The 72,089-nt window shown below is 32.1% G+C and overlaps 3 protein-coding genes across 7 annotated transcripts; all 3 read right to left on the minus strand.

The window, feature by feature from the left end:
* Positions 1 to 12,974: 12,974 nt before the first annotated feature.
* On the minus strand, positions 12,975 to 35,331 carry LOC143052706 (sulfide:quinone oxidoreductase, mitochondrial-like). Of its 5 annotated transcripts, none has more exons than XM_076225794.1 (10): positions 35,230 to 35,331; positions 31,891 to 32,061; positions 29,182 to 29,235; positions 28,403 to 28,600; positions 26,670 to 26,773; positions 25,536 to 25,644; positions 19,610 to 19,793; positions 18,438 to 18,505; positions 16,171 to 16,349; positions 12,975 to 15,551 (listed from the first exon to the last, which is right to left on the minus strand). In XM_076225794.1, exons 2-10 carry the CDS (start codon positions 32,041 to 32,043, stop codon positions 15,446 to 15,448), a joined length of 1,155 nt encoding a protein of 384 aa, XP_076081909.1. In that variant the 5' UTR covers positions 32,044 to 32,061; positions 35,230 to 35,331; the 3' UTR covers positions 12,975 to 15,445. The 5 variants fall into 5 exon arrangements, with proteins under 5 accessions (XP_076081909.1, XP_076081907.1, XP_076081908.1 ...); XM_076225792.1 differs by having other exon boundaries at positions 35,055 to 35,331; XM_076225793.1 differs by having other exon boundaries at positions 35,051 to 35,331.
* A 1,642-nt stretch (positions 35,332 to 36,973) lies between these two features.
* LOC143052708 (immunoglobulin superfamily member 10-like) lies at positions 36,974 to 48,707 on the minus strand. The gene is made up of 11 exons (XM_076225797.1): positions 48,624 to 48,707; positions 47,781 to 47,822; positions 45,302 to 45,447; positions 44,616 to 44,769; positions 43,742 to 43,917; positions 41,908 to 42,055; positions 40,670 to 40,791; positions 39,420 to 39,552; positions 38,521 to 38,642; positions 37,997 to 38,153; positions 36,974 to 37,089 (listed from the first exon to the last, which is right to left on the minus strand). The coding sequence occupies exons 1-11, from the start codon at positions 48,637 to 48,639 to the stop codon at positions 37,070 to 37,072; spliced, it is 1,236 nt and encodes a 411-aa protein (XP_076081912.1). The 5' UTR covers positions 48,640 to 48,707; the 3' UTR covers positions 36,974 to 37,069.
* A 2,431-nt stretch (positions 48,708 to 51,138) lies between these two features.
* On the minus strand, positions 51,139 to 55,088 carry LOC143051331 (collagen alpha-1(XIV) chain-like). The gene is made up of 4 exons (XM_076224269.1): positions 54,802 to 55,088; positions 52,978 to 53,272; positions 52,151 to 52,216; positions 51,139 to 51,510 (listed from the first exon to the last, which is right to left on the minus strand). The coding sequence occupies exons 1-4, from the start codon at positions 55,006 to 55,008 to the stop codon at positions 51,335 to 51,337; spliced, it is 744 nt and encodes a 247-aa protein (XP_076080384.1). The 5' UTR covers positions 55,009 to 55,088; the 3' UTR covers positions 51,139 to 51,334.
* Between the last annotated feature and the right edge of the window lie 17,001 nt (positions 55,089 to 72,089).

The following is a 72,089-nucleotide window of genomic DNA, read 5'->3' on the forward strand; positions in this document are numbered from 1 at the left end:
TAAACACATTTATAGGTTACAGAAAACGGATAAATAGCTAAACGAAAGGAACTAAGTGCGACCTGAACCTTGGTCGCAATTCCGAACGTTTTGAAATAGGAAAAATCCGTAGCTCTATGGTCCGCAAAATCAAAAAAAAAATTAAAAAAGGACCATAAGAGTTACGGTTCCGCAGCTTATTGCACCCCTACCTAAAACCCGCCATTTTGAATTTGTGTTAATTTTGTGAGGAAAATAATTCGGCGGCAATTCAGAAGATTTTCTTTTTTCTGTTTCTTTCTTGCCATTGGAGTTAGAAATATATGTCTTTCCATCTTTTAAGCATGTGTCTTATTATTAAAGAAAATTATACCTAAATTTGTCGTTCTTTAAGAAATACGTTAAAAAATTGTTATTGTTTCTTCTCTTTTATTTTTACAGATAAACGAAGATTATTGGTACCGTTGATTTTATTACTACCACTGGGTCGATGCCTTTGCTGGTGGACTATTAGTCCCCGAGGGTATCACCAGCCCAGTAGCCAGTACTTCGGTACTGGCATGAAAATACGGATTTTTTGTGTTATTTAAATTTGCTGTTACAAAATATTAGAAATTATTATAAATTAAGGAATGTATCTCCCTCATGCAAAGCTCTGATTCCTTTCACGAATTTGACTATACTTTTTGGACTTTTTGGATTATAGCTCTTCATCTTTTATATAAGCTTTGGATTTCAAATATTTTGGCCACGAGCATCACTGAAGAGACATATTTTGTCGAAATGCGCATCTGGTGCAACAAAATTGGTACCGTTGATTTTATTACTACCACTGGGTCGATGCCTCTGCTGGTGGACTATTAGTCCCCGAGGGTATCACCAGCCCAGTAGCCAGTACTTCGGTACTGGCATGAAAATACGGATTTTTTGTGTTATTTAAATTTGCTGTTACAAAATATTAGAAATTATTATAAATTAAGGAATGTATCTCCCTCATGCAAAGCTCTGATTCCTTTCACGAATTTGACTATACTTTTTGGACTTTTTGGATTATAGCTCTTCATCTTTTATATAAGCTTTGGATTTCAAATATTTTGGCCACGAGCATCACTGAAGAGACATATTTTGTCGAAATGCGCATCTGGTGCAACAAAATTGGTACCGTTGATTTTATTACTACCACTGGGTCGATGCCTCTGCTGGTGGACTATTAGTCCCCGAGGGTATCACCAGCCCAGTAGCCAGTACTTCGGTACTGGCATGAACATACGGATTTTTTGTGTTATTTAAATTTGCTGTTACAAAATATTAGAAATTATTATAAATTAAGGAATGTATCTCCCTCATGCAAAGCTCTGATTCCTTTCACGAATTTGACTATACTTTTTGGACTTTTTGGATTATAGCTCTTCATCTTTTATATAAGCTTTGGATTTCAAATATTTTGGCCACGAGCATCACTGAAGAGACATATTTTGTCGAAATGCGCATCTGGTGCAACAAAATTGGTACCGTTGATTTTATTATATATAATCTTAAAATATATTATACGTATCTGAAAGTTAAAAAAATATTTTAAGTCTAATGTTCTGTTACCCCTTAGATAACCCCGTTTGAACTAAATTCCAACTGTCCAAAAGAAAGACATTATTTGACATTGTAGTGTTTTGGTCTTGCACATCGATGTCAACATGCACCTGAACAGAATGTACACATATTTAGTGTGTTTGTTTGAAAAAGCAATGACGAGTTCAGTTGTGAATATTTGACTGGAATAATACACTTTATCGCTATGTGTCCGCCATTACTGGACATCACACAGGTTTCCGTAAAATATTGACGTCATAATACAAAATATCTGACGCCACAATAGAAAAGTGATTGTTGCACAACCTTGAATTCAAGATTAATACTAGAAAAAAGCATTCATTGTTAATATTATTTATTTTTTTGTGAAGAAGGAATCCTGCAAAAGTATCATGCAAATATTACATTTACAATATGGAAACATAAAAGTCTTATCCGTTCGACTTTAATAAAATAATGACTCATAAATTAAAAAAAAAAATTGAAAACGATTTAAAAACAAAGTTGCGTTTTACCATGCCTTTGTTTAAATTCAAGACTTTTCTGTAAATAATTTATACATTGAAACTTGTAACTTACTTGACGTTAACGTCGTCTTCCTGCACGTTTGGAGTTTACTTTTTCCGTCGCTAATGATGACGTAATACCAGCGGGAAAGCCAATGGCATTGAAGACTTTGGTCACGCGGGAAAGGGATTATAGATGGCAAACAAAAAGGACATAACCTAATTAGTTCGTTGAAAAAAGAATTCAAGTGACGACCTCCACTGACTTCCAAAAAATTGAGGTGTATTACCAACGTCTGAAAAAAAATGACACAAGTGCAGATGTAACACTTTTTATAGGTCGAAACATAAACAAATGTGACCTAAAATACATTGGGAAACATCATAATTTTATATGAACACAGTGACATGTTGTTTTTCAAATACAAATATCAAAATCATTATTTGTGTGTTACCAAGTCGAAACCATTTTTATTCAATGCTCAGAGAGTAAAATCATGTATGTGTATTCCAATGAAATCTCTAGCAGTAAATAAAGCATGATGCGTTATGTTATAAATATAGGTGGATATTCATGAGACAGCAATCATTTTATTGTAATATTATCTAGTGTTTATTTGAAATGCATTCATGTAAATATCTTACAGGGGCGAGTCAAGCAATTAAACAAAAAAAAGGGTATGTGTGTGTCCGACCATATGCACGGGGGGGGGGGGGGGGGGGGGGTAACTTCGATATTTTTTTGGTAGGGGTGTGCCATTTTTGTCATGACACATATTTTTGGCACATCCCCGTATACCCAATAATAGGAAGTTAACCCCCCCCCCGTGACCATATGTCCCAAATTCAAAGCGTTGATCGTAAAAACAAAATGGGGCTTCCAACCGCACCCCCCTGGATTCGCCATTGTCTCAACATAATTGTCAGCATGTTAAGCTCGGGGCCACTTGAAGGATTCACTCACTCATGAGGTCCTCCTTAAAACATTCACTCGCCTATAATAAAGGAAGAAATTGTTTTAAATCATCTTAACATTAAAAAATTAAAATTAAAAAAATGTAAAAAGTCAAAAGTTAAATGACGCTCTATAGTCGAGTTTCCCGTTGTTAGCAAACATGCATATTTAGAGTCTAAATATGGTATATTGGTATATATATGGTACATATAAGTGATACATATTGAAAAATCTAGGATTTACGATAATAAGGGGGAGGGACTATGAGAGGCTCATAACAGGATCCTGTCCTCAAGCACCTATGTTCGGGTGGTTGTGTAGGATTTAATAATGTCCCCCACGAAAAAATGTCCACTGGACACATTTTCATAGTAAATACTGTCAATGGACAATATTTACTTATTTCAATGTGTCCTGGACACAATTTCCTATGAAAATATGCCCTCACGTATGAAAAAGTGTCCATGAACATAGACATGATTCACAACCATAATATTGTACAGGGGGGGACATTTATTCACAGGACATTGTGTCCGCCAGGACATTTGTTGATATGATTCAAATATTAAATGATATTCATTGCCTTGTTATTACTGGACGCATTTTAACTTTTAATTGCAACCTTTAATTAATTGTTACTTTGACATAGAGTTGTCTCATTGGCACTCATATCATCCTTATCTTCATATTTATATCTTTTATTATAATATATACATGTATAATTCAAACTCAAATAAGTAACAGATGCTGCCAGTATTATTTTCCTTTGGGGACACAATTAATATATTAAGATTCACTACCGTTCGAAAAATGTGTTCTGTAGATGGACCATTTCTCATAACTGTCGCTGTAAAATGCTGTCCACTTAGGGGACAATATTTCATGGCAATGGACATTATTATTTATTTTCAATTGCCTTCTTCTCTGACATAATAAATATAGGAAAGATCTTCAGATTTGAATAAACTTCCTTCTTATTGTTATTCTTTCATTGTCATTCAACCAGTTACTGGAAATTTCTTAGAACTTAAATTTCTCTATATTCACTTCCATCCATTATTTGTTTGTTTACATTTGTATATTATTCAATTTCGCATCAATCCTTCACATTTTAATTAAAATTCAAGTATAATAAAACTTTTTAATGACCTTTGTTTTCCCAAACAAAAAAAATTAAGGAACAAATCATGGTAACAAATGATAGACAAATCGTATGATTTCTTTGTGATTTGAAAGTGATAAAATTTCACATGCAAATGAGCTAACAAATCACAATAAGAAATCACGAACAAATTGCTTACAATTCATAAGCAAATCATAAACAAATTGTCAAGAAATTGTTTTGAAATCATTAACAAATCATAAGCAAATCGTAAATAAATTGGAATCAATATAAAAAAATTCACCAATTAAATCATTCACATCCAGATCAAACATATGTTCTGCCCCTGAAACCACTAAACTTTGAAGCGCAATTGTCTTCATTTTACCTTCAATAGCTACTCCTCTAATTGTAAATTTGATTGCGGTGGGGACGAATAGTTCACTCTGTGTAAGCTTCTCTTACTTCTCTCAAGATTTGACTATAACGAAATTTGAAGCTCTTATTCTTGGTCCAAATCTGCTACAATGTAATATAGCTTTGCCCATTTTGCTCGGGACCTCGTCAGTAAACATCATGCACAATTAAAACATTAAACTTGCCAGTGTTTTATGTCTGCTGGCCCTGGAAGCCAGTATTTAAATGAATGTTTCGATCTATTTACACATCTTTTACACATTTTTATTTTGAAAATTAATCCTTACAGTGCAAAATTATCATGATTATAATGAGATACTGAAATGCACAGTTTCTAAATTTTAATGGTTAACGATTTTTAGTTTTATCTTATTCTAACTCTGTTACTATTATTTTTAAATTTTAACTAGTACATAGAATTTTAAAATGCGGTGATCCTGCAGATAGGGTGGACTTCTTGAAGAAGAAGAAGAAGAAGAAGAAGAAGAAGAAGAAGAAGAAGAAGAAGAAGAAGAAGAAGAAGAAGAAGAAGAAGAAGAAGAAGAAGAAGAGTTTTAGTTGAATATGTGAAATTATAAATATAGAGATTCCTTACCACCGACACCGTTATCTTTCATAGACTGAATAAAACTCCTCATTTTGCAACCTTCTTTGTTCAGTTAATATAGAACAGTATTTGAATTTGACCTCAACCGGAGTTAGAGAGATAGATAAACAAAGAAAATTAGAATGCATTAACATTTTATTCATTGTAGTAAATCATCAATGAATCACACCATGATAGCTATAACAAAGTTAACAAATCATTTTCAAATCATTTCATATAATATTCTAAGTTAACAAATCATTTTTCAAATCATTTCATATGATATTCTAAGTTACCAAATCATAACGAAATCACACTGATTCTAGCTTACAAAGTTAACAAATCTCTTTCAAATCATTTCATACGATATTCTAAGTAAACAAATCATAAAGAAACAAATCATAAAGAAATCACACTAAAACGAAACAAGTTGCTTACAAATCATACAATAGAAAGAAATCGCAAGAAAATCAGTTTTAGAGAATTTATAAAATTCTGATTTGTTTATCATATTGTCAAGAATCAGTCCGGTCCGTAATGCGCATGCGTCACTGGTCATAGATTTTATCTATGAATTCGATATATAGAAGTCAACGGGAAATATATTTCATTTGACGATTTAAACATTTTCTTATAAAAAAATTCGTTTTACCTTTGTTTGCATTATGTTCTTCAATATTTTAGCAAACAGGTAATATTTTTATTTATTTTTTCGGATTTTTCTTTCTTGATACCAATTTAACTTTAGTAACAGTGATTGTTACAAATACTTACATGGTAAAAAGTAATTGATAACCAATAAGGGCACATCTTAAAAAAATATTTTAAAATACTAAATCAAAGTACATTTATTTGACCTTGTTATCATTAAAAAATAGAAAGATTGCAGAATCTTTTGATATAAGTTTCGACATTTAAAAATATATTACTCTTGATACCATCTTTAATACAAAAATGAACATTTTACCAATATTCAATGACGAGCGTCACGATTAGTGTAAAATGATATACACGAACGCTAAGATGTCATGCGGCGCTGTATATATGAAACAATATCTGAAAAAGTCTAGTTTTTGGCAATAAGAAAAAACCAAAAAAAATTCTTTAGACCCGGTATTTTAATAGCACAAATCGAAGAACACACATTGGGGATCTAGGAACTGTTGTCTGTAATTCAAATACTTGTTTAACAGTTTAATAAGGAAACAATGGCAATTTAAAAAATGGTACAAAAAAAATCCAGTTCTTTCCTATTACCAAAGTGAATCAATTTTAAAAAAGTTTCTAATGGGAATAAGGAATAGTTTAAGACACTATTTGTGGTTTACTAGTATATCCTGCAATAGTTTATCAAATGCCAATTATTGATTTTAGCATTTGCAATACAAAAGGTTTAGAAATATACCTAAATATAGTCAGATATGTCGGTAACATGAAAGAATCTTGAGTAACAGGACAACGGTAACAGGACAGAGTTGGTAACAGAAAGGATTTTTCTGCTTTATTTTAAAGTTTAAGAAAAATAAATCATTTTAGATTGGTCACAATTGGAAGATAACAGCAAACAATGTCATTTATCCTTTGAAACTGTATTTGGAAGATGAAAAATCTGCCCAGGTAATGAAAAATTCTAAAATAAATTCCTTTCTGTTACTATCTACTATACTAGAATTGCACAATGTTTTCTGCTGTTATCAAAAGCAAAAAACCTATTGTTTTATTCAATATACTGTATATTATTTTGAAATTTATTTGATATGGGGTTGATAACTTATATTAAATGAAATGGTTGGCATATAGTAGAGTAACTGTTCGATTCTTCAGTGAAATTGTCTTGAACATCCTTCCTGTTACTGATGATGGTTATGCTGTTACTTTTGATCAGGTAACATGACAACGTAACAGAAAGAATTACGCAATAGTTTTTGTCCTTTTTATCACATTAAATGTAAGTGTATTTCCTGTGACATATAACTTTTAAAAAGATGATATAAAAACACACTTTATGTTGTGGTGCACACTTAAAAATATTCTCAGAAAGTGTAAAAAAAGGCTATAACAGGATAGAACACCAATAAGTATTTTTCTATAAATTCTAACCTTGGATGGGCTTGAATTTTCAAACCTGGCCGCCTTTCCAACTATTTCTTTGTACTAATACATTCAGGGAATGATGCTCTTCACAATACATAATGGGAAAATAACTTTTGGTCTTGTAAACGTTTCCACAGGTAAAAAAAAACCAGTGGTAACAGGAGGGAAATCACCCTTGGGGACAAATTTTTTTTCTCTTAAAATTTGCAAAATTTTATTACATGCTATAGTTATAATATAAAAAGACAAATTAGGGGCAAGTTTATTAAATAGTATATCATATATGTGAGAATCGGACGCCTGTTTAGTTAATTTGGATATTATTTGAATGATTTAGTTTTCAAAAAAACACAGGGGACAACATGATTTTAGGGGGGTTGAACATTTAAATTACAATATTTTATTGGACGAAATATAAGAATGAGTGTTTAATTGGCAGGCCATGGTGCATTATATAATTTAGTTTATACTAAAACTTAAAATTTTCAAAAAAGATGGTTGAATAAAAAAATAATTGCTGGTGAAGTGCGGGACATGGAAATTAGACTTTTTCAGATATTGTCTCATATCATTATACATCACAAACTAGATTTTTCGTATTTGAAATTAGTAATTTATTAATGTTTTAATTGGTATATGTTTAAATTTTTTACTGTACACGTTATCTTCGTTACAACTTAAATTACATACACATGTATAAGTCTATATGTCGTATTAAACATAAATAAAATATTTAAAAAACATTGGTTTAAAATTAATCGTGCACTATTATTTTCAAGTTAAAAAACCCAACTTGAAATACATTATAGTCAATATGTTTCAAATTTATTTACATGAACATTTTATAAGTATTAGCAGCTTACTATACAAATATTCAAATTAGGTAATAGTATAATCTCTATGGGAAGGTCACAACGTGACAAAACCAATAAAGTTAAGATTAGGTTAATTAAAACGAAGTAAAAGAGAACTGCAGGTACATGAGGATATATACTAAACAAGAGTAGGTGGTCGACTCTGGTATAAGGTTGTATCAATATCAATCATTCACCATCATATATTTATATATGACCAAGAGATTCAGTGTACGAAACAATGAAACAAGAATAACTATATATTTTTCTCGATATGATGGCAAAACAGTACTGTAAATTGTTATAATAATAACGTGGAGCTTCTCTGTACCGGTTATACAATATATAACGTTTCCTTCAAAGATATGAGAGTTTAGTAAAAACAAACGAATATTTCGTGCATGATAGAATAATAAAGGATATCGAGCAGACATTTGAGTCAGTTATTAATGCTACTGGATATGACAGTCCTAATCAGAGCAGTTTTGAATAGTTATTTCTGGGGTATTTTATTTTCATAGTTTGGTTCATTTTGTAAATGTATATTCAGTTATGATTAGGTTTGAAGAAAAAACTTGTTTGTTTGATGGTATCAGCATTGATATTACAGATTATTTTGTTCATTTTGAGACAGTTTCTCTTTGGAATCAGTGGAATGAATTTGAGATGGCATGTCAGTTGATAATGAATTTGAGAGGTGGTGCTCAAACTATTTTACGTTTCTTAAAAAGGCCACAGTTGTATGATTATGACTGCTTGAAAAATGTTCTCATTCAGAGGTTTAATCCTAAGGAGAGGGTGGCATATTTTAAATTTCAACTGCGAGTTTGTAGTTTGAAGGAAAATGAAACAATTTCAGAATTTGGTCAGCGTTTCAAGATACTTGCTCATCCTGATAATTTTTCAGATTTAGATGAATATTTTACTGACTTATTTACATCATGTTTGAATATTGAGATGACTAAATTTGTCACTTTTAAGCATCCTCATAGTTAAGATGAGGCTTTATCACTAGCTATTGAATATGAATCTGTTCATTTTTCTGGTGATCGTGAGATTATTGATGAGACAGAAAGTTTAGATTGTTGTAAAACAGTTCATAACAGTTTTGAAATTTTAATTAATATTTTGAGAAGGCGATTGAAATCACGTAGGAAACATAAACCTAAGAGATGTTTTAAATGTCACCAGTCAGGTCATGTCAGGTCTAAGTGTCCAAATATGTCTATCAAAGTTCATGCTAGAGATGAAAGGTCTGCAGATAGTCAAGTAAAGCTCTAAGAAATAGGCGGGATGTTGAGGAATGATCATTGTAGTTCAGATTGTGTTACCTTTGTTTAATATGTTTGTTTTTACATTGTGTTGTGTGTATATATACAGAATTATACATTAGTTTATTTCAATTTACTCATAGGTGTCATGTGTCTCAGTTTGACTGTTTGGTTTTTCTTTTTCAAAGGGAGGGATGTTGCACATCCCAACTTGTTTTATTCTTCATTTTCATTATTGACTTGAATTATCGCTGATCTTCTGTGTAGTTTAAATTGTAGACTGTTAGCTAGTATTAAGTAGGAATTGGTTTGTTTTATGAGTTGTTGCTCGTTTGTCTGGATTGTAATATCTAGCTAAATATTCAGTATTTAGGGAGTTTATGAGAGTCCAACTTGTTGACTTTTGTCATGGCAGAAACCAATAGAGTGAACGTAAAGCTTGATGTTAGGAACACTTCTAGCCTATACAGATGGATCTGATCCATTATTTGGTACCATGTAAAAATTGGGCATCGTCCATTTTATTTTGAGAACCTTGCTATTACATTTGGGCATCGTCCATTTTATTTTGAGAACCTTGCACAAAAGATGGACATCGTCCAACTTTATTTTGAGAACCTTGCATACAGATGGACCCGATCCATCATCGGTGGCACAACGTCTGTGTTACCGTTATCAACAACGTTGGAATGCAGTAAAAGAACCCGGTGGTACACGTCAAATGTGCCACTGTGAGATCAACAATGGTGGACATTGCCTGGTATAAATTTTCATGTTGGATTTTAACATTAGATGTGCCGTACCACTGATTCTGACGCCTACTTACCAAGAAGACCTCAAGTCGCGTCCGCCAAAAGAGGTACCTGATTCCGATGTGTGTTTGTGTATGCGTTAAACAGTGACATTTATTTAAAAGGGATATTATGTATTTGAAAGACATTTAATCTGATGAACGTTGATGGACTTCAAAGTTGATGGACTTGATGTCAAATTTCACCGTCAAATGTTATTTAATATACATTTGTTTTCGAAGGGAGGAGGAGGGTATCAGACTGGTGTTGCGGTCTCCCTGAACAGGCTCGTTATTCAACTTTAACTGATGTATATATTTGATTTGATGTTTGATCCTGACATTTGGATTTTGCGTGTTGATTGTTGCAGCCAGATATTTATGTGTATGACATTTGAATATTTGCGTGTTTATTGTTGCATATTCATGAAAGACACTTTAAATTTGAAGACTTTATTGATGAAATTTTTCGTTTGTCTTAGGGGGAGGAATGTAGCAGACAGAGTTATTAGTTAATTTTTAGCTCCCTTTGGTAAAACTCTAAATTTCATATTTGATGTATTTCATTGTTAATTAATTTACATGAAGCTTATTAGGATATATTTGTTAAATTACATAGCTTTTGCTATTTTAATTCATTGGTTAAAGATATTTATTTATATTGTAAAGTTTAATATTTGCATCGTTGCGAATTCTTTGGTTACCTTCTGTGAGAAATTTATATATTTTATTTAACTAGTTTTAGATTCTTATTTTGAATTTTTTGAGGACTGACATTCAGTCCAACCAAGGAAAGCCAGACTTTCCAACCAAGTATCCATTAGGTTAGTGCATTTGCTACATGCCTCCTTAGTATGGTAAATTGAAATCATATTGAATTCTCCATTTCTACACTTTTGACTTTACATAAAAAAAGTTGTACTTTGTTAATTATTAAATTATATATTGTTTTCAGTTTTTGGTTTTCATTTACTTAGATATATTATAGCGCATCACTTTTGGCATCAGTCGTTTTCCGCACACATCAGTTTACAAACTAGAATTAGCTGTGGTCCGCATCCCCGAATCTTAGGCAGAATTGTTCCATATACACAATGTAGAATAAAATAATCAAGTATTCTTACAAATTCAAAACTTATACAGAGAGGAAGTAAGTCAATGCTTTTAAATATTTACCTTTATTAGGATGGAATCCACCAAATTCAACGGCTTCACTGATTAAAAATAATCGCAAAATAATATACCGTAAATAATATCCATGCGCTATTTGGCAAATTTTAATGCCTTCATTACAAAAATTTTCGGCGATGAAATTATTTTTACAATAGTTCACTTACATCTTCATCAAAAGCACAGACGATAAAAAGCTATGCTTAACCTTTTAATTAGCACTTTTTCAAATGGGGAACATCAATTGTTTTGGGTAAATCGACGATCATTTAAGGTAATCTTCCTTAAGTTTATTGTTTTTCATAAAAAAAAGTGTGAAAAAAATGTCTACTTAGTTATATAGAATCTACCAGACCTGCCAGATCAGAGCAATGTCACTTTTTCAAAAATTCCCAGGGGGGAACCCAAATTGACAGTTCTCGCATAAGGCAGCTTAACTACCTAAAAATGAATCCAATCACCCAGACAACCAACCAAGATGGCTGCCATAGCAAAAAATAGAACATTGGGCTGAAATGTAGATTATGGCGTATAACTCTGAAACCAAAGCATTAGAGCAATTCTGACATGGGGGTATGAAATTTTATCAGGTCCAGATCTATCTGCCCTGAAATTTTCAGACAAATCGGACAACTCGTTGTTGGGTTGCTGCCCCTGAATTTGTATTTTTAAGGAAATTTTGCCGATAATTTTTTGTAATGTTTTACAAAAATCTTCTCCTCTGAAACCACTGAGAAAAATTAACCAAACTTTGCAACAATCATCATTAGGGTATATAGTTAGAAAAATGTGTCCGATGACCCAACCAGGAACCAAGATGGTTGACATGGCTGATAATAGTACAAAGGGGTAAAATGCAGTTTTGGCTCATATTGTTGAAACCAAAGCATTTAGAGCAAATCTGAAGGGGGAAAATTGTTCAACAGGTCAAGATCCCTCTACTCTGAAACCCGTTATTGGGTTGCTAATTTTAAGAAAATTTTGCAGTATTTGGTTATTATCTTCAATACTATTATAGATAGCGATAAACTGTAAACAGCAGTTATGTACAACAAAGAAAGATCTACACATAAGTCAAATGACCAAAATGGTCAATTGACCCCTTTATGAGATATTGCCCTTTTTAGTCAATTTTTTACAATTTTTTTACAATTTTTACAAAATATTTTCCTCTAAAACTACTTGGCCAAGTTCATTATAGATAGAGATAATTGTAAGTAGTAAGAATGTTTACTGAAATAAAATCTGCAAACACATCACCATCACCAAAACATAATTTTGTCATGAATCCATGTGTGTTCTTTGTTTAATATGCACATAGACCTATGTGAGCGACACAGGCTCTTTAGAGCCTCTAGTTTGTTTAAGCTTTTAACGAAAATCTACAAGTAACTAACAAACTGTTTTGTACATTGACACGTGAACATGAATAACATTAGTATTCCATTGCTCTGCAGCTAAGCTATGAACTAAATAGAGCAACAATACCACCTTCACGCTTAGTCTTTATCAAAAAGGTACTAGTGTTAATTCATCACACATCAGTGTGACCATCTAGGTTAGGAGTTCCTTGGCGTATCAGAATCCTTAAGGTAATTTAAGGTATTTTCTTTGTTTTGTTTACTTTCTTATGATATATACTTTATAACCACACAAACAAATATTTAGCTTCTATACATTTTAATTGTAAAAATGGCATTTTGAAAAACTAAACTTAAAATATTAACTGCACATAATCACAGCAGTTTTAAAACAGATTCTAAATCATAATGCATAGTTTGTAAAATTTCTAGCAGCATTGCATAAATGACAAAATCAATAAGAAAGAATAAAAAAATAAAACCACTGACTCTAATAAATAAATACACAATTTTTCCTGAAAAAAAATACAAGACTTTCCCTGAATGGATTTATTGTGTGAGGTTTTCGAAAACTTGAGTCACTCTTATTGGCTTATTATAGCCTTAGCAAATATTACAAAAATAATATGTAAACAAACAGATAAAACAAATCAAAATCAACAAACAAGACTAGAAAAATGTAAAATAATATATAATAAAAATATATGGCACAATAGATATCAAAATGCTTTGGAAAAGTCCTGTTTTACCAGTGGCAAATATATAAGAACATGACATGGTTTAATAATGGCGGGACTTTAGTTCAAATTAAACAGTTTAAATAATTGGCAGTAATTGAGACATTTACAGGTAAAATACACAACTTTTGAAAGTAAAACATGAGATAGATAATGGTCTACTTATATAATAATTAAATAGTAAATTATGAGACAGCTATGCATGGTATAGTGATTTTCTGTATCTCTCTTTTTTATTTTCATTTTTACCCTGCCCTGCTTTTGTCTACAACCCTGTGTTATCATCTGTTTACATATTAACTTTCATGTAACTGGTAGTGACATTTATTTTCAACATTAATATGTTACTTTCGATCCTCTTTGGTTTAATCATCTCTTCAATATTTGTATAAGTTTTTGGATTTTTAAATAATTTTGCCTACAGTATCTGGTGAGGACGGTTTAAAAAATACTTTTCTGTATAAAATTTGGAAATTTAAGATAGAAAAGCAGCAATATCTATGAACATTTCATTGAAATGTGTTAACAAGACTTAAATACAATGCAAGATGTATATTATCTATTTTTTGCAAATACACACCAGGCATGGGGTAATCATAATCAGCTGTAATCGATTACATATTGTAGTGTAATCATTTGTAATCAGTAATCATGCCATTTCTGATTACAAGTTATAAGTAATCATGCCATTTCTGATTACAAGTAATCAAAAAGTAATCGATTACATGGCCAAAAAAAAAGTGTAATCATGATTACTTTTAGATAACTTTAAGATTACATTCATATGATTACTTGCTAATTACAAATATTGAACTGGTATATTTAAAAATAGGTTTTGATAGACAATATGAAAATGTAAAGAATGAATGAAAAATCATGAAACTTATATTCACTATGATGGGACTTTGTTTAAAGTGATAAATTGTTTCATTAATATAACATGTATAACAAATTTTGCAAGTGTTTTATTTTTTAAATAGTGTACTAAAGGAATATTTTTTTAAACATTTAATGACAATTAACCACTTATAACTTTATTGATATTGTTTTTAATACAATAAAATTTTAATACCCAAGCTCACCTATTGTTTGTTAAAAAAAAGGAAGTAGTGATTAACACCTGTAATGTAATGTAAAAACATTAATAGATGTGTTAATTATGTCCACACAGACAATAAAACTATACACTAGTTAATTGATTTTTCATTATTTGTCCAGGTTTATGGTTAATTGGTCAGTTGGTTAAAATTTGAAGAAAAAAACAAAGTTATATCTTTTACATAGAGAAAGGCAATTGTCTTTAGCTATTTTATCAAATTACACATGTTACACTGTACTTGTCTGCATTCTTTTAAACAAGAGGAATAAATTATGGTTTAAAAAAAATCACCAATATTAGCTTTTTCGTGAGGATAAAAAGTTATAAGAAATTCTTTAATATTGCAATATAAAATGTAATCATAAGTAATCAAAAGTAATCATGATAACTTTTAAGAAAAGTAATCTAATGTAATTAATTACATTTGAAATGAGGTATAATTGCAATGTAATCGATTACATTTTAAAGTAATCGACCCCATCCCTGATACACATACTACAAATATTCTCACTTCACATTAAAATTAATATTCTTGTAACATGTTTAATCTTTAAACTTTAAATGACCCTGAATATGGATTCATCCTGAGCATATGTATTAAAGGTTTTTCATTTTACAAAACACTATCACAACCAAAAAAGCTTTTCAATAATTGCATACTGTATACTGTATTTGTAGATACATAAATGTATATATAGTTGCTACTATTTCCTTAACCCATACATAAAATATTAAATATGGCTTCTTTTATATTATAGCATCTCTTCTCTAATAATATGGCACTTATTTTGCAAAACAAAGTAGCATTTTCAATCACAGGTTGTTTGGAATCATAACTGTTTTGTCTAGTCACATGACAAATTTGTCTGTCACATGCCTTATTTGTCAGTCACATGACTGGTTATTCTGTCACATGACATGTTTGTATGTCACATGACTAGTCATTGCTTTTTATATCTTTTGGATGTGTATAGTCTTTCTCTGGACCATCCATCCCCAAGTGCATCACTTTTCTTAAAAACTTTGGTCCATTCCAGAGTCCTCTGAAATCAGATAAAATTTACAGTGTATAAATAGAATTGTTACAAATGAGAATTACATGCTTACTAGTACTTAATGATATTGTTTTCTATTTTTTTATCAGTACTTTTAAATTATCAAAGTTTTCATTAATTTGATGAAATATTATTGGCTTGAGAGTTTTAAATTTTAAGGAATCAAAGTATTTTTACTGAATCTCAAATTGTCATGCAAATTCAACCAATCAATTTGCTGGATATGTTTATTTTAGTTTTGTTTTTGTCTTCATAGGTTATTTTTTCTTTAACTTTGGTCCCCTTTTTTTTTTAATTTGCATGTTATCTTTTTTTTAAAGATATTTTAAATAATTCTTCACTCTGTAAAACATTATATTAACATTGTATGCCAGTAAATCTGAGATATAAATTTTCTTTTTCTTTCAGCTGTTAACTTACATTCTTTCTAAAGACCTTCTCCCTTTTTTAGAATCTGTGATTCTTGACTTAATTGGACGTTAACAAATAAAGGGGAAATTTGTATGTATGATGGCCAGTAATGATAGACAAAAACTATAAAGAGTATTGGCTGGTTGAATGGGAAATTTTCAAAGGGAGACATATCTTAAATTCTGTAAAATATTACCTCATCATCATATGCCAGTAAATTTGAGGAATAATGTTTTTCTTCAAGAAGTACATAGACCTTCTCTCTTTTGCCTGGTTGAATGGGAAGGTTTCCAAAGGGAGACAATCATAATTAAACTCCACCAGAATACATTTTCCATGTGATGTTATTACTGGACAGGAACTGTATCCATCATACTACAAAATAAATAATTGTCTAAGCATTTAAAATCAGTATAATTATTAAAGTGAAACTTTTCCAATTAATACAGTCAATTCAGAAATTTTTGTATTAATTTATTATTGCTTTTTGGGGAAAATTAACTAAATGCAAGATTTCTTATTGTAATTTGTAGTTATGGGGCATATAAAAAATGCTACCAAAAGTTAAAATGAGAGGTTCAATTATTTGAAATGTATGCATTTTTAAGTACCATGAGTTTATAATTTTACATAATATTAGATATCATGAGTTATAATTATTAATATTACTTTTACTGTTTGGTCTGTTTTATGTGATATCCATTTGACGTGGCTCAATACTTTGTTTCTTATAATGTGACTCTGTACTTTTAAAGATCCCGTCATTATGTTATTGTTCTATTATATGTCATTATGTTTATTATAAATTTCAAAATACTTTAAATGACAAACGACAAAATTATTTCATTTGCGTAGTAGTATCAACCATATATGGATTCTTAAAAATTCTAAAGAACTGCTAGATAATTTTTAATCTCAGTCTGTTTCTGTAATTAATTCTAACATAACTTTTGAATTTATAACCCTGCATACCACCAATCTTCATGTGAAATTATAATTGTTTTGCATAGACAATGAACAACAAAATTTCTTTTTTGTGACGATTGCGTTTTCTGACGCCCAACACCCGGAGTTTTTTTTATATGTTTGTTTGTCTTGAGATTGTAACACAGTGACGACTGCTGTAACCATATTTTGACTATTTTATCAATTATGTCTGCTTTGTTAACACATCGTTGTAAAACTAACTGAATTTGTTTAGACTGTTATAAAAATGAGAGGGTTAGTGCTATAAAACCAGGTTCAATCCATCATTTTCAGTGTTCTAAGTCAGGAATATGACAGTTGTTGTTCATTCGTTTGATGCGTTTTATCCTTTGATTTTGCCATTTGATTAGCATGATTAGGGACTTTCCGTTTTGAATTTTCCTCGGAGTTCAGTATTTTTGTGATTTAATTTTTAGTGACCAATTGGATACTGCATCAGCCTAATGAGATTAAAATTGAGAATGAAAATGGGGAATTGTCAAAGAGACAACAACCCGACCATAGAAAAAACAACAGCAGAAGGTCACCAACAGGTCTTCAATGTAGCGAGAAATTCCCACACCCGGAGGCGTCCTTCAGGTGGCCCCTAAACAAATATATACTTGTTTAGTGATAATGAACGCCATACTAATTTCCAAATTGTACACAAGAAACTAAAATTAAAATAATACAAGACTAACAAAGGCCAGAGGCTCCTGACTTGGGACAGGCGCAAAAATGCGGCTGGGTGAAACATGTTTTGAAAGATTGTTCAGATGTGATACCCGATTTAGTATTTACTGATTCTCCTCTTAGTATGTTAAAGTATGAGAACAATTTAAGACTAGTTTGCATGGAGTAAGAATTATGGCTAAGATGACATGTCTTAATGCTCACTAGCTTATGAGGTAGAAGTTTAAAAATCCACTTTAATTTTATAGTCTATGTTCAAAGCATTGATTTTATTTATATAATATTTTACATGTTCTCATCCTGAATATGCATATACTGCAGCTGTGATATTTGCATAGTCAAATTGCATTGACTATATATTCATTTGTGATATACAGTCACTGACCATATAATGCCTTGTTATGATGAAGACAATGCATTTTCAGAGCTTTATTTTTGACGTCAGTAAAGATACAGGTTTGCAGTAATTTTATGTGGTCTGCTCCAAATTAAAAATATTTTTTTCTTTTGGAAGAGTTTTAAGAGTTGCAGCATAAAAAGAATAACCATACATTGTCTGTAAATATAAATGTTATTTGTATTTGGCTTGAAACAAATAGAAATGCTTGGCAAATCCTTGATTTTTACCTGTTTCTAAGCCTTGTATAAATAACATTATATTTTGAGACAATGTATAGTAATATGTATTCTATATTAACTTAACCTACCGAAGTTAAACAGGCATCAATTACCATTTTCATATGTCATTCTTTGTGACAATATAAAAGCCAATAAGAAAATCCTGATTTTTAGAACACTATGTACCTTAGCAAATGGCTGTTTTCCATTCATTACTGCATTTAGATTCTTCTCCAAGTATCCACCTTGTGTTGCTTAAAAGATTAAATAGTTCTATTAACAGAGTGATATGTTTAGCCTGTTTAATAAAAATAACAAGAAAAATTGTCATTGATCTACATGAAAATATTTTGACTACAAAACTAATTCTAACATTATATTTGTCAATGTTACTTTGAATGTTTATAATGTGAGGGTACCCAAATTACACCTATTTTGACAGTTTTTTAACCTACGTTTATTTATGCTTCAGACAAAAGTTTTCATTCTGTGTTTATTTTGTAGATGTATAATTTTTTACTATATTGTTTCACCAATTTAATTTTGAATCCATATTGAATCAAAGAAAAATTGATCTGAACTGACCTCCAAACCATCAATGATTCTGTAATGATGAGTACCCAAATTGCATCCATGCTTAAATTTGCATCGTCAAAAGTTGAATAACACAGCTTTTGTTTAATCTCTTCAAATATTTTGAACAATTGGATATTAGTACATGCTTACTCATTTTTGTGTATATCTAACTATGTTTACCTATGTTGAAAGACGTGCATGGTATCAAATCATAAAAATACAAATTGTTTAGTCTCTTGTAAGATTTCCGCTGCTATTTTGCTAAATAGGTGCAATTTGGGTACTGTGACATTAGTTAAAATACTTAAAAAAAATACCAAGTTGATTCACATTTTTATTTAGAAAAAATGCTGAAGTTATAAAATTGGACTTCCAAGCAAGACTTCTTACTTTCAATCTTGACTTCTTATTCAAAAGCACCACTTCTTGAGAATTTCATAGATTTTGTTTTATAACAAATCTTAAACATTCAACAATTATCATAATAAAAATTCTCACATGATAATATGCTTATGGCTTTTTTTATTATGGCGTCACAAAAAAGCAATAATGATAAATGTAATCCTTTGTTTTTACTCCTTTGTTTTAAAAGACAACCCCATGGCCATTAATCACCATTTTAATATAAGAAAATGTCTGTTTCAAGTCAGGAATATGGCAGTCATTATCCATTCATTTGATGTTTTTGAGCTTTTGATTTTGCTAATTAGATTAATATAGGGGCTTTCTATTAACAGTTTTCCTCCACGTTCATTTTTTTTTTAATTTTATTTTTTTAGTACCTGCTGCTGCAGATGTTTTTGATGTAGGTACATTAGAACAATCCCCAAGTGCAAAAATGTTTGGATATTTTACATGCTGTAGTGTTTCCTTATCTACTTCAACAAAACCAGTACTGTCCACCAGAGGGCTCTCTCTCACTGGATCTGGTGTAGACATGGGCGGTGTCACATGTAAAAAGTCATACTAAAAAATAAAGGTGGAAATTATATATTAACATGATTAAGGAGGCTCGCGGGTATAAGATTTTCAGAAAAAAATTAAACATTTCTTTTTCATTACAAATTTATTAATTACCTTTATTAGCTGTTACTTTATCATATGGTACAAAAATCATTCCAAAAAATCAATTCGTATTGGCCCCAGGTGACTTTTAAAATGTAAATATCATTGAAAAAGCTCCAAATTATCTCCCTTTGGTGCAAAAATGATATTTTTTGGCATTAAAATTGGAACAGCTTTTTTAACTCATCGGTGACCTATGTTTTTTATTGTTGTTTTTGAATAAGCTGTACATAAACTAAATAATTGAAAAAATTTAAGCGATTTCTGTAATTCAGTTCTTTTTTTATTTTGATATTACCGCTTTTTCTCCTATTAATTCAACAGAAAAAAAGGACATTAACAAAAATGTATGCTTCTTTCGAAGGCAGATTGTGAGCGTAAATGAACGGTGACCCCATTTTTTTATTTCATTTTTGTATTAAATGTAGAGAGTCTTATAACAACAACACTTTAGGGACTACTGCAGAAAATTTATTGATCGACATGTTTCGGTGCCTAGGGCACCGTCATCAGGATAAAATCAATACATAAAATCATGTTGAAGTAAAAAATCGGGTTGTTAAAATTTAAACGTCACAATGTTACAATGGTAAGTAACGTTATTAATAGCAACGTACTGAAAGTGAAAGTGAAAGTTCATTGGAAGTATGTAAATAAACTATAAAAATAAATTAAAAAATAAAATGTTTTTGTTGTGAAAATGTTTGTTAAAATTATTCTGCCAACATGTGTTTGTCCTCTTGCATCGTGGAAAGAATAATACAATAAGTTGTCAGGCTGTGTATATACTGTATAGGTTGTGTGGTCTGAATGTTCTGTTAACTTTCTTCCCCAAAATAGACGACATTTTATCAGCAATTCTGTACCATTTCGACTGGCTTCCCTTGGCCAGAGGTACTGCTTCCAATCGCGTCAGGAATGCTGTAAAATGTTTTGGTCGCCGAAAGTAAAGGACAAAGTATAAATATCACTAGTCTATGTTGAATTTTAACTATGTGTTCGTTCATCAAACTATCGGGTATGGCCAGTAATCTGTAAAAGTTGTTGTATCTCGAGGGTTGTATGTTTGATTAACATATTTTCGGGAGCATCAGATTGAATTTGAAGAATACGAAATCGGGTGCATTTAATTTCAAATGAATTCTGTTAGAGAGAAATAATTTCCTATCACTGTTCTTTTCCTCCTTAAGGCTCGTTTTGGGTTAAGATGGTCCGTAATTATCGATTTCTTTTCTTGTGGTTGATGGCAGCATTCTCGGAAGGTTCCTGTGGGTGCCTCAATAAAATATAACTTTGTTTACTCTGTGCGAATGGCTAGTATGATTAGCGCTGGTTGCAACGGCGGTTCCTTAAAAGGAATGCAGGGGTTCACGATAAAAAAATAAAATCAATTACAAACGAAAGTGAACCAACGCCTGGTGAGTCTGTAGTACGGTAGAGTCCATAAAGTGGATACCCGAGGGTATGCAGGGTCGTTATGATAAAAACATAAAATGTAGAGAGTCTTATAACAACAACACTTTAGGGACTGCTGCAGAAAATTTATTGATCGACATGTTTCGGTGCCTAGGGCACCGTCATCAGGATAAAATCAATACATAAAATCATGTTGAAGTAAAAAATCGGGTTGTTAAAATTTAAACGTCACAATGTTACAATGGTAAGTAACGTTATTAATAGCAACGTACTGAAAGTGAAAGTGAAAGTTCATTGGAAGTATGTAAATAAACTATAAAAATAAATTAAAAAATAAAATGTTTTTGTTGTGAAAATGTTTGTTAAAATTATTCTGCCAACATGTGTTTGTCCTCTTGCATCGTGGAAAGAATAATACAATAAGTTGTCAGGCTGTGTATATACTGTATAGGTTGTGTGGTCTGAATGTTCTGTTAACTTTCTTCCCCAAAATAGACGACATTTTATCAGCAATTCTGTACCATTTCGACTGGCTTCCCTTGGCCAGAGGTACTGCTTCCAATCGCGTCAGGAATGCTGTAAAATGTTTTGGTCGCCGAAAGTAAAGGACAAAGTATAAATATCACTAGTCTATGTTGAATTTTAACTATGTGTTCGTTCATCAAACTATCGGGTATGGCCAGTAATCTGTAAAAGTTGTTGTATCTCGAGGGTTGTATGTTTGATTAACATATTTTCGGGAGCATCAGATTGAATTTGAAGAATACGAAATCGGGTGCATTTAATTTCAAATGAATTCTGTTAGAGAGAAATAATTTCCTATCACTGTTCTTTTCCTCCTTAAGGCTCGTTTTGGGTTAAGATGGTCCGTAATTATCGATTTCTTTTCTTGTGGTTGATGGCAGCATTCTCGGAAGGTTCCTGTGGGTGCCTCAATAAAATATAACTTTGTTTACTCTGTGCGAATGGCTAGTATGATTAGCGCTGGTTGCAACGGCGGTTCCTTAAAAGGAATGCAGGGGTTCACGATAAAAAAATAAAATCAATTACAAACGAAAGTGAACCAACGCCTGGTGAGTCTGTAGTACGGTAGAGTCCATAAAGTGGATACCCGAGGGTATGCAGGGTCGTTATGATAAAAACATAAAATGTAGAGAGTCTTATAACAACAACACTTTAGGGACTGCTGCAGAAAATTTATTGATCGACATGTTTCGGTGCCTAGGGCACCGTCATCAGGATAAAATCAATACATAAAATCATGTTGAAGTGAAAAATCGGGTTGTTAAAATTTAAACGTCACAATGTTACAATGGTAAGTAACGTTATTAATAGCAACGTACTGAAAGTGAAAGTGAAAGTTCATTGGAAGTATGTAAATAAACTATAAAAATAAATTAAAAAATAAAATGTTTTTGTTGTGAAAATGTTTGTTAAAATTATTCTGCCAACATGTGTTTGTCCTCTTGCATCGTGGAAAGAATAATACAATAAGTTGTCAGGCTGTGTATATACTGTATAGGTTGTGTGGTCTGAATGTTCTGTTAACTTTCTTCCCCAAAATAGACGACATTTTATCAGCAATTCCGTACCATTTCGACTGGCTTCCCTTGGCCAGAGGTACTGCTTCCAATCGCGTCAGGAATGCTGTAAAATGTTTTGGTCGCTGAAAGTAAAGGACAAAGTATAAATATCACTAGTCTATGTTGAATTTTAACTATGTGTTCGTTCATCAAACTATCGGGTATGGCCAGTAATCTGTAAAAGTTGTTGTATCTCGAGGGTTGTATGTTTGATTAACATATTTTCGGGAGCATCAGATTGAATTTGAAGAATACGAAATCGGGTGCATTTAATTTCAAATGAATTCTGTTAGAGAGAAATAATTTCCTATCACTGTTCTCACGAGCCTAAAAGAACAGTGATAGGAAATTATTTCTCTCTAACAGAATTCATTTGAAATTAAATGCACCCGATTTCGTATTCTTCAAATTCAATCTGATGCTCCCGAAAATATGTTAATCAAACATACAACCCTCGAGATACAACAACTTTTACAGATTACTGGCCATACCCGATAGTTTGATGAACGAACACATAGTTAAAATTCAACATAGACTAGTGATATTTATACTTTGTCCTTTACTTTCGGCGACCAAAACATTTTACAGCATTCCTGACGCGATTGGAAGCAGTACCTCTGGCCAAGGGAAGCCAGTCGAAATGGTACGGAATTGCTGATAAAATGTCGTCTATTTTGGGGAAGAAAGTTAACAGAACATTCAGACCACACAACCTATACAGTATATACACAGCCTGACAACTTATTGTATTATTCTTTCCACGATGCAAGAGGACAAACACATGTTGGCAGAATAATTTTAACAAACATTTTCACAACAAAAACATTTTATTTTTTAATTTATTTTTATAGTTTATTTACATACTTCCAATGAACTTTCACTTTCACTTTCAGTACGTTGCTATTAATAACGTTACTTACCATTGTAACATTGTGACGTTTAAATTTTAACAACCCGATTTTTTACTTCAACATGATTTTATGTATTGATTTTATCCTGATGACGGTGCCCTAGGCACCGAAACATGTCGATCAATAAATTTTCTGCAGCAGTCCCTAAAGTGTTGTTGTTATAAGACTCTCTACATTTTATGTTTTTATCATAACGACCCTGCATACCCTCGGGTATCCACTTTATGGACTCTACCGTACTACAGACTCACCAGGCGTTGGTTCACTTTCGTTTGTAATTGATTTTTGTATTAAGTATAAGATAAAGTTCATTTATAGAAAAATATTGCGAAATCCTATATTAAATGAAAAATTTGATTTAGACCCGCGAGCCCCCTTAAGACCATTATAAAGAAAGATCAGCCCAATTTTTGAAATAGGGGTGTGCTTTTGTCCAAAATGATTAAAATATAACGAGTGTAGCTAGTAAATATTTTTGAAATATTTTGACATAATGTTTTTTTTTCTATCAAAAGAAGGATGAGATGCTCTTTTCACCCCACCCAACTCTATTTAGCTTACGTTTTGAAAAAATAGTGGATAATTTTTTCCTGCAATGAATATTGTAATTTAAAAATGCTGTTTCATGTTAATAATGCATCACTCTGTGGCTATGATGGCTATCAATTGCTACTAATATTCACTTTTTCTTTCTGTTGTTTTCCTTACATTGTTTAAAGCATTTTTTTGGACAAATTATCATTTAATGACATGCCCTTAGCTCTTTATGGTAGAATTCTATGACGTTAAAGTTCATAACATTTAATAAGAGACAGAATTTAAAAAAATTAGCCATTCCTTTGAAGACACATTTTGGAGGGGGAGGGGGGGGAATAATTAGGGAATTTGACATACTTCCCAAAGTCATTTACCGGTACATATCAGCTGCCATGGAAACTTTATGCAAATGAAAATAACACATCAGCTGTTAACTAGTGTGTCAGGTTGAAATCAAAATCTAAAGAAAGTCTATAACTGGTAATGTTGGAAAATTGAGTTTAGTTAGAACCCTACAAAACAGACACAAATTTATCTTATATTTTGTATTTGAAAGTTCCAAAACCAATCAGTCCTACACATGTACATGCATGACGACACTTGCATATAAGGTTTATTTCTATATGACGCAGCACATATATCCTTTTTTATATCAATGCATATAATGCATCAAATAAAATATGCATTCATTCTGCCTGTAGAACATTGTTTTTATGCCCCACCTACAATAGTAGAGGGGCATTATGTTTTCTGGTCTGTGCCTCCGTTCGTTCGTTCGTTCGTCTGTGCGTCCGTCTGTGCGTCCGTTCGCTTCAGGTTAAAGTTTTTGGTCGAGGTAGTTTTTGATGAAGCTGAAGTCCAATCAACTTGAAACTTGATACACATGTTCCCAATGATATGATCTTTCTAATTTTAATGCCAAATTATAGTTTTAACCCCAATTTCATGGTTCACTGAACATAGAAAATGATAGTGCAAAGTTCAGATTAAAGTTTTTGGTCAAGGTAGTTTTTGATGAAGTTAAAGTTACATCAACTTGAAACTTAGTACACATGTTCCCTATGATATGATCTTTCTAATTTTAATTCCAAATTAAAGTTTTGACCCCAATTTCATGGTCCACTGAACATAGAAAATGATAGTGCGAGTGGGGCATCCGTGTACTATGGACACATTCTTGTTATATATATGCTAACCTTGAAAGTTTCTGTTTCTCCTTTGGGACTGTCCAACTTCTGGAATATAGCTTCCTTTGTATCTGTTCTCACTTCCATCAGATTTCTCATGTAATTTACAGTAATACCTCTGAAATATTAGAAGCAGTGATTTCAATCAGACTGCAAATTCAAAGAATAGAAATACTGGAGTGTCATCAAAACTGATCAGAATGGATAATTGAGAAGTAATCATTTTTTTTTATTTCATGTTTAATTTTGTGGTTTTTTTTTATCTTTCCTCCACAATGGTTGATTTATGTATCATATTTCTAATCCAAATATAGAGCTTTATATATCTTTCAAGCATACATCTAAATTCAGTACATTTTAAACAAGAACGTGTTCATTGTACACAGATGCCCCACTCACACTTTCAATTTCTTTGTTTGAGGTGTCGTGAAATTGGGGTCAAAACTTCAACCAACGAAGGAACAGACTAAGAAGAGACTGATAAACATTATGCCCTTAAATGGGGCATAAAAACTGCAATTTCAATTATAAATATTTCCTTTTGTTTAATCAAGTTTGAATATTGAACATTTAAATTTAATTTTGACCTCAAATAATTATTATTGTGGATAAACTCATCATAGATACCAGGATAAAATTTAGTATTTACGCTAGACACGTGTTTCGTCTACAAAAGACTCATTAGTGATGCTCGAATCCAAAAAGTTAAAAAAGGCCAAACACACTACAGAGTCAAAGAGCATGGAGGACCAACATTCCTAAAAGTTTTGCCACATACAGCTAAGACAATCTATTCCTGAGGTAGAAAAAGCCTTAGTATTTCAAAAACTCAAAAGTTGTGTAAACAGTTAATTTTTAAATATTACTATATCAAAAATAATTCATGTCAGCACAGAAGTGCTGGACTTCCTTTACATAAAAAACATTTTTCAGTTGTTGCAAACTTTCAGTCCAGTTTCTGAAAAAAATCATGCAAAAGACTTGAAAGACATGAAATGTTATTACTATTACTAATTTTTAAAATACATGTAGTTGTGATAAACCCACCTTCTGTCCAGAACCTTATGTAAAGTGTTTGCATATTTCTGTACGTAGAATATGACTGGCAATGAAGAATTGTAACTAATGCTACTCAACACTCACCTTCTGTCCAGAACCTTATGTAAAGTGTCTGCATATTTCTGTACGTAGAATATGACTGGCATTGAAGAATTGTAATAAATGTTGGCTTTATCTCTGATCCCATTCTGTAAAATAATAAATGAAATGTAATAATTTTAAGGTAATTATGTAATGAGGGTGGTAAAGGGTTATTTTCGTGCAACGTGATCGCCGTTTTTTATTTCATATTCAACGTGTATTTACTTTTTTATTTGACGTTCAGTCGTGCAAGACGGGTACCTCGTTCAACGTGTTCTGCTTATTTAATTTTTATGTGCATCGTGATTTTCAAAGTCTTATTTTGCGTGCTCGGTATTTTTCAAATAAAATTCAAACACTTGGCAGGGATCGTCAAGAAATACTTTTTAAAAAGACGTAAACCAATTATATCATAAATGTGTATATTAAATCGGGAATATCAAGTAAAACAAAGAGTTAAATATACAAGAAGACAGTGACTCAGTCACAAAAGGTTCAAATAAAAAATTTTATTTTTCGTGCAACGTTCATTACAGAAATTATTTCACGTTCAACGTGAAATTATGTCTTATTTCACGTTTTTTTCGTGCAAGCACCCCCCTTTACCACCCTCTGTAATTATGTGAGCATTTGGGATTATGTAGCAACTTTAGCATTCAGATTTTGTTTACCTGCATATGAATTTTTATCAAACAAGTTATAAGTAACATCATTTTTCCTTTTCATATTTAACTACAGGAATCAGAAATTCTATCAATAATAAGGTATATGTCGTCAGGCAACTGTAAAACTTTTTTGATATGTTGCCTGCATTCTTTTAGACACTCCTATATCTTATTATTGCTAGAATTTACAATTCCTGAGGTTCAATGTAGTTCAACCAATTGTAAATGTATAAAATTATTTAAAAAAAAAAATCAAAATAATGCTAAAACCCTTCTATTTAACTAGCAAACTGAATAAAAATTAAAGAGGAACATTCTAAGTAAGATACATGTACCCTGGCATAGCTAACCAATTTTTTTTCTTTGGATATGTTTATTTTTTATATGCAAGTTACCAAAGAAAGAAAAGTCAATAATGTTTTTAAAGGGGTCAATATTGCTCGGAGTCTTTAATTGTTATGTAGTATTTTGAGGACAGTTGTCTGTCTTGATCTTTTTGTTGTTTTATGTTCGGTGCTGTGAATTTGTCTGTCTTACTGTTACTTATGAGATTTGATTCTCTCATTGGAATGATCCATCTCATTTTTAAAAAGCATTTATTGGGTGTAAGTCAAATTATTTTCTGTGCCTCATTTTTTTCTGCTTGGAAATAAATATATAGTAGACTTCAAAAATAAATCATAAGCTTTTAAGGCTTGTTTTCAAAGTTTGAGGCCTAAAAGTGAGTCAGTATTTTCCCCTCAAATTTCAACTGAAAAATAATGTCATGTATCCAATATGTTTTTTAAAAAGAAATGATCAATACTTGGACTTGGCTGCAGATTTAAAACAAAATTGTCCACTAGCAACAATGACTAGCCAAGTTTTCTTAAAAAATTCAACGAATTCCAAAGTGGTCTATTCAATATTGTGTTATGTTTCATGAAAATTGGTATGCCGGTAAATGAAATTAAATGAATCTTAAATTTAAGCAAAACAAATTATTTAAATTGGAAGTATAGGAACTAAATAATTCAACATAATCATTTTGGTAGGAAAAAATTAGAAATATATATTGTCATACAATCATACTTCTGTCCACATCTCATCAGCTAGATACATTATTTGTTGTGGGGCTCCAGAACATTTAATTGGTGTATTTGGTAGTGTAAATATTGCATTGCCTCCCTTAAAGTTTTGAATGGCTGGTAAGGTTTTCTGAACTAAGTTATAGTCATACACAGAGCATAGCGATGGGTCGGTATCAAATCCCTCTGGCAGACCTTTAATCTAAAATATAGAAATATAAATTTAGGTTTTTTAGACAACATAAAATACATGAATGTTGCCAGGTCTGATGTATTTTTGTATGTAAATTGTTTTGTAAATTATTGTTTGTCTGTTTTTGCTTTTTGGTTTTTGCAGTGATTTTGTTGCCACTCTTGGAGTCATGCTCTGATTCTCCCATTGGTACTTTCTGCCTCTTTTATATCACACAAAATTCTCTTTCTTAATATGTTCCTTTTGATTAAAAAAATTAAGCATGCTATATTATCTGTGAAATACATTGTTTTGTTTGGGTCGACCAATAAATCTAAAAAAAAAAAAAATAATTACACTGTCTTAATACGAAAAAAAAGCCTTAGTTTTAAGTTGAATGAAATTGTTAAATAGTTCATGAAAGAAAAAAAGCAATGTAACATTTCAAACTGGTTCAAACGTCAATTTGTGATTCTTTAACAGTTCATTTGCTTATTTTGCACCACACAAAGCAAAAAGTACACACTTTAAAATGTATATTGCTCTATGTGAAATATCATTTAAATGACAGTAGATAATTTTTCTTCTGTCAGAATTAGACCATATTTTACCTTGTTGTAGTTTAACTGTAAACCAGTAGCCATTACCAAATAGTCATAGTGCACCTGAAAATAACAACAAAATGATATAAACAAATTTGCAAAGAATTACCCTGATTTCCCATTTTCCAAGAAAAATATTCATGTATAATTTCACATGTGAAATAAATATGCTAGTTTCAAATGTGAAATAAATATGCTAGTTTCACACATGAAACAAATATGCTAGTTTCACATGTGAAATAAATATGCTAGTTTCACATTTGAAATAAATATGCTAAGTTTCACATTTGAAATATATATGCTAGTTTCACACGTGAAATAAATATGCTAGTTTCACATGTGAAATAAAAATGCTACTTTCACATGTGAAATAAATATGCTAGTTTCACACATGAAATAAAAATGCTAGTTTCACATTTGAAATAAATATGCTAGTTTCATACGTGAAATAAATATGCTAGTTTCACACATGAAATAAATATGCTAGTTTCACATTTGAAATAAATATGCTAGTTTCACATTTGAAATATATATGCTAGTTTCACATGTGAAATAAATATGCTAGTTTCACATGTGAAATAAATATGCTACTTTCACATGTGAAATAAATATGCTACTTTCACACATGAAATAAATATGCTAGTTTCACATTTGAAATAAATATGCTAGTTTCACATTTGAAATATATATGCTAGTTTCACACGTGAAATAAATATGCTAGTTTCACACATGAAAATAAATATGCTAGTTTCACATTTGAAATAAATATGCTAGTTTCACATTTGAAATATATATGCTAGTTTCACACGTGAAATAAATATGCTACTTTCACATGTGAAATAAATATGCTACTTTCACATGTGAAATAAATATGCTAGTTTCACACATGAAATAAATATGCTAGCTTTACATCTGAAATATATATGCTAGTTTCACATATGAAATAAATTTTATAATGTCATTCCTCTGATAGTATACATTGTACAACAATGGGTGTTGTCAAGATGGTGTTAATAACCATGCATAAAAACCAATTGTAGAACAGTAAGATTCCACACATTATGCAAATTCAAGAACTAATGTGTTGTTTGCTCACCTATTGAGTAACATTCATGAGTCATGTGAGTAACTTTCTATACTTTGAATTCTTGGATTAGTTAGATTATTCAATAATTAAAATTTTGAATCTTTTAAGTTGAATATAAACAGCTGTCCACCACCAACCAAATTCTTAATTTATTTTGACCATTTTTCTCTTTTCTTTATATATGCTCTTCAACTTCATACTTTATTTGGCCTTTTAAACAATTTTTGATTCAAGCGTCACTGATGAGTCTTTTGTAGATGAAACTTGCATCTGGCATAAATATAAAATTTTAATCCTGGTATCTATAATGAAATGAATGAGTTTATTTCCAGTACCTCATTATTCTATATCCTTAACTTTTGGTTTATTTTTCTCTATTCTTTATAAAAAGTAAAAACACAAAAATACTGAACTCCGAGGAAAATTCAAAAAGGAAAGTCCAAAATCAAAAGTCCAAACACATCAAACGAATGGATAACAACTGTCATATTCCTGACTTGGTACAGGCATTTTCTAATGTAGAAAATGGTGGATTGAACCTGGTTTTATAGCTAGCTAAACCTCTCACTTGTATGACAGTCGCATCAAATTCCGTTACATTGTCAACGATGCATGAACAAAACAAACATACTCAAAGAGTAAAAATGTCAAAAATAGGGGTACAGCAGTCAACATTGTGTTATCATCTTAATCACTATAAAAACAACAAATGTAACGAAGAAGCACAAAAAGCCATACATCAAATTTAACATCCTCATTTTGCTTTTCTTATACGATTTTATTTATCTTTGTAAAGTCTACCCGTAAAGGATGGAAGGTTTTCAGTACTGGTGTATAATTGCGCATTTGAAATTCTCACAGGTAGACATAAAATAATTTTGTCGTTCAAAGTATGACGGCATACATAAATGCAGTCACGTAAAGTAGACATAACAAAAAACAGACTTAACAGTAAAAGTAATATTAATAAATAAAATAATTGTGTGGTTCAAAGTATGACGGGATACATAAGTACAGAGTCACGTCAAATGTATATCATAAAAAAACAGACTTAACAGAAAAAGTAGTATTAATGAATAAAATAGTTTTGTCATTCAAAGTATGACAAGATCCATAAGTAAAGGTAATATAATAAATGAAATAATTTTGTCGTTCAAAGTATGATGTTTTACATAAGCACAGAGTCATGTCAAATGAATATCTCAAAAAACTGACTTAACAGTAAAAGTAATATTAATAAAGACAAATAAAAGAATACGTTATTAAGATGATAACCAACGTCAGTACGCAAAATCCATACTTTATGAATTTGCACTTAAATTACTCTGTACTTTTTGCTGAATATTCTCTATTCTTAAAAACTTATCAAGACCCTTGTACATCATGTTCATTTGGTTTGCAATTTTCTATATAAGTTCGATAAAGTTAAAAATTGATGAACATGATGAAAGCTTTTTCTCTGTAACTTATTTTTTGGTTCTTTAGAGATGATCATAGGTAAAAATAAACAGGTTCTGGCTTAGAAATCATGAAACTTAATCATCACAAAAAAAATCCAATTTGAAGATATAATTTTACAGGTTAAAATCATAATATATTTATGAAACAACTTTTATTATGAATAATTTTACCTGCTCTCCTGTTTCTAAGGTCACTGTACATTTGTCAGGGTCAAAGGCCATAGCTTTAGTCTGCAACCAATCAGCTTTCTTAGGAATGACCTTTGACATTTTCTTTCCAGAGTTAGCCAAGTTTGCCATTCCTGCCCCAACAAGTGTCCACATAGGTTGATAAAAATGATCCTGAAAATGAATTAAGAAGTTCTATTCATGGTTCTAGAAACATGAGAAAGATTTGCAGCTCACTGTAAGGTGAACAAAAGTTTGTAGAACTCAAAAAGCTACTACTCAAAACAAAATAGAGGCATATACAATGTATCTAACAGATTAATTTTTCAAAATATATCTAAAAACATTATTTGATGAAATTGAAATATTTTTTCCTTTCACAGTCAACTGGCCTAGCGCTAATCATGCTTATAATAGAGTTTTCTATTAATTTGAAATTAAACACCCTAAAGAAATGATGGATGATTTTCAATAAATTGATTTACTGATTGGTGTTAAATGCCACTTTCAATAATTGATTGATTGGTGTTTAACACCACTTTAATAATTTGTCAATACTATTATTGTGCTATTTCTTGGGCCATCACCTGTTATTATTAAATTGAAAGACAAGAGACAACACAAACAAGGCAAGGGCGTCAATAAACTAGAAGCTCTAAAGAGCCTGTGTCGCTCACCTTGGTCTATGTGAATACTAAACAAAGGACACTGATGGATTCAAGACAAAATTGTGGTTTGGTGATGGTGATGTGTTTGTAGATCTTACTTTACTGAACATTCTTGCTGCTTACAATTATCTCTATCTATAATGAACTTGACCCAGTAGTTACAGTGGAAAATGTTAGTAAAATTTTACAAATTTTGTGAAAATTGTTAAAAAAAATGACTATATAAAGGGCAATAACTCCTTAGGGGTCAATTGACCATTTTGGTCATGTCGACTTCTTTTTAGGTCTTACTTTGCTGTACATTATTGCTGTTTACAGTTTATCTCTTTCTATAATAATATTCAAGATAATAACCAAAAACAGCAAAATTTCCTTAAAATTACCAATTCAGGGGCAGCAACCCAACAAGAGGTTGTCTGATTCATTTGAAAATTTCAGGGGAGAAAGATCTTGACCTGATAAAATTTTTTACTCATGTCAGATTTGCTCTAAATGCTTTGGTTTTAGAGTTCTAAGCCAAAAACTACATTTTGCCCCTATGTTCTATTTTTAGGCGTGGCGGCCATCTTGGTTAGTTGGCCGGGTCACCGGACACATTTTTTAAACTAGATACCCCAATGATGATTGTGGCCAAGTCTGGATTAACCCTTTCGCCGATGAGTCCCGGTTTACAGGGATTCACGCTTCAGACAGCTGACGATGAGTCCCGTTTTACCGGGATCGGAATACCTCTTTTATGTTTCCCGCTTAAAACAGTGCAAACATGAGTTATCTTTCTTTGATGGAATACCCGGATGAAAGTGTAAACATGAAAATGTTGAAAACCGTGTCAAAATCAGAGGAAATTTACGGAATTTACGAAAATTTGAAATGAGGGAACATTTTTTATGAAAGAATATGGAAGAATTGAAGCCAAGCTAGTATACTTTTTTGACATAAAATGTCGTTTTAAGTACAAAACACTTGGAATGGACATCGTTCAGTGTGAGGAATTTGTACAGCCTCATAAAAAATTTCAAAATTTTGCCGTTTTGGGTTAAAAAATTACGATTTGGGGTCAAAGAGCAGAATTTTTGAGAATTTCACCTAGAAAATGCCGAAAATTAGAAAATTTGAATATTTTAAGAAGAAAAAATTATTAAAACATGAATAAAACTGTGAACATGGTGTTAGTGAATGAAATAAATACACAAATAACTACAAACAAGTTTTTATTGACATTTATTATGAAGATCTCCCACTTGAGTAATAGTAGCCAGGGAAGCCATCGTCTCAGAGTAGCTTCTGTCTGGGCAGCAATCGGTGAAAGGGTTAATATGGCCCAGTAGTTTCAGAGGAGAAGATTTTTGTAAAAGATTACTAAGATTTAAGAAAAATGGTTAAAAAATGACTATAAAGGGCAATAACTCCTAAAGGGGTCAACTGACCATTTCGGTCATGTTGACTTATTTGTAAATCTTACTTTGCTGAACATTATTGCTGTTTCATTTATCTCTATCTATAATAATATTCAAGATAATAACCAAAAACAGTAAAATTTCCTTAAAATTACCAATTCAGGGGCAGCAACCAAACAACGGGTTGTCGGATTCATCTGAAAATATCAGGGCAGATAGATCTTGACCTGATGAACAATTTTACCCCCGTCAGATTTGCTTTAAATGCTTTGGTTTTTGAGTTATAAGCCAAAAACTGCATTTTACCCCCATGTTCTATTTTTAGCCATGGTGGCCATCTTGGTTGGTTAACCGGGTCACCGGACACATTTTAAAACTAGATACCCCAGTGATGATTGTGGCCATGTTTGGTTTAATTTGGCCCCGTAGTTTCAGAGGAGAAGATTGTTCTAAAAGATGACTAAGATTTACGAAAAATGGTTAAAAATTGACTATAAAGGGCAATAACTCCTAAAGGGGTCAATTGACCATTTCGGTCATGTTGACTTATTTGTAAATCTTACTTTGCTGAACATTATTGCTGTTTACAGTTTATCTCTATCTATAATAATATTCAAGATAATAACCAAAAACAGTAAAATTTTCTTAAAATTACCAATTCAGGGGTAGCAACCCAACAACGGGTTGTCGGATTCATCTGAAAATTTCAGGGCAGATAGATCTTGACCTGATGAACAATTTTACCCTTGTCAGATTTGCTCTTAAAGCTTTGGTTTTTGAGTGATAAGCCAAAAACTGCATTTTACCCCCATGTTCTATTTTTAGCCATGGCTGTCATCTTGGTTGGTTGACAGGGTCACGGGACACATTTTTTTAAACTAGATACCCCAATGATGATTGTGGCCAAGTTTGGTTAAATTTGGCCCAGTAGTTTCAGAGGAGAAGATTTTTGTAAAAGTGGACGAATCGACGACGCCGGACGCCAAGTGATGAGAAAAGCTCACTTGGCCTTTCGGCCAGGTGAGCTAAAAAGGGCCGGCGCTGCGCCCTGTTCAAACTTTGTAGCTAGAACAGACTGTAGATGACTGTAGCTCTTACATACATTACTTGGCTCAATAATTCCGACATGTCCTGCTTTAAGTTTTGATGAAAATTTATGCGCTATTGAACATCCACCAGAACCGGCACCAACGACAAGGATTTTGTAGTGCCGCTGCAACGAAAAGGGGCTTGTCGAAAAACTCTTAGACACACGTTTAAAACAATTAACTACTAACAACTTAGCGTGCTTCATGTCTACTTATATGCAGTTATCATAAGTGCATGCAATGACACTTTTTTTTTGCGTCAATAAATTGTTTATCTGGCCTTGGGATGTTTTCGTGTCAACAGGAAATACTACTTGGTAATGTAAATGTCAAAATCTTAACCGGAAAAGAACGATTGCTGATACGGCTTTTAGTATCATAAGTATGTGAACATTTTTTACTAGTATTTTAAAGTTACCAAGAGATTTTTTGCAAGTTCCTTTTTTTCTTCTTTTTAGAATAACAAGGATTTGTATTATACAAATTCTCGGAAAATATAAATAATTGAACCCCCCCCCCCCCACAAAAAAAAAGAGTTTCTACTCTCTACTGGCTGGTCACTCACTCGGAAAAACTCACGGTAAGCCAAGTTACCGTGATTGCAGGGCCTTTTGTCTTATTTCCATTCTTTAATTTGGCCAGAAAATTCAGAGGTATTTAGCAGTGTAATACAAATACGAAAGTTTTCTTCAGTTATCAGATTTTCTATATAAAAGTGACTCATTTGGAAGATTCATGTATAAACTATGAAAGTTTTCCGTGATAAACTTGCCAGTGTTAGAAATACCCTGATCTAGTTCAGAACTCAAATTATTATAAAATTAGCATTCAATTTGAGAACCGACAGTGCTCAACCTCAACTTGATCAGCTGTACAAGTTATAAATAGAAGTGCACAGATCTATCCGAATGCGCGGATCTTTTTGGAAATAATTTTACATGAAAAATAGTTCAGTGTCAAATTTTCCTTTGTCAATGTTAAGATACTTATTAATAAGATGATTTCAGTATTAAGGAACACTGTTATAGTCTAACAAACACATATATAATTACTAGAGATACAAAAAATCGTGTTTTTAAAGAAATATATATTCGGTATTTTTTTCTGTTACTGTATACAATTGAAAATGGAAATAGGGAATGTGTGAAAGAGCCAACAATTAACCCGACCAAAGAGCAGACAACAGCCGAAGGCCACCAATATATATAGCTTCTTTAATAAGTTGTTTTATTTTGTCTGTCTTCTACATTTCCCAGTCACTTATAAGTGTAGGTTTACGATGGGTGTACAAACAAAAGTTTTCTTTTTGGGTTTATAATATAAAAAAAAGAAGATGTGGTATGCGGATTGCCAATAAGACAACTGTCCACAAGAGACCAAAGTGACACAGAAATTAATAACTATAGGTCACCGTACGGCCTTCAACAATGAGCAAAGCCCATACTGCATAGTCATCCATAAAAGCTATATAGATCTATATAATGTCTACTAGCAGGTACCAATTGGGAAAGTAGGCTTTGGTATAGCTTTCATAAACAACGACTACTCATTTTCCGTTAATTTGCGTCTATTGTCTTTCGATTGTTTGATTCTTCTGCTTATACGTTTTTACCTCAGTATCATCTCCAACTGATTTTTACGGTTCGTTCTTAATTTAATGTGTTATGTTTTAACACCACTGTTTTGGTTAAGGAAGGGTTGCATGCTCTCACAATGGTTTATAATACTGACCACATTCTGTATGCACTTGTCCTGTAATCTAGTAGTTAATTGTACATATACACGGTATTTGTTTTTATTCATTATTGAATAATGTTAATGACCTTTAACTGTTCACGTAATGGAACAAACCATAGTTACCACGTCTTCTTTAAAAATAGTCATAGTAAAGCAATTCATATTTTTCAAACAGGGTTGAGTAACCGACAAACTCTTTATTGATATTTTTTATTTATTTTTTAATACATGATTTCTTTTCACAAAAATCTGTAAGTGTTCAGGAGACGAGTGAGATAAACCAGAGCTGATGTCAACCAACCATGCTAACCGCTGTAAATACAAAGCAAAAGTTCATATCAATATTATAATGAATTGGAATTGAAGGTTGCAAGCATCCATTTAACTGACTATGTCACGTGTCGCCAGTAAAACTCCATTTTCGACTATCAATCGCCATTTGACGGCGACCACTCTTCTTCTATATGCATTACTAATACCTCCTTAATTTCAAGTTGTAGACATGCATTTTATAATATATAATCACAAGCACAATTCTAAGACAAGTGCCTTAAGTTTGTATATAATGCTATTATTAGACTTCCATGCATGTCTTGTACATAAATTCAAGGAAATACACACTTTTTTCGGAAATGAATAAAAAGTAAAACTGAGGGAAACCCATCAGTTATAAGAGGAAAACAACCAAACTACAGAAACATTGAAGTGAACAAAAATAAATGACAATGCAACACACACAGAAACGGATTATAAGATAACAACAGCAATTTTACTGACTTGGTACAGGACAATTTAAAAATAAATGGTACCTGTGGTTTGAACGTGGTTTTATGTCCAGCCAAACCTCGCACTTGTTTGGTAGTGTTAAATGTAACACTAACATGAAACCATTACATGGCAGGAATACAGTACAAATAAATGCAATAACATTAAAAAAGACAGAGAAATACACAAATACACTATACACTAGTACATTTCGACATGCTAACCTCAGAATAAAAATGAACACGTAAAACAACATAGGACAGGATACAAAACAGCACAACAGAACCACAAACTGTCATTCACACGAATTGTTTAACGCCACAAAAGTGACGTCGACCAAAGTTATACATATCAAAGACTAAACAATTTTACAGATGAGCCTGAACACAACCAAAGCTATACATATCAAAGTCATATTTTACAGACGAGCAGGGTCGCCTGAATTTATACGTACCAGGTGTATATATTACAGAGGAGGACGCTTGGACACGACCAAACGGATTACTAGCTGTACAAGTAACAAGTCCAGATTTAGTTATGTTTGGTAGTGTAAGAGTTGTATGATCTGGTGAAAGTTTAGCATGGTATGTACTGCTAGTTGTTCCAACAAACTGAAAATATGAAAACTGATATTATTCTTCTAAAAACATCATGTTAAATTGTGTATTCTATTCTATCATGTCTATATTAAAATAATTGTTTTAATTCGTTTCATATATCGTTATTGGTATATATGAAATTCCAGTGCATTTTGAAAAAAATACAATAGACATTTTACATTGGGTATTAATAATTTGTAATAAATTAAGTATGATGAATTTGTCAGTCCAGTAATCTTTAATTCCCTTCAAAAAGATATCTTAATTCATCGTTATCAATAAAATTTAAGAAACACGAAATTGAGAATATTACAAGCATTCATATGTCTTTACAACAATGCATGTTTCTATACTCTCTAAAGAAATGAATATATTTTACCGGTTTAAACTCCCAAGTTATTGTAGGAGTAGGATCTCCGGATGCTCGACATGTAAAGCTTGGAGGATTGTTTGGAGTCGCCATAACAGACTGTGGTGGCGTAGTTGTCAGGCTTGGTGCAGCTGAAACATAGAACAGTGGTGGATACAAAAATGTTCAAAAGTGGGGATCCCTGAATGCTTAATAGGGTTTCAAGTCATGCTTCAGTGATTCCCTGAATAATCAAACCGATGTACCACAAAAAAAGGGATTAACCCTCTGGGCTTATTTGATATGTGATGGAGAATAATGCTACATGGATAGATTTGTGGTTTTATCTTGCGGAAGTTTTGGCATAGACCTGGCCCATCATCGAAGTCCCAGAAATAAACCAATAATGTGGATGGAAAAATCTCGATCAGGGGCCGTACTTAAAAGTGATTGTCTAGTAATTCTTGATTTAACATATTTTCAAATGTAGACAATTATGGGGTCAGATTTGGATACCGTTATTATTGTTGCACATCAAAGTTTAGTATGTTCTTTTCGATATTCAAATTAGTCATTTGATGTTCAAATTAGTCCAAATCAGTGATTCGATGTTCAAATTAGTCCAAATTAGTCATTCGATGTTCAAATTAGTCTAAATTAGTCATTCGATGTTCAAATTAGTCCAAATCCGTCATTCGATGTTCAAATTAGTCCAAATTAGTCATTCGATGTTCAAATTAGTCCAAATCAGTCATTCGATGTTCAAATTAGTCCAAATTAGTCATTCGATGTTCAAATTATTCATTTAATGTCCAAATTAGTAATTCAATGTTCAAATTAATCACTTAATCTGTATTCAAAAAAATATTATGGATGAAAATTATAGTAGTAAATAAAATCTAGATGATTGTAGCATGTTATGGACTTACTGCCGTGAACTATAAAAACTGCATCAGTCCTACTAGTACCAGCGTCATTCGTTGCCTCACATGTATAAGCTCCCATTTCTGCTAACGTTGCATTCTGTATTTCGTATTTATTTGTTTTTGTTGACAAAGATTTCTACAAAACATGACGTGTTGAAATCATTACAGAAGTTGTACTGGTCTCAATATGAACTTGATGCAATATGGACAATGTAGTAGATTTTGATCATTAATTCTTTTTTTTATAGCAAAAGTTAAAATCACAAAAATACTGAACTGTGAGGAAAATCCAAAACGGAAAGTCCCTTATCAAGTAAACGCTATGTATATATGAAATACAAGAAACAAAGTAAAATTGACCCTACACTTATATTCAAAGAAAAGAAAATGTTATTAAGAAAAGTACATTGACTGTGGACACATTGCATTAGTTTATCTACAAGATCACTATTGATTAAAATTGAGAATGGAAATTAAGAATATGACAAAGAGACAACAACCTGACTAAAGAGCAGATATCAACACAATACATCGAAGGAATTCCACACCCAGAGGTGGGCCTTAGCTGGCTCATAACAAATGTGTACTTGTCCAGTAGAAATGGACGTCATACTGAACCCCAAACCATATAAATGAACTAAAATTGAAAGAAAACAAAAATGCAAGACAAATAAATACCAGAGCCTCCTTACTTGGGACAGACGCAAAAATGCGACGGGGTTTAATATTTGTGAGATCTCAACCCTTCCCCTATACCTCTAGCCAATGGTGAAAAAAAACCCAGACATCAGTGCACACAGTAAACTAAGTTTCAAAGAAGTCTGAGTCCGATGTCAGAATAGGTAACAAAAGAAACTGAGCAAAATGACAATGATAAATAAACTAACAAAGGACTACAAGCAGCTACTGACAGAAATACACATTTAATTCACGACCAATCCAATGAGAAAGTTGGAAAACAAGCAATAATTGATTTCTGCGGCGTATTCATGATAATAGGGTTATTCACATTCTAATCATACTGTCTTTTTTAGCCCGTGTCAATACATACTAAGGACTGGACTTCCTTTTATTTCCGGAAACAGATTACCGAAAATCACAATTGATGCAAGCACTTTTCAATATTGATCAAGTAGCGCCAGAAAGTAAATTTGCAGCCTCTTAACCTGGTATATTAAAAAGATGAGAAGTTCCACCTATATTGACATAGAAGTCTTACCGCAATACTGCCAATAGACTAAAAATAGACTTACGCCATTAAAATACCATTTAATTGTTGGTGTTGGATATCCCGTCACGTTGCATGTTAATGTTATAGTTGTACCGTATGTACCCTGTAAACTTGGTGGTAATGTAACTGTGGGTTTCACATGAGCTGCAATAAGGTAATATATTTACATTTAACGATGTACTTAGGTAAGGGTTTGGAATAATTAGTGTCAAATGTTCGGACTCCTTGGCGTTTTTTCCTTACGATACAAGATAACATATTTTGCTCCATATCACCTATTTATCTTTTAACATAAGGCTTAATAGCTCATGAAAGTTCATTTCTTTTTTCGGATTTGAGACCCAAATAATACCAAATGCAAATATAAGGTAAAAGTCCGAGTCAGCCTTTTCCCGCCATATTTTATATATCAAATATCTCGAAAAGGATTCCATGACCTATCAATATTTTTAGGTTATTTTGATCCTTAACTAATACTTTTCCAGCTTAAAGTATCCATTTTGAATGAATTCTTGATTTATGTAATTTTACTTTGATCACCTAAGAACATCCTTAATTAACTTAAACATGTTAAAACTTACTCAAGACTAACTTTAGTAAATGAATCAGGTTATGTTATAATATTAACATTTGCCTAATTCTTATTATTCGCGATGCTTTCTTAAACGTCAACCAAAAGTTTTTTTTTCGTGCAGATCAAAGTCAAATGATTCAAATTGAGATATATGTTTTTGTCATTTCCAACTCATTTTGCTGGAAAGAACTTTATCCATATAGTCAATGCAGGTATATATGTGTGTGCTGTCTGTTAACTTAGACAAATACATTGAAAACACTTTATAGTTGGAATAACTGTCCATTTCTCTTGTTTATCTTCAATACATATAATGGTAAACAAAAAATACGATTTGAAAGCGCAAAAGCCTTGGTTTATAATATCGTATTCAGAGAACAGCTTGAATAACACAACATATTTTTGTTTTGTAAAAATGATTGGTTATTTTTTTTTACATAAATAAGGCCGTTAGTTTTCTCGTTTGAATTGTTTTACATTGTCTTACCGGGGCCTTTTATAGTCAGCGGTATGGGCTTTGCTCATTGTTGAAGGCCGTACGGTGACCTATAGTTGTTAATGTCTGTGTAATTTTGGTCTTTTATGGATAGTTGTCTCATTGGCAATCATACCATATCTTCTTTTTTATATTACACGAACAAAGTATCTATAAAACATCTTATGTATAATATTGCTGCCTAACTTACGTTTTGGGTGTACTATTATATGAACAGGTTTAGAGGCGTGGCCTTCTGAGTTAGTAGCTGTACAAAGGTAGTACCGACTGTCATCTAGACGGATATTACGGATAATCAAAAATTGTTGATACTGTATAGCATTGGATGGCATGTTGGACTACAAGAAAAACATGTAGGTATATAAGAACAAGTAATATAAAAAGGGAGATTTATTATAATCGTCCAATGTGTGCATTTACATAATTTTCAAAAGTTGTTTGTTTTTAAGAATACGTCGGTTTCTCTTGGACATATACCCTTCAAATATCATGTTGTTATGTATGCATCCTGCGGTTGGCTCCAAATCTTTGGGTTTGCACATTCGTGATCTAGATTAATCAAGAATAGCGCTTTGTACGAACCAAATTTATATAGTGCTTTTTTTCATTTCCAATGTAATCAAACATTTTTGTGTTAATTTATTCTGGTATAATATGATCTATTTGTGGATATGTGTCCTGGTTTATGAATATGAGCAAAAGTTTTATTGTATTAATGAAGCATATCAAGTACATGTATATATTATTTAATTCTTATTTCAAGAACGTGAATTTTATGAGCTTTTCATTTATTGTAAGTCAAAAGTTATACTAGAAAGATTTTTCAAACCTAGTGTTATTGGAGACCATACATTGTGTTACAGTTTATGCAGCGTTAATGTTTAGACATCATTATCGATATGATATACAAATATTCAAATTTATTCACTTGTCCTCGTAGCCTAAACACTTATGTTCCACGGTCGTCTGACAACTACAACTAATTTCATTATAGCATTACTATATTGATTAATAATTACATCCCAGCTCCTTTGTTCTAACAGGGGTGATCTGAGCCGGATCACCCCAACCAGATCACCCCAGTTTAAGTTTCTTTGTTATGCATGCTTTCTTTTGTTCTGTAACATTTTGGCGGGAATGTCAAATCCAGTATAAAACTTATAATTAATTATACGGAGAAGACTATCTATCAAAATTCACGTAGAAAAAATCCAGTGTATATGCTGTGATTCGAACTCAAGACCTTTAGCATATCAAGCCACGACTCATACCACTTCACCAGGACGACTGGATACGAACTATCAGAAATTTAACATACTTAAAGGAAGCAAAATATTTTTATAACTGGGGCGAGTTGGCAGACCTTTACTCAGTGGGGTTTAAACCCTTTTCGTTAAATAAATGAATTGTCAGACTGATTGTTCAATTTGATTTTACACTTTTTTAAAGTTGGGCGAGTCGGTTACAAGAGTGGGGCGACTTTTTCATAAAGTGGCGATATAGTGTGGGCCGATTGGCCAGTGGGGCGAGTTGACACTGTTTGATATCTACTCATCGTGTTAGGGGGTCACAAAGGGTATACATCATATAGTAATATATAAAGTATATTATAATGGTTGTGTGGCGTTCTAAACTAGATTTTATGAATTGTAAATGGTTTTTCGTCTAATCTAAAACAGCTGGGATGTAAAATAGTTATCCCATTCGGACTTGGTGTGTCAGTGTAAGATCACCCTCTGGCCTCCGGCCATCGGGATGATCTTACACTGACACACCGCGTCCTTATGGGATAACTATTAAATAAACCAATCTATAAAAAAACCTGACTTAACATTGCTAAAATCTACGTTATTTAAACTCTATTGGATAGTTTACTCGTTCGCAAACACACCTTATTAGCTTATTTCAATACTTACAAATTGATTTTTAAAAAATAAAAAATAAAAAAGGACATGAATTAACATATAATGTATTAAAACTCTATCCGTTCGGAGAGTATCTTGTCATCAAACAAATTAACCCACCCCTATAGCTGACCACGTGATTTTAGGATTTGGTATTCCGTCTGCAGCACATGGTATTGCCAGTATAGAGTCACCTTCAGTCACGTTATGTTCCGTGTATTTTAGGAAAACATCTGGTTTGATCCGCATTGGGATGATAGGCGGTGTAGTAATTAAAACTGGTGCCTTGCTTGTTACTGTAAAGAAATACTACAACTGTTACAAAAGTCATTAAAGATACTAGGGTAAAACTTAAGCATGTCAGTCGCAACAGTTTCGGCAGTATAATTATTGTCATTCGGGTCAGAACAATCTAAACAAAAGCGGACAATTCGGAAAGGAAACAAGCCAACAGATTAGATATGAAGTTATTTTTGTAATATGCTATTTAAATAGTGACTTAGTTAAAATTGTTTTTATATCTTTAATAACCTTACGTTTTTGCATCAATTTTCACAAACATTTCTACATATAACAATTTCTAGTGTATTTGCCCCAAAGCAACATTTAGTGCACTGAAAAGAACCACCATCTCTTTTAATTCTGAATATGAATCTTTTTAAAACAACAAAATGCACATGAATATATAATAAAGATTTAACCAGCAAATTGTCAGTGGTTTATTATCAGTGCTAAACATTTTTTCATAAACAACGTTGAATCACAACAATATTAAGAAACCATTAAGAAATTAGAGTTCAAGATGATAGAAAAAAGGAAAGAGTTCTGAATTTATGTTCACACTGCTACTTTGTTTTTTTCTATATGAAATCAATGTAAATATAAAAAAAGATGATCTACTATAGGTCACCGTTCGGCCTCCAACAATGAACAAAGCCATACCGCATAGTCAGCTATATAGGGCCCTAAATGAAAATAAGTTATATTGACTTACTTCTTCCATACTTGACGATATATGTGTACGATGAAGTTCCTATAGAATTGTGTGCCAAACATACATATGACCCATGTAACTCTCGAACCATATTTTGTATTTCTAATTCTACATTTTCATAGTGAAAACTGACATGGCTCTTGACTACTGGACTCTAAATAAACGACATAAAAGAAGACAATACATTAATGGTTATAAAATATGAGTGGTTCCGTTATAGTATTTTGTTTGAACCTAATTCACTTGACTTTTTGTATAATTGGTGAATATAAATAGATTAATATTAACAAATATGGCGATATTTTGTGTATTTCGACCTCTTTTTATTCTACTATACTTTGGTGTTGACACTTTGACTCTTAATCCCGTTCATCGCCCTATAAAGTTCTTTAAGCACTATACTTCTTTTTCAATTGTCATATGTATTTTTTTTGACAATGACATCATAGCTTCATTGTTAAGGAGCAATAATCCATATAAATGTGGTAACATTGAAACATCATATTGTTAACTTTTTATTTGTTAATGTCTGCAATTATTTTATATAGTTTTTCGATTTTCATTTTCGTAATCGAACGCAACGAATAAATGATACACTAGATAAAAACGTGTTGTTAGCATTGACATTATATGAAACGGTTTTTTTTCTCATTGCATGCATCTAACCGTGTCCGGCGATTACTTACATTTATTGTCAAATTACCGGGGAGATGCCACGTGACCTGAGGTTTTGGGTTGCCCTCTGGAACACATTTTAGTCCTATGTGGTCGCCATCAGCTACAAACACTTCACTGTTCTCTGATACTGGGAAATATGGATGTCTGCCAGTATCTGAAAAAAAAAAAAAAAATTTGAATTTTTGAATTTTTGTTAAGATTAACGGTTAAAAGGAATATCCTTAATTAATTTTTAGATTCTAAATTGATTATGTACATGCCACAAAATCCATGGAGAAGCATTATAAGAGCTTTAAGTTTACTGTAAAGTCTTATAGTACAAAGTCTTATAGTACAACGCATACACGCTTCAACGCTGTAAAAAAGATAAGCAACGACCAATGCGACAACTGCACATAAAATGTAATAACGTCAGAAAAGTAGACTTGAAAAGAATACACATAAGCATAAGTAAGTTATAATTAGAACTTTAACTAAATATATCATCTATTATTATTAAATTCCGAACATTCATCCATGAAGTAGTAATTTCCACCTCTAACGTTGTTTCTCATGTTGATCTTAGACATCTGTTACCAGGGTTCATTTCAGCACATCACCATTTCATACCTTTATTTCATTTGTATTTGAATATACAGTTTTCTTCATCTATTAAGCTGGGGTCACACATTCACGAATTTTACTGCCGTCCTTGACAGGACCATTCCCGATTAAAATTTGTCAAAAGTCTGATCAAGATCCTGTGAATCGTGGATGGAAATTCAAACTTTAATTAAAATTTGTAAAATCACCAGGAAGCGTCGATATTCAACCGTTTTCAAGCGAATTTATCCCGATAATCCCGTTCTCAATCCGCTTCTAATCCAATGTGTATTTTTCGCCTAGTAAAATTCTACCGAGTCTGTCACGACTGCGTCCCGATTCTACCAAATGTAATCCGACAGAGATCAGACAATGACCAGACAGTGAACCGACGCTGACGGAAGTTATCCGTTTGAAAACTATCGGCATACTCGGGATGAACAGGTACTGTCGGAACGTAATCCTATCACGGTCCGCTCTCAGTCGTATTGTATTCTGTAATTGTCGGGACACTGACGTTGTTATCATTGGCGAATTTCGTATTAATAACGGGACTGTTCCGAAACGGTTTCGACAAAAACGGTTCGCAATCGACAAGATCTGGATGCAATCTGGACTCAATCGGTAGAAAACCATCAATGAAAAATTATTCCAGATCATTCTCGTTCCACAGGACACCATCCAGAATACATAGAACATTGTCAGATTTTGATCCGATACAGGAGAATCTGTCACGACATAGACACGATGTAATCCGACTAGACAAAATCGGTTTCCCCGAATTTTACGGGTATTATCTAAAAGGCAACAGTAGTATACCGCTGTTCAATAATCATAAATCGATTGAGCAAACACAAATCCGATCACAAACAAAAACTGAGGAAGCACATAAACCATAAAAAAAAAGAAGAAAAAGAAGAAAAAGAAGATGAAGAACAACAGAAACTGCAACGAAACAAAGGCCAACATATATAGCCGCAGACTAGTTGATAACAACAGCCAAAGTCCTGAATTGGTACAGGAAATTTTTAGAAACAAATAGTGGGTTGAACTTTGTCAATTAATATATTTTAATCTTAACTGCTTCTTTTATCTTATAATATACATTTGTACATTTCTTTTACTGATTTTACTGTTTCGAACAAAACATATTTGGCCTTAAATGTAAGGGGTTTACACTGTAAAATCTGAATACTAGTATTCGATGTTTTGCACAGTGATATAGAATATTTTACCATTTAGAAGTACCTGAATTTAAACACGTTGATAGTGGAATGTTTGCAACCCACTTCCTATTGACATTTTCCTTGTAGTAGACATAGCATAGTATTTTCATCGGCTACTCTCGATGTGCATATGCATTTTGGCATATTCCTATCTTTGATTATCTTTATACATATGTAACTTTTTCAATTTGGAGTATATAGATTATGCACTTTAAATAATTGAACAAATTTTAAAAAAATAAGTATTACCTGTATTTTACCTGAGTTAGCCTGTCAAACAAATGCGCGCAATTGTAATCAAAAGCTGTGCGCAAACAAATAAGTATTACCTGTATTTTACCTGAGTTAACCTGTCAAACAAATGCGCGCAATTGTAATCAAAAGCTGTGCGCAAACGTTATGATTTTTGCGCGCAAATGTAATGGTAATGCGCGCAAACGTAATGCACCGATATAGATACATGTATGCTAGTTTTGTAATATATGAAGTTACACATTACTTAAAATGTAATTCTGAACAGAAAACAATATCCTTTATAAAAAGTCTCTACACAATAACTACGAAATCGAGCAATCTGTAACAGAAATAATAAAATAAAAGAAAAAACACAAGAAATCGTTATGAGTGTTGTTTATGAATAAAATAAATCATGTAAAAAATATAGGGGTTAAACACTAACCTGCATTTCCAGTACCAAAGATTATGTATCCGACGAGATTATCTAGAAAAAAAGTTAAGCCTTACTTTTGCAATACAAAATATTAAGTCATGTATTATACTTTGCAAATTTAAATTATAATTTTCAAAATATATTGTCCATTTGATTGGTTAGTTTGTCAGACTATCAAACATTTTGTCAAATGTGCCGTCTACCTAAATTTATTCTGGCTGACAAATACTATGGTTGCTCGTCAAGCGTTATAACAACCCTCAATGAATCGAAGTGTTTTATTAAAGAGGCGCAGGGTTATCGACACATATTTACAAATATTTATCTTATTTTGTCTTAACTCTTATTGAAGGTATATATATGTATGTATTTTTTTTATACGTTTACATTTCCCTTTGTAAATAAAACCTGGTGATGTATATTCAACAGTGGGCCAGCTGAAGGACACCTACGGGTGAGGGAATTCTCGCTACATTGAATACACATTGGTGGCTTTCGGCTGTTGTCTGCTCTATGGTCGGGCTGTTGTCGCTTTGACACATTCCCCATTTCCTTTCTCAATTTTATTTTATTGTTGTTCTTTTATCTCAAAGCTACACCAAGGCCTCTACATCACCAAACAATGTCCAATATCATTGTTAGCTCGAGAAGACATAATAACTACTTTGAATAAAATTCACATGCACCCTATGGAACGTGGTTTTGTTCTTCTAATAAATCAATATTAGTCCAAATGTTGTTCATGTTGTTAGAGTGGTACCTACTAGAAACTTCTGAACTAAAAGAAAAGTGTATGTGTTCCTTCGTATATGCCAAAACTTTCAATATCTTCTATAGTAAATACTCACTCACATATTATTAAATTCATGTTCCCTTTGTTGACTATATTTGACCTAGTCTAAAGATAAGACTGACATTATATGTGTAACAAGACATAATCTTATGTACCATGATACTTCTTTGACACAGATAGCTTGATAATAGATATTAATAAATATACTATAATCGAATAACTAAAATGGAATATTCGTTTCACTAAGCTTGTAATCAAATGTTTATTTATTTTGTAAATATACTTACATTGTACTTTGAAAGATATTACAGATATATAGACTTTATCTACGAAAGAAAAGTCTACGACACAGTGGCGGATCCAGGGTGGGGGGGGGGGGGGGTGGGGAGGGTTCCGAGGGTTGGAACTCCCTCTTTTTTTGCCGATAAATGTATTTGAATGGGGACATATAGTTGGAACCCCCCTCCCCCCCTTTGTTCTGGGTTGGGTACCCCCCCTTTTTAAAATGGTTGGATCCGCCACTGCGACAATACATCGAATCTTTATGTCAAATAAATACAAATACACATAAACAAACGTTAAGTAATGAACAAATTATGTATAGATATAAGCTTAATAGAAGATGTGATATGAGTGCCACTGAAAAACCCTCCATCCAAGTCAAAATTTGTAATTTAAGTAAACCATTCCAACATGATATAAAAAAAAAATGTGGTAAGATTGCAATTAATCAACCCTCAGACACGAAATGACACATTAATTAACAACTATAGGTCACTATACGGCCTTCAACAATGAGAAAAGCCCATACCGCATAGGCCCCGAAATGACAAATGTAAAACATTCAATCGAGAAAACTAACGGCCTAATTTATTTACCAAAAAGTTTGTTATTTCGAAGTGTCTAACGACTTATCATCAGAACATAGAATTTCAGGTTAACCAATAGCTTGGTACCTCATCATGAAACAGGCCGTATAGAACAATCATTATTATGATAGCAAAACAAGAGTACAAATAAAAAAACAAAGCATACAGCAGAACCTATCTTGAAAACATTCATTCTAAAACGAGTTGTTGGCATGACAGGGGTTTTGTTCTTCTCATATATATAATGATGATATAATACCAAACCAGAGGGACTGTGCTTGATACTCTTATGATGAAGACATGATATTTCATAATAGTTGAGCTGCCGTATCAAAAACTGATAGTAGTCCTTTGTTAATTTATGTAGCATTGTCATTTTGCTTATTTTCTTTTGTTATCTATTCTGACATAAGACTCGTACTTATTTTAAAATGAGTTTTTCTGTGCGTATTGCCGAGTGTTTGCTTTTCTACATTGGCTAGATGTATACGTGGAGGGTTAAGATGTCACAACACATGATTAGTTTTTTTATTGAGTTAAGCCTGCCAATTGATATTTTATCGTGTGTTTTTCTATGTTGTGATGTTATGCTATTGTTTCAGAAAAAGGGAGAAGGTTTGGTACCATTAAAACGTTTAATCCCGCTGCAAATGTTTGCACCTGTCCCAAGTCAGGAATCTGATGTACAGTAGTTGTCGTTTGTTTATGTAATTTATACGTGTTTCTCGTTTCTCGTTTTTTTTTATATAGATTAGACCGTTTGAATGGTTTTACACAAAAGTCTAGTAATTTTGGGGCCCTTAATAGCTTGTTGTTCGGTGTGAGTCAAGGCTCCGTGTTGAAGGCCTTTCATTGACCTATAATGGTTTAATTTTTTAAAGTGTTATTTGCATGGAGAGTTGTCTCATTGGCACTCACGCCACAACTTTCTATATCTATCAACCCCGTCGCATGTTTGCGCCTGTCCCAAGTCAGGGGCCTCTTGCCTTTGTTAGTGTTGTATAATTTTAATTTTAGTTTATTATAAATTTCGGAGTTTATTATGACGTCCATTATCACTGAACTACTACGTTTGTCTTGTTTGGGGAGGGCGCAGCTGAAGCACGTACCTGGGTGTGGCATTTTCTGGCTGCGATGAATACATATTGGTGGCCTTTGGCTGTGTTCTGCTCTTTGGTCGGGTTGCTGTCTCTTTGAAACATTCCCCACTTCCATCCTCAGTTTCATTATCATACTTAGCCTCATAAAGTAACAACCAATCACAAATACAAAATAATGTTTCCCGGTAGGACTGGTTCGATATCACGCTCGGTAAGCAGTTTTCCCAATTATACAGAGACATACACATTTGACTTGTATTTTAGTCAGAATCGCATTTGAAACATCCTCAAGATATGGACGGTAAAAAAGGAACTCTTAACAACGACTTCATGAATCTCATACAGTTTTTAAAGAACAAATGATTTAAAATGTAACTACTACATACAGTCGTTGTGAGTATATGTAAATAAAGGCAACAGTAGTATACCGCTGTTCAAAACTCATAAATCCATGGACAAAAAACAAAATCGGGGCAACAAACTAAAACCGAGGAAAACGCATTAAATATAAGAGGAGAACAACGACACAACATTAAAATGTAAAACAAGAGAACGGACATACTCTGTAATATGTTTTTCCTCTATTTAAGAAATAATTCATTGGCCCTTTATGACAAATATTTTACCCTGAGCGATAGCGAGGGGTAAAATATCGGCATAAAGGGACAATCCGTGGTAAAATCACGATATATTCAAGCCCGCATGAATTATTTCGATTGTAATAGGACAAATACGGCAACTGTTCATTTTAATCTAAATCTATATTTATATTAGGATATGTTCATATGTTTCTACGTTTGCTCATCTAATTCGATCGTCGTGTTGGTGACTTTGTTCGTCGTGTTGGTGCCTATGTTCGTTATGTGCCAACCAAGGAAGATGGTGCTGATTAGTAAGCTGGTCAAGTCCTAGTAATCCCGGAGGCCATGGCGCCTTCTTTTGTGTTAATGGATAAAACACTGGTACTAAAGCGTATCCTACAACATGTACAAAGCATAGAATATCTGATGAAAATAAGGTCAAAGAATTATACCATTGCATGAAAGATAAGAATGTAAGTGCATGCGGCAGAATTGACCTTAGAAAGACGGTTCAGGTGCTGATAATAATATAATCAGTTGATTTATATACTCTCAAATTTCTAAAACGTTATAGTATCGATTTTATCCCCTGAAAGCATAATATATGAGATTTTGCTCTATACAAAAATAGATAAAAAGATAATTAACCTGATAAATGATTTCATAATGTTGTCTATCGTTTTAACTTGTATACCTGGATTGGTATTGCTTATAACTCAAAACCTAAAAAACGAACCGAGAATATTAAGATATCATTCATCATACATTGTCATACTAACTGTTTTATTTATTTCATCTTGTACAATATTTAATATGACTTTATCATGTTTATGTAGAATTTATTAGATTGATTTACAATTGTGAAATATGCAATCAATTTACCATTAGTATTTGCCTCTAATGAACAATGTACCAGGTGACTTAAAACTCTATCGCTTGTAACTTTTATATTTGCGTTTGATGTCTACAAAACATGCAAATTTGATAAATGTAATAAAACAACATGCAGTCAAAGATATTATGAAATAAAAATTACCGTAAGGAATTAATGTTTTTGAAATCTCTTTCAAACTACAAGGTTGTTTGGTAAGCTTGCTGCCTTCTGTTTTAATAATAAAAAAGTGAATATTATTACAATAGAATAACACTTTCAGTATGTAAATTATTACATTTAGTTGGCGAGTTTCGGTGAATTTTCTATTTTAAATAATGCATTCGTGTTTCATTTGAAAGCTTAAAAAGTAAAATCACAAAAATACTGAACTCTGAGGAAAATTCAAAACGAAAAGTTCTTTATCAAATGTCAAAACACAATGATCAAACACATCAAACGAACGAAAAACATCTGTCACCTTACTTGGAACAGGTATTCTCTTATGCATAAAATAGAGGATTCAACCTCATATATTAGCTAGCTAAACCACTCACTGGTATGACAGTCGTATTGACAACGATGTGGGAACAAACAAACAGACATAATAGGTAAAACTGTCAAAAATGTGTAAAGCAGTTAAAGTTATGTTATTATCATAATCAATTTAAAACAAACTGATATATAAACAAACATTTACCCTCACACAGTACTTGTAACACAATGACGGGATGTACCTTAGTTACTAGTCATTGGTAAATGTAAATTTGTGTTTGAGTTATATTTTCACAAACAAATTATAGCAAAAGAACAATTTTGATTTCTGTTTTATAAATACGTTATACTGGTTTACCCAACATCCATCAGGGAATATGAAGTCATTGAACAGTCAACCTTCTGTAACGTAGTAACATTTATAATCATTGTGGAATGTTAAAATTTATAGGAATGCACTATATGTACAGTCGCGTCTTGTTAATTGAAAGACTTACTTGCAACATTACAAGCGTCATCTACTATTCTGTCATTAATAGTAGCCAACTGGTCAAAATCCGTAACATTAAAAACATATTCTGGTTTCGAGGCGATAGCAAGTAATTCCGACATCAACACCTTCGGTCCAACACCAATTACAAATATGGTAACACCATCGTACTTCAGTGCCTCAGCTTGTGGTTTTGGCAAGGCTCCAAGATTGTGTTTTCCATCAGTAAGTAGTACGAGGAATTTGTTAGCACATAGACGTTCTCCTCCAAATTTGGGTAGGAAACTTTTCTCTCGCACAAACTGTAATAAATGTAATATTAAATGATACAGACAAACTGTAATAAATGTAATATTAAATGATACAGACACTGCTAGATTACCTCATCAGTATTTGGCTTCACTTTATGGAATTTTAAGTACTCAAAGATCTTCAACTTATTACTAGTTTGGTCTTCTAACTATTTTTATTTCAACATTTAATACATGCACTTACGTCATGTATGTTTGATAGATATCAAAGCCAACACGGATAAAACCGGTAAAATAACGCTCTTAACAAAGTTATATTCAGGGCTGGATGTTTTATCCATTGCTTATATATTGATATATGACAGTTTATCCAGTCGCTCCATTGTTTAATAATGTCGAACGTTTGGTTTTGTCTTTTTAATTTACATTTCAGTTCGGTGTTTTTGTTATTGCATTTTTTTTTTTATCAAAATCGCCAACCACTGTCTTGTCGTGTCACTGTATATTGTTTACCACTTAACTTTGCATTGTCATTTTTTCAAACGACATTTAGATATAATGTCAAATCGTATGAATATGATAATTTTACATGTAAAACAAGAAATTTAATACATATAAAAAATTTAACCCTCAAATAGCATTAGATTTATTTTTAAATTTGAAGACGCGCTAACTGATTTTCGTAGAGAGAATATTTATCTAAGTTCAGATTTCAGTGAAATCAAATAAGATAAGAAAGATCGAAATTTCTAGATGTGTCAACGCGACACGAATGGCCCCGTCTCCAAAAGTTTAAAAATCTGCAATTTCAATAATACATGTGGACATTAACATATTGGTAGTCTCACATATAAAAAAATCAGCTCAAAATCTGGAGGCGTATAGAAAAATGTCCGTATAACTGTCATTTTCAACAATTTTCAGTTGTAAACCCTTAATTTTGACAAAAGTCAGCGGAGCGGAACAAAACTTTAACTTGATCTGTCACTCATCGTGGTTAGCTCACATGCCAAAAATCATCCCAATACAATGTATCTGAAAGCTTTAACTTTAGAAAAAAAGTCTGCATAACTGTGATTTTCAACAATCTATTTAAAAAGTCCAAAGCTCTTACTTTTGACAAAAATAAGCGGAACGGAACGAAACTTACACTTGGTCTTTAACTCATCATGGAGAACTTACATTCCATAGATCAGCCCAATATCTGAAGCGGTTTGAAAAAAAACTCCTGATAATGGTTTGTTGCGGATTGACGGAATGATGGAATTACGGAATTTCGGAAAGACGGACAAGGGTAAAACTATATGTCCCCGACTACTTAGTGACGTGGCCATAAAAAATACTTGTAGGTAACCGAGCATAATACTTTTTAAATATTTTTGAGTCAGTTAGGTGGTGATATAGAATCAGCTACTTAATACAATTAACATAAACCTCAATGAAATGTGTTGTATCAAAAGTGTTACTTTAACGTTGCATTGGTGATAGATATACAATGAAGATAACAAATTATGATTTGTAACTAAAGTGAATAAGGATAGTGAAAGAAGGAAAAAATGTCGAGAAACAGGTAAACTAACCTTTAGTCCTTCGCCTATCGCCGTGGCACTTCCTTTAAGTTCTGGAAAGATTTTCATATGGTGCACTATGTCTGTTTCTTGTGTGAAGTTGTTAAGGTAAAAATAATTTCTGACAGTGTGAGCTACCAATACCACAGAAACCTGGACCCCGTCTGGTGGACCAAAATTAGTGAATGATTGGACAACTGCCACCATGAAATCTTTCATTTTATGGAATCCGTGTGGATCTGCTACTGGTATAGACGAAGAGTCGTCGAATAGAAAGACTATATCGGCACAGATATCACATCCATGGTTAGCTATAGATACAAAAGTTGGAGGACATTTATAGAAATATAAACAAACTGTATGTAGTCATAAATATTACAATGCAAAGATGTCTTATAAAATATACTGCGTTTGCATTTTTCATTATTCGTCACGATAACATCACCAGCATATGCATGTCTCTAAACTCACAAGTGTCTATTCAATTACGTATAATTGAGCAATATTATATTCAGTAATAGAATTTTAACACAAAATATAGCTTAATCAGATACCAATACCTATAATACAAAATGCATCGTGTCTAATATTCAGGTCTAGAGAGAAATTTATTAGTAGATCTTCAGTTTCACACTTCAGGGGGCTCGCGGGTATAAATCATTTTTTTTTTAAATATAGAGTTCGCTCCTTTTTTTCTTTTAATGAACTTTATCATATATTTAATAAAAAAAAATTGGGTCACCGTTCATTTAAGCTCACAATCTGCCTTCGAAAAAAAGCATATTAAAGGCCGTACGGTGACCTATAGTTGTTAATGTCTGTGTCATTTTGATCTTTGGTGAATAGTTGTCTCATTGGAAATCATACCACATCTTCTTTTTTATATACGTTTGGTTTAGATTTTTTTTCTTCTGTTCAACAATACGAAAAATATAGGCCATATCGAAAAAAAGAACTGAATTACAGGAATCGTCTAAATTTTACATTTGTTTAGTTTAAGTACAGCTTATTTGAAAATAATAATAAAATAATAAAAGAATATCAATCAATTTTAATCCACAAAAATGGAATGTTTGCACCAAAGGCAGATAATTTGGAGCTTTTTTCAATAATATAAACATTTGAAAAGTCATCTAAAGTCCAAATCGAATCGAATATTTTAGTTGATTTTTGTACCATATCATAAAGTAACAATTGATAGTGTAATAAATAAAATTTATAATTAAAAAAAAAATGGTTAAATTTTTTGGAAATCTTTATACCTTCGAGCCTTCTAAAATCAAATAAATAGTTGGGTCACACTGAACACTGATAGTTACTTAAGTTCCAAAACAAAACTACAAAATTTATCACGATATATTTGAACATAAATTAATCAATATCATATATGTAGATTTTTTGTAAGTATTAATATATTAATTCACGAGCAATTAAACGTTATAAATGTGCCACATGTGAATTGGTCCCGAACCGCTCCAATGCGGGGAATGGGACGACACTGCAATGTTTTTGGGAGATATGGGGACACGTGGGTACGTGAGTAGTTCGATAATAAGCTTAAAAAATGCCATTCGATTTCGTGTAGCTTTATTTAGTCCTTAGTTTCCTTTGTTGCGTCTTGAGTACTATTATTTGTCTGTTTGTCTTTGACAAATTTTAGAAAATTTGAACCAACCGTTTTAACAGAAAAATTACACTGGTTATATAGCAGTTTGACAAATACTTATTTTAATCATTGAGAAGCTTAACATTCCTTTAACATCACAGCGTAGTTAAAACGTTTAGCTGATTTTACAGAGTTATCTCCCTGTAGTGTTAGGTACCACCTTAAATCATACATTTATTTGTATTACTTTGAGGACTTTTCGTTTTCATTATTGTCGATTACCTGTCGATTTATTGGGTTAGGGCTATGATTATGGTTAGGATTATGGTTAAAGTAAGGTAAGGGTTATGATTAGTGTTAGGGCTAGATTTTGTTTAAGCTGTTGTGTTTTCTGCTTTTCTTCGAGTTGTAGGTTTTGCGTTGAATCGTATTTCTAAACGACTATTGTGTTCTCTTAATCTAACAGAAACTTTAAGTTACATACGGTTGAGCGAGAAAATAAATCAGAAATAACAAGATGACAAATTATCAGACAAATCAAAAACAGGGGATAGATAAATCATCTTGAATTTCCTGTTAACTTAATCGATTAGAAGTATTGGGAAATACATTTGAATGTTATCATGGTTATGTAGATGATGTGTCAAACACCGCTACATTCTGGTAAGGAAATTACATCGGAAACTGTAGAGCCAAAGTTATAATCTTTTAAAAAAATATAAAAGTTTTTTGCAACCCGTCCGGTAGATTATAAGTGCATTACAATTCCATACTTACAATGAGTAGATTGAAAGGGATGCGGCAGCTTGAATGGAAAACCGAAACAGAGACTAAAGGAGCATATCTACAAAAAAAAAATCAAACCAATATGGTATAAATCAATGAGAAACTTCGTTAGGGAAATATTAATTATGATTCGAGTGAAAGATTTGTTGTTGCTTAATTTACGGAAATATACCAGGAACACTAACAAAAACAATCAGTATACATGTACATTCAGCAAAACGAATGGTTACGAAAAAGTTCTCTGGAGCAAAAACCAGTAATATGTGCGGGAATTTCTCGCTTCATTGAAGACCTGTTGGTGACCTTCTGCTGTTGTTTTTTATTTGGTCGGGTTGTTGTCTCTTTGACACATTCCCCATTTCCATTCTCAATTTTATGTAAACAAAATTAATTTTCTATGAATATTCAAGATCTCCCCAAAAGAGGCGTGTTTTGAGAAACTGCTGTATTTACAAAGTACAACCTATAAAGATCAGAGAATGATCTCTTCGTAATGGAATTTTCGGGAATTATTCGCAAGAAATATGTTTACGGAAAACGTCCAATATAAACTTGACTTCGGTAAATCGAACTTTTATCATACTTTATACAGATTCCAAAAGAATGGAAACATCCATCGATTATCAATTCGACATCCGAGATTTCCGAAGCAAACCAAATATTAGGTTCAATAGGCATGCATCACGATGCTAACTAATATCCAACCAAAAGCTGACATTTGCATTTATATTATATTCTTTTTAAAAAAGAAGCGTTAAATTGCATGAATAGATTTATATATATGAATACCAGTACCTCAAATTGGTCTGTTTGTCTCATTGCAAATAACAAAAAAATCTGTAAAAAGACAATTCCGTGAATATAACCAGTACACCAAATGGAAGAAAACGATTAAAAAAAGGTTTCCTACCACACGCAATACTGGCCTAATAATAAAATGTCATCGTGTACTCTTGGAAAGGCCCGTTCACAGTTTGTTAACATGTATATTAAGGAGATATCTTACCATGGAAAAGGATATATCACTTACTATGATTGAAATATATGCTGAATAAAACATATCTCTGTACAAATATACAAGTGCTAATTTCCTAATGGAAGAATACGTAAAAACACCGAAATAAACTGTATGCCTTTTGGAAGGCAAACTATGTTTAATCTACAGCTCGTTTGCTAAAGCATTGATGTTATTTGTAATATAGATATTTTGTTCATAAACAAGATTTAGTAAACACGTGGATTATTTGTCAAAGCGTAATAATAAAATCCGAAGAGGGCGGGGAATTATTTTTTATTAACTGAAAATTAATGGAATATCAAAGGAAAATAAAAGAAATTATTAAATCTTCTTAGAATTTGTCGAATTTAATTACTTTTTGTACTATGAAGTCAAACACAACCGTAATGATCAATAGATCGTTATGCAGCTGGCCACGGTTTTACTCAATAGAAACCCTAATAAAAATCAACAAAAAGGTATGTGTAGCTAAAAGTGTGCATTTGTGTGGTTTTGGTTTTATCGATATTTTCATACTTGGACATATTGTTGTTTATGCAATATTGCACTCATGTATCAGCATGTTAAACGGTAACCTTTAAAAATTAATCACAAAAAAATTTCAGATATACAATGGAAAAATTCTCAGAAAATCGGTATTCACTCTACGATTAAACACTATAATCTGTGCCACGTTGCCCTTTTGTTGAAGCTATTTTGCGAGTGGCAGCTCAGATTTTAAGTACAACAGTAAAGGGTTTGTCTGGCCAATTGAACGCCTGTAAACCGTTGCATTTCGAAGATCAATAAATCATAAACGTATTAACAAAAAGAATTCATAATTTCATAAATATTCTGCATGTTTAAATCGAATGAACGTTTCAGAAAAAAAACGATTTTAATGTAAATGACAGTACCAGATGCTCCGCAGGGCGCAGCTTTATACGACCGCAGAGGTTGAACCCTGAACGGTTGGGCAAGTATGGACACAACATTCAAGCTGGATTTTGTAAATGGCACCTTAACATGGATGACATTAGTTTTGTAGTTTCCAATAAACTGTTATCACAGATATATGTCTCGCCTTTTTAGTAATTTCGGTATTGCAAATGTTGAAATTAAAATAGCAACACTTTAACATGGAAGTTTTGAAAATATTCAAATTCAATGAACCATGACACATGGCTAGACAATCTCCATTGAAATGCGATATGCCAATGCTAATACAACTGTATACCAAACACAATTGACTTATCAAAAGAAGTTCCCTTGAAACAAATCTAAACAAATACTATTTATAGATATAAACTTAGCAAAATTTCAAAGTCAATAAATCATATCTGAGGGGATGTGGTCAAATAATCTCCATGTTAATAAGATGTGCCAGTGCTTATACAACTGTATATCAAATATCATTGACCTACCATTAGTGGTTCCTCATAAATAAACTCATCATAGATACTCCGGAATAAATTATGTATTTACGCCAGACACACGTTTCGTCTACAAAACTCAAAAGACTTATCAGTATAAAAACAAATATAATCACAAACTAATACATGAAAACTAGGCAAAAGTTTCGAAGTCAATAGACCATGACTGAGGAGGCGGGGCCAAATAATCTCCATGGAAATGAGATAGGCCAATGCTTATTCAACTGTATACCAATTATCATAAATGTACCACTGGTGTTCCCCATAAACTGACCTTATCACAAAGAAATACATGAAAACTAAGCAAAAGTTTCAAGTTGATAGTCATAACTGATGGGGTGGGTCCAAGAAATTAACAAAAAAGCACAACCTCATACAATGGTGCCGCTGCTGCCGACGACAGAAACAGCATACTTATGTCTACCTTTTTGACTCTGTCAAGCAAGACAGTAATATTACTTTGTTGAACTTGTGCCCAACAAATTTTAAATACGTCTGTTCGGCAAGTTCTCTACTATCAATCTACATTGTATATTGTGTTTTTCCCCTTGTGCAATGAAAGTTCGTACTGCCTTTAACACTTAGATAGGCACACTTCATTAAACATTAAAACATTTAAAAATTAGTCGACATATTTCAAAAAGGTTTAAAAAATAATAATAGAGATATTGAGATCATTAAAGCTGTTCCCTTTTTATTAGGGCATCACAATGTGCAACAACTGGTCATCAAATTTTTAATTTGCTATGATTATCTGAAAGAGTGTCGCAAGTGGAGAAAGAAATTCTTATTTTCCTTTGCACCCATGTTCATCCCTTACTCTTGTCGACTTTTGTTTGTCTTTTTCGTTTTTTTTACTTACTGCCATTGCAACTGATGTTATTACTAACATTATTTTGTACTTTTTGTCAGTGTGGCCATTAAAATACTTATTTAGTTTGATATTCTTTTTTATTACTTCCCGATTGCAAAAAGGACAACGAATTCATGTATATCAAAATGATGCATATATAATATTTATAAATTTTATAAAAATAAGCATCAGTAAGTAAAATATAAATATAAAAATAAAATCACAAATTGCGTCCGACAAACTAACACGGCATATAACATGTATTACAAAATAAAGAAATATATTTTTCTGTAACCATACAGCCTATCATAAAGCAGCTCTCATGATTTGGTGTGAAATTCGTTCATTTAAATTATCATTTCAAATAATTATAAAAGTTGTGTTATTTTTCTTCATAGTAAACTATGTAGCAATTTCAGCAAATGATATTGAAATATCACATAATTTACACGTTTGCTTAAAACCATTTCATGCAATAAATAAAGATGGCATGTGCTTAGAGTATCTTCAAAAAAGTTCCTTAATCACCAAAACGTAATGTAAACTAAGGAAATAAGGGTTTAGGTGATATTTTTTCTTCTCAAGTATCTGAGAAAGGAACCGAGTCATGAAAACTTTAAGTTAATCACTGATCAATGTCTTATGAAATGAGGTGAAGACGGAATTACGAATATGAGTATACATAACAATGATTATTTCACAATATATAAACGTCATATTACTTATAATAAAGAATAATAGTATCTCTATTTTTATCAGAGGTACCAAAAATTAAAAGTGTAAAAGCTAAGAGATTCAACATAGGGACAAAGCGATTGCAATTTGACATGTAAACAATATTGAGCATCAACAATCTACAAACAAACCAGATGCTCCGCAGGGCGCAGCTTTATACGACTGCATAGGTTGAACCCTGAATGGTTGGGGCAAGTATGGACACAACATTCAAGCTGGATTCAGCTCTAAATTTGGATTGTGATTAAATAGTTGACACAGCATAGGTTTTGGACACAGAATGAATGTGGTCTAATGAACTTAAAATAATTTTTTTGTCTTTGAGCAATCACTATGCTGTTGAATATTAATCCTCTCAAAAAAATGTTTGAAGAAATTTTCTTTTTATTTATGAAATCTGAAATGAGAAAAATTAACCCCCCCCACCATTTGTTTTCACATCCCCCTTTCCCTTTTTTCAAAACTGATCTCAATTCAAATTTCTAATGGAGTTTGCAACAGTAACTACTCATTTAAATACATCATAAAATATTAAAATGTAACAAAAAGTGCTTGTTATCACTGAATGTTAAAGAGTGTTTTAATTTATCAGTTGGTTGTAAAAGTGAATATACATTGTGCATTGTATAAAACAATGATTTAAGTTGATTCAACTACTATTCTGGACAAAGAAAGATAACTCCAATCAATTGAAAATTTCTTGCTATTGCACAATATTGTGCAATTAGATATTTCTTGCTATTGCGCAATACTGTGCAATTGAAAATATTTGCTATTGCACAATAATGTGCAATTGAAGATTTCTTGCTATTGCACAATACTGTGCAATTGAACATTTTTTGCTATTGCACAATACTGTGCAATTGAAGATTTCTTTCTATTGCTGAATACTGTGCAATTGAAAATTTCTTGCTATTGCACAATACTTAATATAATAATTTTGGATCCTAATTTTAACCAACTTGAAAACTGGGCCCATAATCAAAAATCTAAGTACATGATTAAATTCATCATATCAAAAAAGCCAAAGAATTCAATTTTTATTAAAATCAAACTTAGTTTAATTTTGGACCCTTTGGTATTTAATGTAGACCAATTTGAAAACGGGACTAAAAATTAAGAATCTACATACACAGTTAGATTTGGCATATCAAAGAACCCCAAGGATTCAATTTTTGTTAAAATCAAACTAAGTTTAATTTTGGACCCTTTGGACCTTAATCTAGACCAATTGGAAAACGGGACCAAAAATTAAGAATCTACATACACAGTTAGATCCGGCATATCAAAGAACCCCAACTATTCAATTTTTGATGAAATCAAACAAAGTTCAATTTTGGACCCTTTGGGCCCCTTATTCTTAAAAACTTGTTAGAACCAAAACTCCCAAAATCAAACCCAACCTTCCTTTTATGGTCATAAACCTTGTGTTTAAATTTCAAAGATTTCTATTCACTTATACTAAAGTTATGGTGCGAAAACCAAGAATAATGCTTACTTGGGCCCCTTTTTGGCCCCTAATTCCTAAACTGTTCAGACCTCAACTCCCAAAATCAATCCCAACCTTTCTTTTGTGGTCATAAACCTTGTGTTTAAATTTCATTGATTTCTATTAACTTATACTAAAGTTATTGTGCGAAAACCAAGAATAATGCTTATTTGGGCCCTTTTTTGGCCCCTAATTCCTAAACTGTTTGAACTAAAACTCCCAAATCAATCCCAACCTTCCTTTTGTGGTCATAAACCTTGTGTCAAAATTTCATAGATTTCTATTTACTTAAACTAAAGTTATAGTGCGAAAACCAAGAAAATGCTTATTTGGGCCCTTTTTGGCCCCTTATTCCTAAAATTTTGGGACCAAAACTCCCAAAATCAATCCCAACCTTCCTTTTGTGGTTATAAACCTTGTGTAAAAATTTCATAGATTTCTATTCACTTTTACTAAAGTTAGAGTGCGAAAACTAAAAGTATTCAGACGACGACGCAAGACGACGATGCCAACGTGATAGCAATATACGACGAAAAATTAAAATTTTTGCGGTCGTATAAAAATGTGTCAGTAGAATCAATATCATCACAACTATATGTAAGATTGAAATGGTACAGAATGACAAAGATCATGAGGTTAATGTCCATTTCATTATGCATTCTGTGCAAAAAATATTATGATATAAACTTCAGGTAAATTGAATAAATAAATGTAAATACAGAAATTATTGCATGCATTAAACATGGAAATATTAAACCAAAAACTAGTACTTTTAACAATTCAAAGTTTTGTTAAAATTTAATTTATATTTATGACCATATTAATAATAATTTATGTCAACACAGAAGTGCTATTATTCACATTAATAATGTTAAACCATGAAACAATTTCTGTAATTACAGTACTAGAAAAATGTGACATTCCTGAAAAAAATTTTTCAGTAGTAATACAAATAAGATTATAATAGAAACTGTATTTTTTAGCAGTAGAAAAAAATTATGGCACTAAAATAATTTATGGCAAATTTCCTGAACAAAAATTGCTAGTCAATGGCATTTAAACAAAACACAATTATCAAAAGAACAATCAGTTGTGTTTGAATACAAACTATAATAGAAAATAAAAGTTACTGGTAAAACATGATCCATATGTTACTGTATGGCTATGCAATATTATATCAAATAAAAGAACATCAACAAATAAATCAACTATAACTAAATCACATGTATAAAAAAAGTAATATTATGCAAATCAAGATAATAGATATCATGGATATAATAGATACATTATTCAATAAAATAAACGTAAAAGTTTTCAAACCTAATGTACTAAATAAAAAATACTTGATATATTAAATTGACCATGATCCTAAAAATAATTTGAACCTTTGTTGAAAAGGTGCAAGTATTGAAGATGAAACCAAAGACCTGTATGAGGGAGAAATATTCCTTAAAAACGTTGCTTAATTATGTATAATTAACATTCTGGTCAAACTTTTTGGGTAACATTTATGAAAAGTAAATTCTTCTTAGCAAAGTTACTGATTTGAAATGTTTCTGTTTAATGACAAACTATACTGATCAATTTAAATAAAAACAAGCATTCATCCACTTAACGAAAAGAGACCAAAAATAGTCTTAGTCCTTCTTAAGGTATCCATAGATGATAAATCTCAATAACATGAATATTGAGGAGCTCAAACAATTTAAAATTAACAAGTTCAAAAATACATTCATATGTAAAATAATATAATATATGAAAATGATATGATATGCATAGGAATACAACTATTGTAATGGAATTCAAAATCCTTCAAAAAATTATTTACAAGTCATCATAATAAGCATGATATAAACATGATAAATAACAACCAAAAAATATATTAAACGCTTTAAAAGAACGGCTAAAAATCTCAAACAAATATGAGCAGATACATGTATTTATCAGACTGTCCAGTATGGTACATTAACAAATACATTTATCAGATAACAAAATCTCACTCTAACATTGGGACAACAATTTAAATTATATAAACATTGTTAATACAAAACACATATAGAACGAAAAATCTGCATAAATACAGTGTATGGACATCATGTATTATCATATTATATTATGTAAAAAACACTTTTTTTCCCTGAGTATCTATCTTGAGATTTTCAAACTTGTATTTAGACTACAGTGTCAAAGTGTCCTGTCTGAGGATATCATAGACAGTGTTACATGTGTTATTGTTGGCTTTTTTCAAAACTACCTCTACCCTATTTTATTGGGAAAATATGCGTCATTTTTATCAAATTGGGAAATTTATAATAAACCATGAATTTGTATGGAACTTCAATTTGCAGACCCCCTTTGTAAAGGTAAACCCTCTTTTAAGACCCCTTATTATCAGTGATGATACATAAATAGACCCTCAAGTCTGCACAAATAGCCATTTTAGTCATGAAAAATTAGTATTTTTCAGTTTGTATTCATGCACAATTACTACTAAGACTGCATTTGTTTGGGAAAAAAGTTGTCTTTTTTGGAATAATTTTAAGCCTTTTTTTTCAAATTGGGATTCTTCTCCAGGGGAAAAAGCCTTTATTCTCCATATAGTTAATGCAAACAAGTTCACTTATAGAAAAGATATTGGAATCGTTGATGAAAAGGATTTAACTTATACTTACTTAGAAGATAACACAATAATTTCTATCACTTATTAAAGGTTGATACACATAAAAAGATCATTCTTTGAGCATCAGCAGCAACACATATTACTTTTATACATCCCTGAAGAACTTTTGCTAATAAATTTCATGCACATTTATAAACATGTTGTGTTAAGGAACAACACATTTAACTATCAAGTCTGTCCAATGGAACGTAGGCACCTTTGTAATAATTGTTTCTCTTATAAACTGGTACCTTAAGTATTGATGATTCCTTTGCCTGGTTCTTCTTCAAACTATTTTTCATCAAATCTCCAACAATTGAACCCATTTTATCTTTCAATTTCTGTATGATGCATGGTTTCACAACTTCATTTTTGTCAGCGTTTTTATCATTCTTATTTGTATAAATAGTTGAACATGTTGGATTAAAAGTACTTCCCATATTTGTGTCTTTTTTATTCATACCTTTATTCAGTTTTATGCTTCCACTTTTATTTGACACAATGTTTCTTTTTTTATTTTCAACAGCTGTTTTTAAGTCCTCTCTTACATTATCATGTGTTATTTGCATTTCTTTCATTAACTTCTCTCGTTCCTTACATTTAGAACGAGTATTTTCGACAGTGGGTACCACAAATTCTGACACAGCTGTCTTATATCCTTGTATATTGTATGGTAGCGCTTGTTCTGACTGACAGATTTTATCATTCTGTTGTCCATTTGTCATTTGTATAGTGTTTTCATTTATTTCTCTACGTAACAACGGCATGGTTAATGTTTCCTGCTGTGAACCTGTTTTGTATTTTTCAAACTTATTTCTTTCCTCAGTTTTTTTCTGACCCGCCATGTCTAAATTTTGTCCAAATAATTTTAAATCAGACATGTAAGTATCACAGCCTCCATTTTTAGTAAAATTTTCCTGAGAATCTGAAGACTCATTGCCAATATATTTGTCTAAATCAACACCTTCATAAACTGCTATACTACCTATGCTACTTGTATCATAACTGTCTTGCCTCTTAAACTTGTTTCTCATAGAGCAATTATCATTAAGTTCTTTTTTCTTCTCTGACAAATTGTTGGTACATTCTTTATTCAACTTATTTCTCTTTCTTTTAGGAGACATTGTTTTATTTTTTTGTTGAAGAAAGCTAATTTTATCAGTTACCCCCTTAAAAGCTGAGATTTTGTTTCCATTAAGTGAATCTACCTTTCTTGCCATCTTATAACCACTAACTTTCTGTTCTCTGATTTGATTGGATAGTATTGTTTCGGCCTCTTCAATACCAATGACTTCAAAGTTTTCCATGTTGTTTCTTGATAAATCTTTCTGTGTTTTTCTTATTGAGTTGTTCCTTGTTTTTCTACTTTTGCTCTTTTTCTTTTCTTTCTCTGGAATATTTTGGAATGGGGTATCCTTTTGCAAATCATTGCGTTGTAATCTTGTATACTTTTGTCTTGGAACCCTGTTTAATTTCACAGTACATTCACTTATTTTTTTATATCTGTCAGGAGATGTTACAGGTCTGCCACTTCGGGTTTTTGGTACCGTGGCATCTACAAGTGTATTGCAGGTTTCCAAATTACTTTGTGATATAATTTTTGGTTTTGCCACTTTATGTACATGACCATTTTGTTTTGGCGGTTTCCTACGACATGCAGCATCATCTCTTGTTCTTGGTCTACTTCTTGGGCCTGTTGATTGTGACTTACTTTTGACGTTTTTTGTAACATTTGATAGATCTTCATTCTTTGTTGATAGTTTTCTTTTCTTTGTTTGAATAGTTCCTACTGATGTCGGTGTTGGTCCATAAACAATTCCTTTTGGAGGCTGTTTTGTATTGAAATTCGTTAATTTTCCTGACTCAATTGCCATTCTTTTCTGTGCAATTCGGCGAGTTGCAAATCTTGTCTTATATATTGGACTTTTCAAATTAAAGAATGGCCCTAATGAGGCATATTGAGTGTTGTGTACTGGACTTGTTAGTCTAAATGAACCTTGAGACTTATGTGATGAGGCATATTGACTGTTGTGTATTGGACTTGTTAGTCTAAATGAACCTTGAGACTTATGTGATGAGGCATATTGAGTGTTGTGTATTGGACTTGTTAGTCTAATTGAATCTTGAGACTTATGTGATGAGGCATATTGAGTGTTGTATACTGGACTTGTTAGTCTAATTGAACCTTGAGACTTATGTGATGAGGCATATTGAGTGTTGTCTCTTTCATTCCTCATTCTATTTTTAGCTAGCCTTTGTGATGCGTATCTGGTCTTATATCTTGGACTCTTTATATATAGCGGACTTTTTAAAGAAGATCCTTTAACACTTCCATTATCTTCAGAAATGTTCAAAGTAGATTGCTTCAAAAGCCCTTGTTTACATACATAATTGTCAAAAATATCGGGTGGACTCAAAATACAGACTTCTTCAGTATGTGATGCTTCATTCTCTGATGTACCAACATCTGAACTACCAACATCTGAATTATGATTTAGTTTTTTCTTTGCTATCTTTACCTCTGCATATCTTGTTTTGTGTAAAGGACTTTTAATAACAGGCATTTTTCCTGATGCAACGCTAGGTGTATCTCCATTGTTTGCCCTTTTCTCCACTAAAGGCTGACATGCTCTAATTGTTGGTTCTTTCATCATGTTCATAGGATGTATATCTAACTTTGGAGAAAGGGTTTCAGTAAACGAATAATCGGTATCTCTACTACTTTCTTCTAACGACTGAGAATTTTTCTTTTTCCTTATTCTATTCATGTTTAAACATTGAGAGACTTTCGTTGGGGATGTTTGTTTATGGTTTTTAAGTTTAACATTAGATGACGGGGATGCCTTTACAGGAGAAAGTTTATTTGTGCTACTTTCTCTACTACTGTTAGCACTTGATTTCTTTTTCATCTTGAAATATCTTCTTTTTACTATTTCCCTAATGTTGGCAACCTTGTCTTCTAATATAGAATTATTCTCACCATATGTTTTTCTAATTTTTGAGACAGCTGAATGAAGTGCTATAGATTCTTCAACTGAATCCTTTTGGTAGAAGGCATTAGATATAAAAGGTCTATTATTAAATTTGCTGATCTCAAATTTGAAATTCTTTTTCAACCAGATTTTCTTCTTCTTCATACATCTTTTAGAATGTAACTTTTGATGTGGAATGTCAATTTCTATGTCACTTTCTATACTAGAACAGTTATCGGTCATTAAATTGTCATCATCTAAAATACTACCATCCTCAGATTGACCACTTGCAGGACTATACATACAACTAGCACCCTGGAGGGTATTTTCCATGCTTGAGTTTTCGCCCTCATAACCAAGATCCCATAAATAATCATGGTCGAAGTTGCTTTCTATGTCTGATGAGCTACTATTTTCTGAAGGTGTCCTCTCTGGTGTAGCATCATCATCAGGAACAGTACTATCATCAGCAAGATAACTTCCATGGCTACTCATTGATTTACGATCATCGCTATCTATACTACTACAATCTTCAATAGTAGTCTGATCAGCCAGGTCGTTATCTAAGCTGCTACATTCGTCAACAGAACTGCAATACCCCAACATTGGTTTTGCAAGAAAAAATGACACATTTTGATCAGCTTTGATAAAAACACCATCTTTATGTTTTTTCTTCTTACTAAAACTAATTTCATTATCACTGGATTCAACATTCTTATCAGCTTTAATAAAAACATCATTGTTTTGTTTTTTCTTCTTACTAAAACTAATTTCATTATCACTGGATTCAACATTCTTATCAGCTTTAATAAAAACACCATTGTTTTGTTTTTTCTTCTTACTAAAACTTATTTCATTATCACTGGAATCAACATTCTCATTTGTTTCCTTTGGTGCCCTAATAGTTATTTTAATATTTGGCCTCTTAAAACTTATTTCAACTTCACTATCACATGTATCAGACTCTCTTTTAGAACAACTTTCTTTTTTCACAATGTTTGGCCTTGCAAAACTTATTTCATTTTCACTGTCATATCTTTTAGAATTTTGATGACCATTTCTAATCTTTTTCTTGATGTCTGACTTCTGAAACATCCTTTTTTTGTAAGATTGAATGAAGGATTTAAATGGGCTCTGTTTGTTATCTTCTTGAATGTTGCCATGGTAATCTGACATGTCTGAGCTATAATTAGACTTTGGAGAGAGACAAGCACTTGATTGAAGTTTGGGTCGAAATTGCTTACAAATTTCAGTTTTGCCTGAGAAATATTTTCCTAATAAGTTTTCTGACATGTTTTGTCTAAATTTCCTGTCTCGATCAGTTACATTTTCATAAAGGAGACTTGACCCCTTTCCAGTAAATTGTCCCTTGAGATTGTCATTAGGTTTCATACCATACATTTCTAGATTCTGATTGTTCATCCTAGACGGAGAAGAAACATCATTTCCAATGATATCTTTAGTAAATCTGCCTTTAGTGGCAACAGTATGTTTAGACATGTCTGGAAATAGACTAAAATGTGAAACACCCTTTTTCACATCCTCTTCTCTTTCAGAATGGAATTTAAGCATGGTATCCTGTTTATCAATAGCATTTTTTAAGTGAAAGTTAGGTGTGTTAGAATGTTTAGCATGGTCAAGCTGGCTTAAATCACTACTCAAATTCTCTTCTTTGGTCATGTAAGTACTATTATCTGGGTTTACAGCTTTCAAACCAATATGGCTCCCAGAAGACATAATACTTCTGCCGGAGAATTTCCTTCTTCTAGGTTTTGAATCAGTACTATCATCAGAAAATTCACTTATATCAATGTTTTCAAACAATGTGATATGCTGTGGTGATGGCCAAGATAATAAATTGTCAGTTCCTGCATAATTAGACAATTTCGGCAAATCTATCATTTGATCACCAGCCTGATTCAATCTTCCATATTCACTTAAACCTGATGAATTAAAACTTCCTTGTAATGACTGATTTATTTTATTCATACGATTTTGCAATGATCTGACAGTACTACTTACTCCATTTTCCCATAATTCAAAATGTTCTTCAAATTTGTCGTACCGATTCAGACTGATATCTGGCTGAGTTGAAATTTTGGGATTTGTTCTATTTCCATATAAAAATTCATTCTGTTTAAGATCCTCTAGCTTTCCAAACAACAAAAATGAAACTGGACCTTTTTGAGAAGAATCTATTTCTTTTTCCATTTCATCAGCTTCTCTTTGCCTACTTTTTGACATTGGATTGAAATGTTTGACGGCTTCATTGTCTGTATCCTCATCATCCGTAGACATGGTAGATATACCCTGTTCATCAGAGGTGGCGAGAACATAAATGTCTGTCTCAGAATCCACCATAGAGGAGACTGTTACAGTATCTGATTCATTCTCTTCTGTTGATGTGTCTTCTGTTGAACATGTTGATGGTGACCTTGTCAACTGAATCCTACTCAAACCAGTATGCATATGTCTGATGTGAGTTTTTAATTGATTGTGCTGTCCAAACCTGGCATGGCAAAGTTTACAAGAAAATGGTCTTGGATGCTTGTGTGTCCTCAAGTGCATTTGTAATTCATTGGCAAATTGAAATGAACTTGAGCAAAAGTTACACCCAAAAGGCTTCTGGCGCGTATGTTGTAATACATGAGCTTCTAAAAGAGGCTTTCGAATGAATTCTTTGTTGCAAATGTCACACTTGTATGATTGATTATTATGATTTCCTTCAGAAAGTTTTGACGAGTTTCTGTGTGTCAAATGATCATCTATTTCATGTTGTTTAAGATCAGAAATACTTTCAAAGAATCTGTCACAAAAACTACATGGAAACATTGTTATTTCATGTATTTTCTTGTGATCTTCTAACCACCTTTTGTTTCTAAACATCTTATTGCAGATATTACACACATACTGTTCAGGTGTGGAATCTACTAGCTCAGATGATTCACCCGACAACTCATCTGAATCAGTGGGGTCCTCAAAATGTTTCATTCTGTGTATATTTAGTTTGACCATTGAAGTGAAAATCTCAAAACATTGATCACAGCCATGCTTCTTAATGTTTTTATGCATTCTATTTTGATGTATACGTAGATTTTTTATAGTTGAATAACTTTTAGAACAGAATCCACACTGATATGGTGTATTTCCTGAATGAACTTGTTCATGGATAAGGAGATTTTTGTGATTTAGGAATTTTCTATTACAAAGATTACATTTGAAGTGATCTTCTCCATTCTCATGCCATTTCATGTGTGTTCTAAAATTACCTACCCTTATAAAACTTTTATCGCATTTATCACATTTATAAGCCTTTTCTTCCTGGGAACTTCTTATTTGTTCTGAACTTGAGGTGTCCTGTTCAGTGTGTGCGCTGGCCTGATGAAGGATAAGAAACTGTTTATTAATAAATGAAGCTGGGCACTGTTCACATCTGAATCTAAATTCAGCTGGCTGATTTTCATGACTGTCAAGATGGCTTTTCAGTTCATTCAGCTTAGAAAATCCAATGTCACATAAGGGGCAACCATATGGCTCATCCATTTTTTAAATATGCTGCTAGTTTTGTAGTTCCTGTAAAAAAAAATGTAAATATCAATTAGTCATTGTTTTTCTAGGATATCAAATAAATGTGTTGTCAAATAAACAGAAATTTGAGAAACCTTACTTGACATAAACATAATGCTGTTCAATAATATAATTATCTTGTTTTTGAGATATAAGCCATTCAGATTTTCAAAAACTATGAAAAATAAATGAAAAATTTGTCC

The sequence above is a fragment of the Mytilus galloprovincialis genome, chromosome 11, assembly GCF_965363235.1.
Source record: "Mytilus galloprovincialis chromosome 11, xbMytGall1.hap1.1, whole genome shotgun sequence".
NCBI classification, from domain to species: Eukaryota; Metazoa; Mollusca; class Bivalvia; order Mytilida; family Mytilidae; genus Mytilus; species Mytilus galloprovincialis.

Coding starts and splice junctions, on each gene's coding strand:
- LOC143052706 (XM_076225792.1), bottom strand. CDS start 35,246: ATGAAGCACGCTAAGTTGTTAGTAGTTAATTGTTTTAAACGTGTGTCT. Junction 25,645..26,669: donor CATAAGGTTCTGGACAGAAG/GTGAGTGTTGAG, acceptor CTAATATTTCAG/AGGTATTACTGTAAATTACA. Junction 18,506..19,609: donor AAAAACATCTGCAGCAGCAG/GTACTAAAAAAA, acceptor TAATCTTTTAAG/CAACACAAGGTGGATACTTG.
- LOC143052708 (XM_076225797.1), bottom strand. Junction 40,792..41,907: donor TATAATAGTACACCCAAAAC/GTAAGTTAGGCA, acceptor ACCTTATTGCAG/CTCATGTGAAACCCACAGTT. Junction 39,553..40,669: donor TTAAATGGTATTTTAATGGC/GTAAGTCTATTT, acceptor CATGTTTTGTAG/AAATCTTTGTCAACAAAAAC.
- LOC143051331 (XM_076224269.1), bottom strand. CDS start 55,008: ATGAAAGATTTCATGGTGGCAGTTGTCCAATCATTCACTAATTTTGGT. Junction 52,217..52,977: donor TGACGCTTGTAATGTTGCAA/GTAAGTCTTTCA, acceptor TTATTAAAACAG/AAGGCAGCAAGCTTACCAAA. Junction 51,511..52,150: donor AAAAACATTAATTCCTTACG/GTAATTTTTATT, acceptor TACATGTTGTAG/GATACGCTTTAGTACCAGTG.